Here is a 72,089-nt window from a genome sequence, read left to right as displayed (position 1 = left end):
GCTCTGATACCAATTGTTGGAATCAAGGAAAATTGAGAGGGAGGGGGGATGAATTAGTGTTTTTCAATTTTTAACATTCTTAATTTGTCCTTTAAGTCTCTTAATGAAAATGAATAAAATTAGAGTGCAAAATCACAAAGAAAATAACCACAACATCATGACACTAGGATTACGTGGAAACTCGATTAAGGAAAAAACCACGGTGGGATTGAGACCCATAATATTAATATACCTTGTTAGAAGTATAATAATATTACATGAGGGGAATGCACATGCATTCAGGCACACTGCCTAGAGCTCACTGCTCAAATTACAATAAGGGCTACAACCCCAGAAGGATCGCTGCCTTAAAAAATGATTATAGATAATAATTAGAATGTCTGAATTGATAAACAACATCTACAAATGCCAAAAATAGTTTTGATTAAGAAAAAAATATTCTATTATGCAACACTGCTATGTTCTGATGTTCTGCTATATTCCAAAGCACAAATCCTTCAATCGTGCACGTGAAACTGTGCACAATCACTCATACACACTTCACACATATCCACCAATATAAAAAATTATCATATCAATCGCTCATATATATCCACAACATCAAATTAGATCTATTTCATGTCGGTCCAAAAACACATAACACACAAATGAAACGTGCTACCCAAGTCAGCTCAATTTGATTCAAAACAATCATGCGGACTGAATTTTTTTCCACATGCTTCCCACATGTCAGCTTAACATTCTTGGACACACAACCAATCACCAAAATCGATCTAGAAGATCCACACGATGAATCTTCACATGTTACCACTGTTCTAACTGAAAACCTATCTACCGAACCTTCCAACTCACTCAACACTTAACACCAAAGCACAAAAACCTGGAATACGACATATTACACATCCACAATGCTTCTCTGAGATCCATAACACCAAATAATCAACACAAATGATTTGCCAACCAAGACATTGTACACTGCCAAATGTCCTGTTCTTCTCACTAGAGCTCAATCAATTTTTTGGTATGAATGAATTATGAACTGCATATGGCATATCTAACATTAGTCGCCATCACTGACAACATTTGAACAACAATGCAATGTCTCTTGCCAACAAATGTTTGGTTGATTTTGTTGGATATTGCTGCTACTAGGATATGTTGTTGTCATTGATGTCAACTTATTTTAGTGTTTTGTGTTGCAGAGAGTTGTTTGGTGTTCCGATGATTGCTGAGAATTGATTTGGATTTGTGGTTCAGTATGAAGTATCTCTAGTTTCTCTACTTCATTCCTTATTGGTTTCAGTGATCTGAAAGTTTACTTGATCATATCATTTGATCCAATTTGAGGTTTGGTCTTTTTGTTCAATGGCTGACAGAGTCTGTATTTGATTCGTTGTGCTCCGATATGATCATATCTTTGGTTGTGGATTTGGGAGAGTGTTTTGGATTTTCATGTGTATTTTCATTTCAGATGGTTTGTGATTTGGTGCTCTGGAAGCTATCTTTCTTATCCGAGTTGCTGCCATTATGTGTTCTTGAGTGTTAGCATGTTGATTGATGAAGATTTGAATAAGTGGTGTTGGTGCAGCTATTGCAGATGGTTCTAATGTGCTTGTTGGTGTTTCCTAATAATGTCCTATTTTTTTTGGTGGTCCACATTGATTATTGTGAGAGTTCTTGATGATCTTTTTGGTCCAATGACATTCTTCGTGTTATGCGGTATTTTGGTGGTGTAACATGCTGCGGTTGGTCTTGGTGAGATTTGCGGTGATGACGAGTGTTTGGAGATTTGGTTTAGGTCCATGTTATGATATCTATGTCATTGTATTGGTCTGGTAGTTGATTTATGTATCAGGTGGTGTAAATTTGTAATTAGGTGTTAAGGGTTTGGTCGACCTTGTAGTCAAGGTTGATGATTTGTATAAATGGGTGTAGTATTCATGTAATTTGGGTGTTCATGTTGTGTCTGCATTATCAAAGAGTGGTGTATGTGTGAACAAACAAATTCATCCTTTGGTGTGGTGTATTGAGCAGATATTGGTGAAGGGAAGACAAATGAGCTTAACCAGAACTGTCATTAGGCATTAGTAGATCCTATCTTTGCAATTCATGTATTTCAGATTGTAGTCCAATCATTATTGTAAAGTAGTGAACCTTCTTTGAGAGTTGAAGCCTTCTTGGTCATTATAATTTGAGCAGTGATCTCTAGGAAGTGTTCCTGAATGCATGTGCATTCTCCATTATAATATTTACACATACCACTGCAGAGTCATCTTATTGTGGGTAGGTTCCCACTGTGGTTTTTCTCTTAACCGATTTTTCCACGTCAAAAATATTGGTGTTATGTGTGTTGCTATTATTGCTATTATCTTTCTTTTTGTTGCAGTTGATCAGATCTGAGGTTGTGCTTAATTGTTTTAATCTGGTGAAAACTGACTCACCCCTCCTCTCAGTTTTCCTTCCTTGCTGTTGCCAACAAGTGGTATCAGAGCTAGATCCTCCGGAAGAAGCTTAACCGCTTGAGGATATGTATTTAAGAAGGAGAGTCCTAGATTTGATGAAAATAATTATACTGTATGGAAGGACCAAATGGAAGTTCATTTGAAGTGTCTTGGTGAATATTATTGGAAGATTAGAAAGAATGTCTACAATGTTCCTCAGAATGGACCGGTTACTGCTGATGAAATCAAGGAAGCTGAAGATAACATAAGGGCTAAGGAAGTGTTGCTAAGTGCTTTGACTGATTCAGAGATGACTAATATGATGGTACTTTAGAGTACACATGAGATATGGAAAAATCTAGAGGTCTTGTATGAAGGATATGGACAAGTTAAAGTTGCTAAGTTGCAGAGCTTGAAGGGAAAATATGAGACACTAAAGATGGGAGAAGATGAGAACATAACTTCCTTTATGGCTAAAGTGAATGAGCTTGTTATGAACATTAGATGTGTCTATGGAACACTTGAGGAACATGAGATTATTGCTAAGGTGTTGAGATCCTTGCCTTTTGCTTATAAAACTAAAGTTTCTTGTATTGATGAGATCTAGAGTGTGACTGTTGTGACAAGAGATATGCTGGTTGGTAAGCTGGCTGCATTTGAGTTGAGTGAATTTGGAGAATCACATGGTAAATTTGAGACTGCATTTAAATCCTTTGTATCCAGGAAGAAACTGTATGATCTGAGAGAGAGTTCTTCTAGGGTTTCAAAATATGAGAGAGAGATGAGAGAGATGGAAGAGCAAGAGAAAGAGTTGGATGAGCTTGAAGCATGTATTATTCGAAGATTGCCTAAGGGAGCTGGTAAGTATGATGGAAAGTTACCTTTGAAATGTTTCTCTTGTAATAAGATAGGACATTTTGCTTCTAGGTGTTCTGAAAGAATGTCTAGGTATGATAAGCATGAAAGACATGATAGATTTGATAAGCATGATAAACCCTACAAGCGCTACCGGAAGTACAAAAATTAGAAGAGATGCTATTATGCTACTGATGAAGGTGTGACAAGTGAGGAATCAGATAATGGGAATTAAGGAGATGGATTTGTATTTATTGCTATCAAATAAGATGATCTAGTACCAGTGAATCCTATAAGCTGCATTGTTGAGGAGAAATCTCTGGCTACTAAGATTAAAGAGAAAGATGAATGGGTAATTGACAGTGGTTGTTCACATCATATGACAGGTGATGAAAGTAAATTTGTGAATATGGAAAGGTATGATAGTGGTATAGTAATATTTAGTGGTGATAAAGCTTGTGTGATTCATGGTAGAGGTTCTATATCTTTTGATGGTAAGAATAATACTGATGATGTCTTATATGTTGAAGGTTTAAAGCATAAATTTTGAGTGTTGGACAGATGGTTGACAAGGGATAATATTTGCAATTCAAGAATGGTAAATGCAAGATTCTGAATGCCTCTGGTATATAGATTGTTGGACATTGCTGTTGCTAGGATATGTTGTTGTCATTGATGTCAACATATTCCTACTTTGGTGATTGCACATTGGCTCATTAGGATTATAGTTTGGTGTATGGAGTATTTATTATATCATTATATTTTTCTATATTGGTTTTGGTGTCCCGAGAAGCTTAATTGCTCATATCATATGATCCAGTTTTGTAGTTTGTTTTTCTAATCAGTGCTTTGCAAAGTTCAGTATTTCCTTTGGCATATTTCGGTGTGATTAGATCTTGATCTAATTTTTTGGGAGATTGTTTGGGATGGTCTTGTGTATCTTCATTTAAGATAGATCATGATTTGGTGCTCCACAAGTTATCTCTCTTCATGACAGTTGTTGTTGCTTGAGTGTTCTTGAGTTTCAGATGTTGACATATGAAGATGTGATAAGTGGTGTTGGTGTAGCTATTTCTGATGATTCTAACGTGCTTTATGGTGTTTCCTAGTTGTGTCTTATTTTTTTTAATGATCTGCATTGATCCTTGTGCGAATTCTTGGTGATTTTGCTGAACCAATGTTGTTCTTCATGTTATGAAGTTTTTTCGGTGGTATTGCGTGTTGTGGTTGATCTTGGCATTATTTTCGATGGTGTTGCATATTTGGAGATTTGATTTAGGTCCATTTTATTTCACGTACATCATTATATTGGTCCAATGGTTGATCTTTTTATCGTGTGATGCAATTTTGTAATTGTGAGTTGAGGGTTTCGCTAACCTTGTTATTAAGGTTGATGCATTGTATAAATAGGTGATATTGTCATGTAATTTTGGTATCGAGGCTGTGTCTGCATTATCAGAGAGTAGTGTATGTGTGAAAAAGTGATTCATCCTTCAACATTGTGATTGAGAAAAAAATGGTGTTGCAGAGTAGACAATTGTGCTTAACTAGAACTGTCATCAGACATTTGGAGATGCTATTATTGCAGTTCATTTCTTCTAAATTGTAGTCCGAATCTTGTTGTAAGTTAGTGAGGCTTCCTTGAGGGTTGTATCCTTCCGAGTCATTATATTTTAAGTGGTGAGCTCTAGGCAGTGTTCATGGATGCATGTGCATTCCCCATTGTAATATTTGTAAACACATACTATTGCAGAGTATCATCTTATTGTGGGTAGGTTCCCACTATGGGTTTTTCCCTTAATTTGGTTTTCCACATCAAAATCTTGGTGTTGTGTGTTGTGCTATCAATTTGATTATCTTTGTTATTGTTGTAGTTTATTAGATCTATTTTTCTGGTTAAGATTGTAGATCCGATGAAAACTGATTCACCCCCCTCCTCAGTTTTCCTCCATTGTTGCTACTAATAGAGATTGCAACAGGGAATAAAACTAAAGGTAATATCTTTCACTTGAATGCCAGTGAGAGAAGTTATTTGATTTCTTAGATAGATGAAAGTTGGTTGTGGCATAGGAGGATGTGTCATGTCAATTTTGACTGTATGAAAGGGATAATCTCTACTCAGGCTGTAAGAGATTTGCCTAAGTTTTTGAAGCCTTCTAATCCAGTATGTAAAGAATGTCAATTGGGAAAGCAAACAAGAACATCATTTAAAAGCAAGCTGTATACATCAAATGGACTGTTAGATCTTGTGCATACTAAATTATGTGGTCCTACAAGAGTGAGAAGCATGCACGGTGACAGGTATTTCATGTTGCTAATTGATGACTACTCTAGAATGATGTGGGTGAATTTTCTAAAGGACAAATCAGAAGTATAAGAGAAATTCAAGATATTCAAAGTAAATGTGGAAACTGAGACAGGGTTGAAGCTGAAGTGTTTGAGATCTGACAGAGGAGGAGAATTTACATCAGTAGAATTTGATACATTTTGTGAGGAATGAAATTAGAAGATGATTATCTGCTCCTTGAACCCTTGAGCAAAATGAAGTTTTTAAAAGGAAGAACATAACAATCTTGGATGCTGCTAGAACGATGTTGATTGAAGGGAATGTCGCATAAATTTTTTAAAAGGAAGCTGTTAGTGATGAATAATGATGAACAACAAATACTCTAATTGGTATTGAGAGGAGGGGGGGTGAATCAGTATAGACAAAAAATTTCTCAACAACTTATCAAGTTAAAGAAATACCAACCGATTGTCTTCATCACCGAACTTAACCATGGCAATACAGGTTAAACACAGTAAGACTTCAGACATCATAAACTGATAAGTCTGATCACTTCAAATACATTCAATACTTGATAACAACTTCACCCATAAAGATATGCATGTGGTATACCAGTAATACCATAACCTATTAGCTCTGCATGCATAATCACTCAAACACAAAATACATAATCATCACATGAAAAATTCACAACTCATTACACATAGATTTTTCACATGGAAACCCAAATGGGAAAAACCACAGTGGGGATGAATACCCACAAGCTTGTCTTGAACTCTTTTGAAGCTCACTCTGTTAGGAGCCTAGTCTAGTTAAAGACTTTACAATAAGGTTCTGTTAGGAACCGATCCTGTTAAAGATCACCCGGTTAAGGGATGGCTATATACCTTGTTAAAGGTTGAAACCCTGTTAAAGGTTACCTCGCTAGAGGATTTGAAGAACTCAATGAACTTGAGTCACCCAGTTAAAGGATTTACAATAATCCTGTTAAAGCTACCTGGTAAAGGGATTTTCCAACTATTGAAATGGTTAGAAGACAATAGGTAAAACTCTGATCTAATAACATCACTACATGCCAAGGCAGATCCTTTTCATTTCCTCTCTTCTGCAATCACACTCTGCAGTTTTCCTCTTACTGGTCTGGCAAGTATCTCATCACTCGGATACACACACAACATTTGCCAACAACAAACAATAAGAAACATCATTGACCTTATAGACAACACTTAGGTCGGTAGCATAAACCCTAAACCCTAATCATTTAGGTTTACAATACAAGGAGTCCAATCCTGACCATCCAAACACTTTTCATAGAGAAATACAATCTTAAACAAATCACAAGACAATCTGTATTGTTCATTCTTCACCGCATATGGGAATCAGTAACCCATCACTCTCTCTTCTCATACCACTAAGAAGAATGATCATTCTCAAGGTAGACATTTAATGCAATCGATCTTCACATGCAAGATCCTAAAAGAAATCCTTCACGTGTGCAAAACTGACATGGCTCCTTGATCTCATTATCATCTCTTAGCTAACTCATCACAAAATTTATTCGATTGCATCACACAAGCTGGATTGCCAAACTGGAAACCCTAGAGCTGAGACTACCCCGACACCGGTTCACTACAAATACTCATACCGATTCACCATCTTTTTCCAATCTACATACCGGTTTACTTTCACTTATTGACATCAACGACAACATTCATTATCATCATATCATCATGCCAGTTCATCATATGCCAACAATATCCAACAATCTCCCCCTTTGGCATTGATGGCAATACTCAATGTAGCTTTGCAATTGTAAACATCATAGACTAGTGTATCTCCTCCATACATCAGATATCTTCTCCCCATACATCAAATATCTTCTCCCCCTTTGACAACAATGCCAAAGTGGAGGCACAAGTTTCCATTCTCTATTATGCTGCTCTCCCTATGGAGTAGCATCCTTCAACACATCAATCCTAAAAGATTTGACACTATAGTTCCTGACTGATGCTGAGCACACAACTTTAGTTGACTTCATGAAGGGGAAGAACCCCTAATTCACCTCTCAAATGGGTAAATATAGTCTTCGGTAAGGGCTTGGTGAATATGTCTGCTAGCTGCTCCTTACTGGAAACATGTTGTAGTACAACCTCCTTATTCTGAACTTTCTCTCTCAAGAAGTGATATTTAAGCTCAATGTGCTTAGTTCTAGCATGCAGTACTGGATTCTTGGAAATATTTATTGCACTTGTGTTGTCACAAAATATATTCACCGGTTCAGATACAGGTACTTTGAAACCTTCCAATACATGTTTCATCTAGATTGCTTGAGTGTAGTTCATAAATGCTGCCACATATTCTACTTCAGCTGTAGACAAAGAAATACAGCTTTGCTTCTTGCTTGTCCATGAAACTAGTCTTCCACCAAGAAAGAACGCTCCACTGGTTGTACTCTTCTGGTTGTCCACATTACCTACCCAATCGACATCGGTATACACTTTAAGATTGAAGTAACCATTATATGGATACCACAATCCATAGTCCATTGTTCCTTCTAGATATCTAAGAATCCTCTTGATTGCTACCAAGTGGGATTCTCTAGGACATTTCTGAAAATGAGCTACTATGTCCACTGCATGAGAAATATCTAGTCTGCTATGCACCACATAGTGCAACTTACTGATCATTGAACGGTACTTCTTCTCATTCACCAACGCATAATGATCTTCCTTGGTTAGTTTACAACCAGTCACCATTGGTGTAACAACCGGTTTGCTCTCCTCCATGCAAAAAGTCTTCAATACCTCTTTGACATACTTGGATTGGGTAATAAAGATACCCTCTTTCATTTGCTGAACCTATAGACTAATGAAGAAATTTATCTCCCCAATCAGAGACATCTCAAACTCTTTCTTCATTACATCTGCAAATGCATGGCTAATTTCATCATCTCCTCCAAAGATTATGTCATCTACAAACACTTCACAGATCAAAATCTAATCACCTTCATATTTTAGATAGATGTTGCTATCCTCACTTGTTCTCTGAAATCAAATCTTCACAAGATGAGAGTGTAGCCTTTCATACCATGCCCTAGGCGCTTGTTTCAATCCATACAGGGATTTGTGTAATCTACACACCATGTTACTATCTTCTGATAAGGCAAACCCTTCTGGTTTCTCAATATACACTTCCTCTTCTAGTATTCTATTCAAAAACGTAGACTTTACATCCATTTGATAAACCTTAAATCCTTTAAATGCTGGAAATGCAAGTAGCATTTGAACACCTTCTAATCTAGCCATAGGAGAAAAGGTTTCCCCATAGTCTTCTCCTTCCTCCTGAGTGTATCCCTTGCATACAAGCCTAGCCTTGTTCCTTATAACTATACCTTCTTCACTCAGTTTATTTCTGAACACCCATTTGGTACCAATGACATTCTTGTGTTCAGGTCTGGGTACCAAAGACCATGTTGCATTCTTTTCAATTTGATCTAGCTCCTCTTCCATTGCCTTAGTCCAATCTTCATCTGTAAGTGCCTCTTTAATAGTCTTAGGCTCCAATTCTGAGATCATGCAAGAGTTCTCCTTCACCTTTCTTCTCATGAGTATCCCTGCATCTTTATCTCCTATGATTTGCTTCAGATCATGATGCAATTTCACATATCTAGGAATGACTCTAGCTGGTTCTTCTTGCTTTTCCTCTTCCCCATCTTCTTCTTCTCCTACTGCAACTTCTACCGGTATAGGAACACTGAGATCTTTGCTTGTTTCTTTTGTAACCGGTTCCCAGAAAGCTATTCCCGGTTCACCTTCCACTTGCTCGCTGCTGGTTCCCTCAGATTTCTCAGGAGATTCATCAACCTTGACATTGATGCTCTCAACAATCTTCTGAGTTTTGTTATTGTAGCACTTGAGGACTTTGCTCTTAGTGGAATATCCTAAAAATATTCCTTCATCACATTTGGCATCAAATTTTCTCAAATGCTCACCTCTCTTGATATAGCACTTACTCCCAAATACCTTAAAGTAACTCACAGTAGGAGTCTTCCCGGTCCAATACTCATAAGGGGTTTTATCTTTGCCTTTCTTGATAAGTACCTGGTTCATAGTATAGACTGCAGTGCTCATCGCTTCTCTCCAAAAGGTGTGAGCAACCTTTCCTTGGATCAACATTGTTCTCGCCGCTTCAACTACACTCCTATTATTCCTTTCTGCTATGCCATTCTATTATGGTGTCCTAGGGGCAAACAGTTGCCTCTTGATGCCATTCTCTTCACAGTACTTGTTGAATTTATCAGAAATGAATTCTCCTCCTTGATCAGTTCCTAGGCACTTTATCCTTTGGCCACTTTCCTTTTCTACTAACTCTCTAAAGGCTTTGAATTTTCCAAATGCTTCAGACTTGTCTTTCAAGAATGTGACCCACATCATTCTTGAGTAGTCATTAGTAAAAATCATAAAATACTTATCTCCCTAAATACTTCTAGTTTTCATAGGACCACACAAATCAGTATGCACAAGATCAAGTAAATTCTCTACTGAAAAAGACTTACCTTTAAAAGTTGAGGAAGACATCTTCCCAAGTTGACATTCTCTACACAAAGAATTCTCAGGTTTGTTCAGCAAAGGCAATCCTCTTACCGCCTTGATCTTATCGGCTTTAACAATATTGTCAAAGTTCATATGACAGAGTCTCCTGTGCCATATCCAACTATCATCAAACTTAGCCATCAAACACTGACTAATCTTGGCATTCAACTGAAATAGATTACCTCTGGTCTTCTTACCGGTGGTAATAAGTTCACTACTCTTTCCAATTATACTACAGATTCCACCTTTGTCATTCACCTGATCAACACTTAAAAGGTTATGCTTCAGACCTTCTACCCAGTAGACATAATCTGCACTGCATTTTCCATTCAGTGAGATGGATCCTTTTCCTTTTACCAAGCATGGTGCATCATTGCCAAACTAGACAACACCTCCATCATATTCTTCTAGAGATAGAAACTTTCTCCTATCACGAGTCATTTGGTGAGAACACCCACTATATATAATCCACTCATTGGAGTTGTCAATGCGAGAGACAAGGGCTTTCTTGTCAGACACTTCTTCCTTTATAACTACAAACACTATATCTTCACTCTCTTCATCCTTCGATTCTTCATCAGTAACACCTTCATCTACAACAACAAGACAATTTCTTCTATTTCCTCCTTTATACTTTATAAACCTCTATGGTTTATCCTTATTATCACTGTTAGGACAATTAACAGCTATATGTCCTATCTTGTTGCAGGAGAAATATTTTAAAGGTAGCTTACCTCTATATTTACCAGTTCCTTTTGAAAGTCTTTTAGCAAGAAGAGCTTCAAACTCCATCAGAATCTCTTCATCATCCATATCTCTACATTATCTAGATTCATAACTGGTACTAGTTTCTTTTCCTTTTTTGGATGGTGCAGCAGATGCTCTAAAGGCTGAATCAGTGTTCTGAACACTGCCATCATAGCTATTCAACTCATACGCAGTTAACTTTGCAATGATAGAGTCTAAGGATACCTTAGTTTTATCAATAGACCTTAGTTCCTGGATAGCAGCAACTCTAATTGCATATCAGTAACAATGATCTCAAGACTTTACTGACAATGGTGGCATCCTCAATCATTCCACCAACACTTTTGATATCTCCAACCACAGTCTTAATCCTAATGCCATATTGCTGAATGGTCTCTCCTTCAACCATCCTCATGTCTTCAACTTTTCCTCTAAGACTCTCTTCCTTAGCTTGCTTTATATGCTCATCACCACCATAAATGGTTTCCAGTGCATCCCATACATCCTTAGGAGTGTCTTTGTCTTGTACACCAATAAACTCAATATCTGACAAGCTACTGATAAGGGCTTCCATGACTTGCCCATTTTCCTAAATCTCTCTCTTCTGATCATTGGTTAGAGTGCCAGTGGGAATCACATAGGCATTCTCAACATAGCTCTAGTGTTGAGCACCCATACTCTTGATGTAAATCCTCATTCTGTCCTTCCATATCTTGAAGTTATCTCAATTGAACTTAGGATCTTCCCTCTTCATCATTACAATAGGATCTTTTACCTCAAGTGGTTAAGCTTATATCATTGAGGACCTAGAGTTTCTCTGAATACCAATTGATGAATAATGATGAACACAAAATACCCTAATCGGTACTGAGAGGGGGGGGTGAATCAGTACAGACAAAAACTTTCTCAACAACTTATCAAGTTAAAGCAATACCAACTGGTTGTCTTCATGATTGAACTTAACCATGGCAATACAGGTTAAACACAGTAAGACTTCAGACAACATAAACTAATAAGTTTGATCACTTCAAATATATTCAATACTTGATAACAACTTCACCCATAAACATATGCATGTGGTATACTAGTAATACCATAACCTATTATCTCTGCATGCATAATCACTCAAACACAGAATACATAATCATCACATGAAAAATGCACAACTCATGACACACAAATTTTTCATGTGGAACCCCAAATGGGAAAAACCATGGTGGGGATGAATACCCACAAGCTTGTCTTGAACTCTTTTGAAGCTCGCTCTATTAGGAGCCTAGTTCGGTTAAAGACTTTACAATAAGGATCTGTTAGGAACCGATCCTGTTAAAGATCACCCGGTTAAGGGATGGCTATATACCCTGTTAAAGGTTGAAACCCTGTTAACGATTACCTCGCTAGAGGATTTGAAGAACTCAATGAACTTGAGTCACGCGGTTAAAGGATTTACAATAAGCCTATTAAAGCTACCCGATAAAGGGATTTTCCAACTGTTGAAATGGTTAGAAGACAATAGGTAAAACTCTAATCTGATAACACCACTACATGCCAAGGCAGATCCTTTTCATTTCCTCTCTTCTACAATCACACTCTGCAGTTTTCCTCTTACTGGTCTGGCAAGTATCTCATCACTCGGATACACACACAAAATTTGCCAAAAACAAACATCATCAACCTTATAGACAACACTTAGGTTGGTAGCATAAACCCTAAACCCTAATCATTTAGGTTTACAATACAAGCGGTCCAATCCTGATCGTCCAAACACTTTGCATTGAGCAATACAATCTTAAACAAATCACAAGACAATCTATATCATTTATTCTTCACCGCATATGGGAATCAGTAACCCATCACGATCTCTTGTCATACCACTAAGAAGAATGATCATTCCCGAGGTAGACATTTAATGCAATCAATCTTCACATGCAAGATCCTCAAGGAAATCCTTCACACGCACAAAACTAACGTGGAACCTCGATCTCATTCTCATCTCTTTGCTAACTCATCATAAAATGTCTTCGGTTGCATCACACAAGCTGGATTGCCAAACAAGAAACCTAGAGCTGAGACTACCCCGACACCGGTTCACTACAAATCTTCATACCATTTCACCATCTTCTTCCAATCTGCATACCAGTTCACTTTCACTTATTGACATCAATGACAACATACATTATCATCACATCATCATGCCGATTCATCATATGCCAACAATATCCAACAGTTAGCACTGCTGTTTACACATTCAACTGGGTGCATATAAAAGGTGATTCCGGTAAGACTCCTTATGAGCTATGGTTTGGTCATGTTCCTACAATTAGGTATTTTAGAGTTTTTGGAAGAAAATATTATATCAAAAGAGATGAGGATATAAGAAAGTTTGATGCAAGATGTGATGAAGGAATCTCCTTTGGATATTTTGCTAAGAGCAAGGCCTACCAATGTTACAATAAGAGGTTGAAGAAGATAGTGGAAATTGCAAATGTGAAGGTTGATGAATGTTTTGGAAAGCAGATCAGAGCATGCGGATATGAGATTGATGATTAGGATATTGTTTCTAAGTCTGCACAAATTAAGATCTTGAAGCAGATTAATCCGATAGAGACAGTTAATCCAACTATTGCTGCTGTCAGTGAAGAAGTTCAAGACCTTGAGAATTAGAATAATTCGATGACTCTTAGGCATGTGAAACTGAATCATTCTGAGAACCAAATTATTGGCGATGAAAACAATGGTGTAATGACTAGGAGAAGACTTGCTGCTGAAGAGATATGCTTGATTTCAAAAATCAAATCGAAAGATGTTGCTGAAGTATGTAAGGATGAGAATTCAATAAAAGCTATGCAGGAAGAGTTGAATCAAATTGAGAAGATTAATAGTTGGGAGCTTGTTCTGAGACCTAGAGACCAGAATGCTGATTTCATGCTATGTGCCTATACTGGTGCTGATTGGGTAGGTGATGTAGATGACTGAAAGGGCACTAGTAGTGGAGCTTTCTTTCTAGGGAAGAATCTAGTTTCATGGGCAAGCAAGAAACAAGATGCTATATCTCTATCTACTGCTGAAGCTGAATACATTGCTGCTAATAGCAACTGTACTCAGGTAGTTTGGATGAAACAAACGCTGAAAGATATTAGAGTTGTGTATGAGGAGCCTACTTTTATTTACTGTGACAATTCAAGTGCTATTAATATTTCCAAGAATCCAGTACTGCATTCTAAAACAAAACATATATCAATTAAGTATCATTTCTTTAGGGAGAAAGTTACTGATGAAGAAGTAAAACTAGAGTATGTATCTACAAAATATCAGATTGCAGATATTTTCACTAAGCCTTTGCTTGCAGATACATTTTTTTATTGAGAGACAAGTTAGGGGTCTCTACTCCTCTTGATGGGAACTAGGTGCATTGAGATGCATCAATCCGGTGGACTTCACAGTCTTATTTCTTTATTAGGGTTGATGAGTTGGTGCTGCTACTCAATCGGAGTAGTCAGTGAGTTGTTTAGAGCTATGAATTTATCCTAGGGAGAGATTATGTTAGTTCATATCTTTGGCATTGCTGTCAAAGGGGGAGATATGCATGTGAAAAATGGCCTTATCTTTGGAGCTTTATGTGCATGATCTTAGGGGGAGTTTGTTGGAATTTGCTGATGTTGATTTATTCCTTTGCATTGATTGTTTTCACATTCACATGTTGCCATCAATGCCAAAGGGGGAGATTGTTAGATATTGCTACTGCTAGGATATGTTCTTGTCATTGATGTCAACATATTCCAGTGTTTTGTGTTGCAAAGAGTTGTTTGGTGTTCCAATGATTGCTGAGAATTGATTTGGATTTGTGGTTCAGTATGAAGTATCTCTAGTGTCTCTACTTCATTCCTTATTGATTTAGGTGATTCAGAAGTTTACTTGATCATATCATTTGATTCGATTTGAGGTTTGGTCTTTCTGTTCAGTAGCTGGAAAAGTCTTGTATTTGATCTGTTGTGCTTTGATATGATTATATCTTTGGTTGTGGATTTGGGAGAGTGTTTTGGATGTTCATGTGTATCTTCATTTCAGATGGTTCATGATTTGGTTCTCTGGAAGCTATCTTTCTTATCCGAGTTGGTGTTGTTATGTATTCTTGAATGTTAGCGTGTTGATCAATGAAGATTTGAATAAGTGGTTTTGGTGCAGCTACTGCGGATGGTTCTAAAATTCTTGTTGGTATTTCCTAATCATGTCCTATTTTTCTTGGTGGTCCGCATTGATTATTATGCGAGTTCTTGATGATCTTTTTGGTCTGGTGAAATTCTTTGTGTTATGCGATATTTTGGTGGTGTAACATGTTGTGGTTGGTCTTGGTGAGATTTTCGGTGGTGATGAGTGTTTGGAGATTTGATTTAGGTCCATGTTATACTATCTATGTCATTGTATTGGTTTGGTGGTTGATTTATCTATCGAGTGATATAAATTTGTAATTAGGCGTTAAGGGTCTAGCCAACCTTGTAATCAAGTTTGATGATTTGTATAAAAGGGCATATTATTCATGTAATTTGGGTGTTGGTGTTGTGTCTGCATTATTAGAGAGTGGTTTATGCATGAAAAAATGAATTCATCCTTCGGTGTGGTGTATTGAGCAGAGATTGGTGAAGGGAAAACAAATGAGCTTAACTAGAACTATCATTAGGCATTAGCAGATGCTATCTTTGTAGTTCATGTATTCCATATTGTAGTCCAATCATTTATCATGAGGTAGTGAACCTTCCCTAAGGGTTGGAGCCTTATGGGTCATTGTAATTTGAGCAGTGAGCTCTAGGCAGTGTGGCTAAATGCATGTGTATTTGCCATTGTAATATTTACACATACTATTGCATAGTATCATCTTATTATGGGTAGGTGTTGGCCATTTGGTGGAATTGATTATGTGTTGCATTGATGTTTTGTCATTTATATCAACACTAGCTGTTTGGATGCTTTACCAACACCTTTCTGGTTCTGGTAGGTTTAGTGGTTTCTGGTTAACTTGGATCTGGCATGATCCGACAGGCTCTAGTATAATCTGGTAATGAAATTGGTTTGTTCATAATGCTTATACTCTTACTTGATAAGTTGGTTTTGGTCTGGAGATTGGATGCTATCCTGCTTGCTTAGAAGCTTGGTTTTTGGTTTCGGCAAGGATTTCACCGACAGAGCTTTTGATGGAGATCTTTGATGAATTACATAAGTGGTGTTGGTGCAGCTTCTGATGGAGTTTTAGGATGTTGTTGGTAATCATGTTCGAGACTTGGCATTTGGAGATCATTGCTGAAGCATGTGGACCTATACTTGGTCCTGGTTGATCTAGGTTATGGATTGGCATTAATGTAAGGTGTGGATAGGACCTATTGTTGTATTTCCAGGACGTCTTATGTGTTGTTATTACTTGTTTGGTCTAAGGCTGACATGGTTTGTAATTATGTAATCGGTTTATTGTCTGGTGGCCGACCTGACTGTTTATGGTCGAGGGTTTGTATAAAAAGATGTAAGATCTCATTGTAGATCATCATGGTTAATGTAAGAGGTCATGGTCAAGGAATGTTATGTGCAAATAATGTAATATCATTTAGGCAGAGGAGTTGATCGATCATTGGAGATTGAATTGGGCTTGTGTAAGAGGATTTAGTCCTTCGGTATTGAGCTTAATCATAACTGTACTTAGGAATAGGAGATGCTATCTTTTGGAGTTCAACACTTCTCCGGATTGTAGTGTGGATGTATATGTAGTAAGTGAGGCTGCTTTTGTAATGACCAGTGTGCTCTAGTCTATTGGCCTTCTTGCAAGTGTAGGACCCTTCATTGTAATTCATATACTTACTGCAAAAGTATTATCTGACTATGGATAGGCTTTCCACTATGGTTTTTCCCTTTACTGGGTTTTCAATGTACAAATCTTGGTGTTGTGTGGATGGCTTTTATTCTGTAATTATTGTTTATGCTTAATTGGATTAACTGCTCTTCCGGTATTATTGTTTTGGGTTCTGGTATTAAATTTTAAATTCCTAATGCTTTCGGGAATCTATGACAACTGATTCACCCCCCCCTCAGTTGTCTTCTGGTTATCTGAACTATCTAACAATTGGTATCCAAGCTTTGGTCCTCTCCGCAGAAAGCTTAACCACTTGAGGAAGATCCTATGGTGATTAATAGTTCAAGTTTATCCAGTTCTTCTGGAGATATATTTGGAAGGGATATACCAAGGCTTGAAGGAACAAATTAAATAGTATGGAAGATTCAGATGTAGACTCATCTGAGATGTCTTGGCAAGGAGATTTGGGAGATCATACAGAATGGTGTCATACTCTATAATCTAGGATCTGGCAATCCTCCTCTGGCTAACCTAAACAAGGAGCTTGAGAATGATTGTAGAGAAAGAGAAGCCCTCTTGTGTGCACTTTCTGATCAACAAATAATGAGATTAACAGACAAATCATCTGGAAAGGCTATATGGGATAAGTTGCAGACTCTTAATGAAGGTGACCCTACAGTGAAGATTGCTAAACTTGAAGGTTACCGGGTGAGATATGAAAACCTAAAGATGGAAGAAGATGAAAGGATTACTGCATTCATGGAAAGAGTAAATGATATTGTTATGGGAATTCAATATTGTGGTGGAACTCTGAGTGAAGATGAAATTGTTTGTAAAGTCTTGAGAGCCCTACCACCGGCTTACAAAATGAAGGCTACTGCTATCAGTGAGTTGAGAACAATGGCTAATACATCTGTCAACAAAGATACTTTGGTTGGGAAACTATCTGCTTTTGAGCTTGAGGAATTTGGACCTTCTGGAGCTGTGAAGACTGAACCAGCTTTTCATGCATCTACATCTGCAATCGGTAAGAAAGACTGGAAAGATTTATATGCAAAAGAATTAGAAGATATGAAGAGAAGATGATGAGTTTGAGAAACTTGAAGCACTATTTGCTAGAAGAGTACCGAAAGGACTGGTAGGAAGTAAGTATGAAGGAAACACACCTTTTAAATGTTTTGCATGCAATAAGATTGGTCATTTTGCATCTAAATGTCCTGAAAGGAATTCAAGATTTGAAGAAAGAGTTAAAAGATCATTTAAGCCTAACCCTGGATATAAGAACAAGTATAGATTCAAGAAAAACAAAGACAAATCATGCTACATAGAGGATGAGGAAGGCATTACAGATTCAGATGATGAACCAACATAAAACTCTGCGAAGATGATCTGGCACTGGAAGAGAATGTACCTAAGGAGAAGGAGCTTGCTGCTAAAATTGAGGACAAGGATGAATGGGTAATTGATAGTGGTTGTTCACATCATATGATTGGGGATAAAGGGAAGTTTCTGTCTTTGCAAGAATTTGATGGTGGACTAGTTAGATTTGGAGATGACAAGGCATGCATGATCAAGGGAAAAGGAATTATATCATTGGATGGTAAGAACAATACTAGCAATGTTTATTATGTTGAAGGTTTGAAGCATAATCTTTTGAGTGTAGGACAATAGGTAGATAAGGGGTTTCAATTGCAGTTCAAAGATGGAAAATGCAAAATCATTAACAGATCTGGCTTGGAGATTGCAACTGGTACAAAAACAAAAGGTAATATATTTCATTTAAACTCCGGTGAGAAGACATGTTTGATTACATAGATTGATGAGAGTTGGCTATGGCATAAAAGGATGTGTCATGTGAATTTTGATTGCATTATGAAGATCAATTCAACTAAGGTTGTTAGAGATATACCTAAGATAAGGAAGCCCTATAGTCCAGTATGTAAAGAATATCAAATGGGTAAACATGTCAAAACCTCTTTTAGGAGTATACAAGATAAATCAAATGATGTTATTGATCTTATTATAATCATTTGTGTGGCCCTGCTAGAGTTAAAAGTTTTCATGGTGATAGATATTTCATGCTAATCATTGATGATAATTCTAGAATGATGTGGGTTACTTTTTTGAGAGAAAAATTTGAAGCATTTGAAAATTTTAAAATCTTTAAGGCTAAAATGGAAACTAAGACATGATTGAAGATTAAATGTTTGAGATCAAATCATGGTGGAGAATTCACATCTGGTGAGTTTAATAACTTTTGTGACAAACATGGTATAAGAAGACAATTTTCTGCTCCCCGGACACCTCAGCAGAATGGAGTTGTGGAAAGGAAAAATATAACTACCTTGGATGCTGCTAGAACAATGATGATGGAGGCTAATCTACCTCATATCTACTGGAGAGAAGTAGTGAGTACACCGGTTTACACATTCAACATAGTACATATCAAAGGAGAAACTAGTAAGACACCTTATGAATTATGGCTTGGCAATACACCTATAGTTAAGTATTTCAGAATTTTTGGTAGTAAATCTTATATTAGGAGAGATGATACTATTGGGAAATTTGATCCTAGATGTGATGAAGGAATATTTCTTGGTAATTCTAATGAAAGAAAAGCATATAAATGTTATAACAAGAGATTGCAGAGAATTGTGGAGGGTGCTAATGTCAAAGTAGATGAGCTGAACATAAGTCAAATCAGAGTTTATGAGAAGGAACCAATAGTGGAAATAATTATATATGAACCAGTAGCACCTTTACCGGAACAGAGAGTTGAACTAGTTACTCCAGAAACATCGGAGAATTCTACAGTATCTGAAGAACAGGGAAGAGGAACAGAGAGTCAGAAGACTCCTAGGTATGTGAGATTGAATCATTCTGAAGATCAAATCATTGGGGATAAGAGCAATAGAGTGATGACAAGAAGAAGATTGGCAACTAATGAGGTATGTTTAATTTCACAAGTTGAACCGGTATCAGTAATTGAGGCATATAAAGATGAATTTTGGTTAAAAGCTATGGAAGAATCTATTAGATCAGATTGAGAAAAATAACACATGGACTTTGGTTCCCTAGCCTAAAAATAAAAATGTCATTGGAACTAAATGGGTTTTTAGGAATAAATTGAATGAGGATGGTCAATTTATAAGGAATAAGGCTAGATTGGTTTGTAAAGGATATTCTCAGAAGGAAGGAATTGATTATGGAGAGACTTTTGCATCGGTAGCTAGGATTGAAGCTGTAAGATTATTTGTTGCCTATATGCTGCTTATAAATACTACAAGGTTTATCAGATGGATGTTAAATGTGCATTTTTGAATGGGGATCTTGATGAGGAAGTTTATATTGAGAAACCTGATGGTTTTTCACTATTAGATGATATTGATATGGTTTGCAGGTTAAGGAAAGCTTTATATGGATTGAAACAAGCACCTAGAGCTTGGTATACAAGGTTGGATAAATATCTTTTGAAGCTTGGTTTTACTAAGGGTAGTACTGAAAGTAATTTATATTATAAAATCACTGATAATGATATACTAATTGTTGAAGTATTTGTTGATGACATTATATTTGGAGGTGAAGATAAGTTATGCATAGAATTTTCTAAGAATATGGAGAAATAATTTGAGATGTCTATGATTGGTGAGATGAAATTTTTCTTAGGTTTGCAGATTACTCAGACTGACAAAGGCATTTTTATCTGTCAAACTAAATATGTTAAGGAATTGTTGAAGAAATTTGGTATGGGAGATTCTAAACCGGTAAGTACACCTATGGTTACAAGTGAGAAATTGACAAGAAAAGATGTTTCTGCATCAGTAAATCCTACAAGATACAAATCTATGATTGGAGGTCTGCTTTATTTGACTCAGACTAGGCCTGACATTATGAATGATGTTTGTATTATTTCAAGATTTTAGAGTGATCCTAGAGAAAATCATGTGATAGCGGTGAAAAAGATTTTTAGATACTTGCAAGGTACATCAGAATATGGTTTGTGGTACCCTAAGGATGATAACTTTACTTTATGTGCATATACAGATGTTGATTGGGCTGGAGATGTTGATGACCGAAAAAGTAATTCCGGTGGAGCTTTCTTTCTTGGAAAAAAGTTGGTTTCATGGTATAGCAAGAAATAGTCATGTACTTCTCTATCTACTGTTGAAGCTGAGTATGTTGCTATTGCTACTAACTGTACACAAGTTTTATGGATGAAGCAAATGTTGAAGGATATAAAGGTAGATTGTGATGCATTGGTAGTTATTCACTATGATAACTCTGCTACTATTGATATATCAAAGAATCCAGTAATTCATTCTAAGACAAAGCACATATTTATCAAGTATAACTTTTTGAAGGAGAAGGTGGAAGCAAATGAAGTTAGACTGGTTTATGTGAATACTAAAGAACATATTGCATATATTTTCACTAAACCTTTATCCAAGGAAGCATTTGAGTACCTGAGAGACATATTGGGGGTTTTTGCCCCTCTGGTAGAGACTTGATTGATACGGTTTGGAATTAGTCCGACATGCATTATTGGAGATACTATTCATTCCGACACTGATGTAGGATGCTACTGCTCAAGGGGAGTAGTCAACTTTGAGATTCAGAGGCTTATGTTTTTGCTTTGATATTTCTGTCAGATTTCTGGCATTGATGTCAAAGGGGGAGAGATAGTGATGTAAAAAAGATAAAGGAAGAAAATGATAAATGTCAAAGGGGGAGAAATATGAAAAGGGAGAGATATTGATATTCAGAGCTATATGCAGGAGATTGTTGGCTGTCTTCCACAGGGGGAGACTTTTTTGGCATTTCTTGGTACTTAGATGTTGTCACATCTAGTGTTGCCATCAATGCCAAAGGGGGAGATTGTCGGCCATTTGGTGGAATTGATTATGTGTTGCATTGATGTTTTGTCATTGATGTCAACACTAGCTGTTTGGATGCTTTACTAACACCCTTTTGGTTATGGTAGGTTGAGTGGTTTCTGGTTAACTTGGATCCGACATGATCTAATAGGATCTGGTATAATCTGGTAATGGAATTGGTTTGTTCATAATGCTTAAACTCATACTTGATCAATTGGTTTTGGTCTGGAGATTGGATGCTATCCTGCTTGCTTAGATGCTTGGTTTCTGGTTCCAATGAGGGTTTCACCGACAGAAGTTTTGATGGAGATCTTTGATGAATTACATAAGTGGTATTGGTGTAGCTTCTGATGGAGTTTCAGGATGATGTTGGTAATCATGTTTGAGACTTGTCCTTTAGAGATCACTACTGAAGCGTTTGGACCTATACTTGGTCCCAGTTGATCTAGGTTATGGACAAACATTAATGTAACGTGTGTATATGACCTATTGTTGTATTTCTGGGATGTCTTATGTATTGTTATTACTTGTTTGGTCTAAGGCCGACATGGTTTTTAATTATGTAATCGATTTATTGTTTGGTGGCTGACCTGATTGTTTATGGTCAAGGGTTTGTATAAATAGATGTAAGATCTCATTGTAGATCATCATGGTTAATGTAAGAGGTCATGGTCAAGGAATGTAATGTGTGAATAATGTAATATAATTTAGGCAGAGGATTTGGTCGCTCATTGGAGATTTAATTAGGTTTGTGTAAGAGTATTTAGTCCTCTGGTATTGAGCTTAACCGAAACTGTACTCAGGCATAGGAGATGCTATCTTTTGCAGTTCAACACTTCTTCGGATTGTAGTATGGATTTATATGTAGTCAATGAGACTCATTTTGTGATGATCAGTGTGCTCTAGGTTGTTGGCCTTCCTGCAAGTGCAGGCCCCTTCATTGTAATTCACATACTTACTGCAAAAGTATTATCTGATTGTGGGTAGGCTTCCCACCGTGGTTTTTCCCTTTACTGGGTTTTACATGTACAAATCTTGGTGTTGTGTGGATGGCTTTTATTCTATGATTATTGTTTATGCTTAATTGGATTAACTACTATTCGGATATTATTATTTTGGGTTCACCTATTAAAGTTTAAATTGCTAATGCTTCTGGTAATCTGTGACAACTGATTCACCCCCTACCTCTCAGTTGTCTTCTGGTTATCTAAAATGTCTAATAGTAGGTTCCCACCATGGTTTTTCCCTTAACCGGGTTTTCCACGTCAAAAATATTGGTGCTATGTGTGTTGCTATTATTGTTGTTATCTTTATTTTTGTTACAGTTGATTAGATTTGAGGTTATGCTTAATTGGTTTAATATGGTGGAAACTGATTCACCCCCCTCTCAGTTTTCCTTCTTTGCTATTGCCAATAGTTTTGTGTTTTATTTGAGGTTTACTTTATTCCTTGCTAAAGTTGCAAGAAATATTTTTGACTAGGGTTTCTCCTTTGTGCTTGAACTTTCATAGTGGTGGGCATGTGTGCATAATGTATGAGCATATATCCCATATTTGTTTTGGAAAGGGGTACTTCACTCTTTATATACCACTGTGTTGTTCATCATAATGTGAGTTGAAATCTTGCTGTGGTAAGTTTGTGGCTTGCCGTGTGGATTGTGGTACATGCCACATAATTGTGCAATCAAGAATCTCTCAATTTCAAAAGGTCCATTTTTTTCTTAGTACACAATTGTGGTCATATGTAGTGACTAGGTGCCTTCAAAATTCAGCTTCTTGTGCCTTAAAGTGCCTCTTATAGGCCTTTTTTGTTTCACTTTTTCCAATAGAGGCCTTTTTTTGCAATCCAAATATCGACAAAAAGTTTTTTTTGTCAACTTCGTAGTGGAGAAGGTATTTTTCTGTTGTGTGCCAAATTTTATCTGTTGAATTTTTAATCTTGGCTTGCACAAATTCATTTTGCTGATCTCTATTCATGATGTGAGAAGTGTATCATTGATGTAATCATGGGTTAAGTAACACATCCTTCTATTATCACTTTGACTAAGGAAAATTATGAGTCATGGGCAAAAAAATTTATCACACATTGTTGATGGATTAATCTATTACTTCATCTTTATGGACTCATTCTTGAGCCAAAAAATAAATGGAAGCAATTAGTTTGGGGTAATAAGAATGATCAAATAATAGGTTTGATTGTGTAATACCCTAAAAATGGTCATCTAAACCATGAGCCCCTAATCTCGACAACATCACCAAGGTCCTAACCAAAGGCAATTAAATAAATCTTGAGCACACAATTAATTCTAAAATCATCAAATGTCACATGGCAAAATTAATCAATCAATATTAATTAAATATTTATTTAATTAATTAAATCATTCCAAGTAAATCATTTTAAACAATTATCTTATTTATTTTAATTAAATATCTTTTGCATATTTAATTAAATAAATCAATTTGCCATTAAATCATCAAAAAGAGAAATTAATTTGAAAAATAAATTAAAATTGTCATAAATCTTCAAAAATGGAAACAAATCAAGAAAGAGGAATTGGAAATTATGAGCACAAATCTTCAAAAAAGGAAATAAATCAAAAAAGGAATTAATTGACAAAAAAAAATTAAAAATTTGAGAAAAGAAATCAATTGGAGATAATCTTGAAAAACAAATTAAAAATTGATAAATAATCTCAAAGAAAGCAATTAAAACAATTAAATATTAAAATTGAATGAAATAGAGAATAAATCAGTTTTTTCCTGATTTTATCTTAATTTTAGTTCAATTTCCTTTAAAACTAAGAAAAGCATCAAATCACATCAATTCACCTAGATTGTGCTTCCTCTTGGAAAATCTTGACCGCTCATCATCATTTGATCTCAACCTTTTGTTTCTTTATGAATTTTCTATAAATTCAGGCCTTCATCTCTAATTCAAAATTCCTAGAGAATATATTGTTATTATGCTGATTTTGCTCTAGGTTAATTGAGAATATTGCGTACATATTTAGATCATTTACCTCATTTATTGCTTAAATCTTGTTAGATTAATCTTGCATCCATCTAGCATTAATATCATGCTCATATAGATTAAAATCCTTCGTCTTGGTGTTGTCTAGTCATTGGAATGCTTATATAGATCTGAGAGCAATCTTATACTCGCATCTTTTAGAAGGCAATGGGTCGATTTGTTATGGTTTTCATATTCATGTTTATATCTGTCTAACCATGCATGTAATGACTTGATTGAAGTGTTGTGTATTGTAGATACAGATACAGGTCCACTTTTCACACACACATTTCTGGTGCCCACCGTGGGGTAGAAACTATTTTTTTGGCCTCAAAATCATTTTTGTTTATTTGCAGGTTTTGTCCGTACAACCTCTACGAAATATCATACGAGCAGTTTCACTGCATCGTACGACATTATATTGATGCCTGTAGTTTCTCGTACGAAATAAGATCATATCCTTTACATTGTCGTATGAATCAGAATATTCACTCGTACGACATACTGATGCTTTTATAATCTATCATTCTATGTTGAATTCTAACTCATACGACACACTACCTATGCTATCTTTTGTCATTCTGTGTTGATTTCTAACTCGTACGACACACTGCTTATGCTATCTTTTGTCATTCTGTATTGATTTCTAACTCATACGATAAAATCGTCCTGTCGTTATGTTTTATGAAGATTGTCATACGATTCTGTGTTCTGATAGATTAAAAATAGATTACCTTTCAAGATTTTTTGCTTAAATTTTGATTATGCTAATGTTGACCCTGAATTGTCTTCTGTCTACCTGAGATTTTTACAACCTAACCAATTTCTTGCAGGACGCTTGTCAAAGAATCTATCAATCAAACATACGCCTGTCAAAGAATAAAAACAACATGATTACTGATGCGTTGTTTTTGCAGGTTGCCTAAAGAGAAAATTGACCAAATATTGTGTATTCTTTAAATTCATTTTTAGGCACTTAAATTGCTATCTGGTTAATGAACAAATCTGTCTTTTGTGTTTTCAGAAAAATCTAAGAGTTAGGAGAGTATGCTCTTGTCTTTTATAGACAATCAGAAATCTAGACCCTTGAAGCTTTTTTCTAAGTTTTGAGATTTGTGTACCTTTAGCGGGCCTGTCACAATGGGAAAAAGTAATCACCCTATGAGAATGACCCAAGTGAGTACAACTAGACCTGAGCATTCCAACTCACTATAATAAATAGGTCTCTGATGATTAAAGTCTCAGAGGATGGGATTATTTGAGTTTTCTCTTTGAGATCTCTCATATCGGGCATTTTGTAGGGCCTCACGGTCTCAATCATGTTTACGTGACTACAACTTGTTTCAGTACCTTGTCAGGCTATAGGCCTCAATCATGCTTGTGTGACTTCAAGGGGTAATTTCAAATGGAATTCCTGACTAAGAACTATAAGATTAGAAGCTACCCGATTCACCTCCGAAAGGTTGATAATCTTTGTGCAAGAGAGATAGTAACTCTCCCAAGACACTTGCCATATCGTGCCCCCATTAGCGTTTGGAGTTAGCTAATAGGGCGTTGAGAATCCATTGTGTGAGACTCAATGACCATATTCTGATTAGCTATTGGGTGTGTACCTAAGTCAGCAAGCAAAGGTTTTCTTCTCTATGCCAACCTCCATAGGGTTAGCATGTTGTGATTGAATTATTATATATCTTGTGTGTTTTCTGTGTTTTCATCCCTGAAACTGAAAATGAAATACTGAAATTGGAGAAAATGAATGAAACAATATCAAACAATTCAGTGATAAACTCTATCCATGTCCAAACTGGTCATTGTTAGTCATTGAAACATTAGTCCTTATCAAAAACTAGTAGTCGTCAGTCATTGAAACTCTGTTTTTTAGAATCTCGTCTCTGTCCAATCCTCTGTCGTATGAATTCCTGATCTGGTCAGTCAAAACAGTCAAAGTTTCCCAGATCAGTCTACAACAAGCATAAAACTGGTCATTATCCTCTTGAGCATAAACAACCTTGATAGTGTACCCCTGTCGTTGCGTTGCACGATTTTGTCGATCATCTCTCAGCTAGTTCAAACAACATCTTATCAAACCTAAGTTAACCTAGATAACGTCTTACACAGGATAGATCATTCCTGAAACCAAACCAGATCTTAGTTACTTCTCCTAAATCACTACATTAAAAGAACTACTAGCTACAATTTGATCTTGACTTCTGCAACACATTTAGCTCTCGGTCCTCCCAGTTGTAAATGCCTGTTCAAACCAGAAGCTCTTCTAAATCTTTTTTTGACAAAAGTAAGAATCTCATGGATACCTTAGCTCCAATTCCCATGGCTACCTTTGCTCAAATATTTCAAGATATCAAGAAAGAAATATATGACATGGAAATCCAACAAAATAAATCAATGACTCCATTTGAAAAACAAATGCATGATATCAAGAGTGAGAAACTTCAAGGAATGCTAAAACAATTATATGATTTGACAATCAAATACCAACAAATAATTGACAATCAAAAGCCAAATCTCAAACAAGATCACAAAACACCTTCACCAAGACGTAAAGACATTTCCTCCAAATATTCCCTAGATAGACAGTTTACACCTTTGGGGCAATCTATTGAGTTAGCTTTGGAAGAGCTTCTTAAGAACAATCTTATCATATTACCTAAAAAGACCACATGGAGATGGGAATTTTTGAGTAAGTATTGTGCATATCATAGACAAAATTAACATAAGACTTCGCATTGCATAGAATTAAAACATAAGATTCAAGATCTCATTGATAATGGTGTCATTGAAATTGAAGATCCTAATGACTCACCTAAAGAAAAAGAAGGAACTATTTCTAAGCATGATCAAAATCATGAACCTATGTCTAGCAAGGCTCCATATGTAGCCTCCATCCCTTCCATGATGCCTTCATCTCCTAAGAATTCTCAACAACAATCCATACCATCTCCTTCAAACAATGAAACTTCTCGTGTTGACCTTCAAGGGCTATCTCCTATGGAAATCCAAGTTAATGCCAATATTGCTACAAGTTTCTCACATGATTTAAAAATCCTAGATCCTATGCCATCATGCACTCCAATTCCAATCATACCCACTCCAGAAGGCCCTTTCCAAAATGCTTCCCCATCATGTCAAAATATGGAGACCTTCCAAGAATCCCCTACGCCTATGAAAAATCCTATCCCTTCCTTAGAAGTGACTCCATGTCAAGAGGATAATCTGAAAAATGAAGAAACCAGTCCTATCATAAATCAAGATCAAGGCACCAAAACTCCTCAATCCCATCTAATGAATAAAAAAGATCCTATTTCACTAGAATCCCATTATGATCCCATTATACCTTTCCATTTATTCCAAGATGGCCCCCTTCCATCTCAAGATCAAAGCATCCTTCCAAATCCCATTCCTAATCCACTTCCTAAGCAAGATCATGATGCCTCTTCCATCTTTTCAAATGGTCCTATTCAAAATGAAGAGTCAAACACCCTTCCTACTCTATCCAATGGTCCTCTTCCATGTCAAGATCAAAGTATCCCTTCATCTCCTTTTCATAATCCTCCATATTCACCTCAAGGATCCATCATGCCTACAAATACCTATCATGATCCTATCATTCCCTACATTCCATCTCCATCTCATAATGGACTCGTGCCTTCTTTCCAAAGCAAAGTGTATCATACGGGTCAAAATATTTATAAAGGCAAAGGGGTAGATCTCCACAAGCAAGAACCCCTCCATATTAAAGAAAGTGTTAAAGGTCATGGCCTCAGGGACATTTCTCAAGATGTTGGTATCTCTCATAAATCCTGCATTTATCCAGTTAAATCCAAATACATGCCTTCCCCTTCATTGCTTCCATCCATTCTAGGTCCCTATATCCCTCCATCCCTTATGCGGGATCAACAAAGGCACATGTATTCGAGTACCTTCCATCCATCTAAAATACCTCCATATCATTCCTATCCAATCATACATTATTTTCCTTCTCCAAGAAATTTGGATGCCAAGCATAAAAGTCATAAGTTAGGTAATCCACATGTATTCAAGGATCAACATGTCCCATCTAATCGACATGTCAAAACAAAGAAAACTATGATCCAAAAAGAAAAAGAAACATACAAAACGCCACAAAGGCCCACAAAGAAAGAAGAAAATTCAAAAGTTATATGGGTTCCTAAGGAACTTGTACAAGCAATGCGCTCTAAGGAACTACAAAAGCATGAAAAATAAAAAACCATGTGGATCCCTAAGCGGGTTCTTGAAGCACAACAATCTAAAGAAAAATCAAAATCAAAATTGGCATCCAAAATTGTTGTTCCTCCATCCAAACCTTTCGAGTCTATTCCTCCATCACCTCCTTCATCCATTTTTGGTTCTTATGCCCCAAAATTTGTAACCTTTCCTCCATCCAAATCTCAAAATCTGAGATTCACTTCTCCTCCATATGTCCACCATCCCTCAAGGCATGTGCCAATGTTGATCTTTCCAACATTTCCATCTAACCCTACACAATTCTTCCAACATCTCATCCATTATCCAACACCTCTTTTTTACCCTTCCATCCCTCTTATCCAATCCTTTGCATAAATCCTTGCCCTAGTTTCATTTCATTATCCTGCCAACATCTTTGAGCATACCTTCATAGCCATGGTCTATTGCAACTCATATTCTAAGGGTACCATCCAAAGCAGTGAGACATTGGCATCCTTCTTCCATCCCCTATCATGCCTCCATTATCTTCCAAAAGAAAAAAAAATGATGAAAAAGTAAAAAAGAAAAATCAGAAAAAAAAGTAAAGAGAAATATATTTGTCCTTGTGTGAAAACCACTTCTTGTGGCGCCTTGGGCAAGTACCATGATGAAAAATTGGCAAACAGGCGTCATGCATAATCCACTATCCTTTTTCACTTTACACTAGGGGCAAATTCCATCCATGTACATCCATCCATTATCCTTCTTCCTCCATTATCCCTCATCTTCTCTATCTACATCCATATCCCTTTTCCACCTTTGATCTTGACAAGGCTAAGGATCTTTGCAGACTTCATGTGTCATATCTATTACACTTGATCCACACCCTTTAGCTCCTCTCCATCACTTGCTTACATCCTTCATAACTCCCTTTTGATCTTGCTTATCATATCTGCCTCCTATCCAAATCTATCCCTTGATCTTGATCAACACTATAGACAAAATGCAAAAACATGTTTTCCACAAACCTCTTGACATGGCCACTCCTTTGGACCATATGGCTTCATTATGCTATATCCTTGCATCCCTGCGCTATATCCTTGCTTTACATCGCTAAAATCCTTGGTTTACATTGCTATATCTAGACCCTGTGCTTGGATTAACATTTTGAGATAGTCCTTGAAATCGTCCACCATCATTTGTTTATCCAATCATGTACTCAAAATCCCTTTTCCCTTGCTAGACACTAGGAGCAAACATCAAAATCATAAAAATTAAAAAAATCCTGAAAAAAATTCTAAAAATCCTAAAAAGTCTTGAAAAAATCCTAAAAATCAGAAAAAGTCCTGAAGAAATCATTAAAAAAACAAAAAGTCCTAAAGAAAAGAAAAAAAAAAAAAGAAAAAGAAAAAATAGAAAAAAAAGGGAAAAAAAGAGAAAATGCCTTGGTGAAAACCTGACAAACAAGCACCTTGGTAAAAAAATAAAAATGAATCTCTGCCAAGTAGGTGAAAACCTGGCAAATAGGCGCCTCTTGTACTCAAGCGCTCCATCTATCAACTCAACATTGGCATTCTTGCTTTCATGCATCTTTTCTTTTGCTTGTACATATCTTTTGGTCACTTTCGTGACATTTTGGTTCGTTGGAACCCTCATGGCTTGAAAACGATCATTGTCATAGTCTTAGGTTAATCAACAAGAGCACCTTACATGTCCTAAGCAGTGTCAACCAAGTCAATAGTGAAAATTGGTCGTCCACTCCGAGTCAGTTACCTGTCTCCTGACTACTGAAGAGTTTTATCACTGAGTTAACAAGCAAAACAACATATTGGAAAACAATCACTAAACAGTTTGAGCTATAAATGAAAATTTTCTTTGTGTGTTGTCTTTTATACTGGTTTTCAATTATTATCCCTCTGAGTAACTCGAGGAAGTCTATCTTGACTAAGAGGAGCAAGGATTGGGGGCATAATATCTTCTTTGTTTTCTGCTTGTAGGAACGATTCCGATGATCTGAAAAATATCTAATCAGCTGGGTGTCTGTGATAAGTGCCTTCACATTAAGGTGAAATCGCCACACATACCTCAACTCCGCTTATTTGTATGCTACAGGGAGGTTCCCATAATTTCTTTGTTTGTTTTGAGGGAATTTATTTATCATTGAATCCAGGTCCCTACAAAATTTGTCCAAGGATATGAACGAAAAAAGGGTCATTGCAGACAAGATAATTAATATTGCACATGAAAAGAAATGAACTCTAATCTGCCTGCTATGTTTGTAAAACGCTCAATGATGAAAATTAAGCTTTTCAAATCTAGTGACTAGGTTTAGGTTGCATTTTGCATCTCATTTTGCATTTCATTTTGTATTTTATCAATTTAGAGTGATTTCGGTATAATAACAATGCTCTCTTTATCTTCTAAATGAAAGTTGGAAGCTTCATCATTTCTCAACTAAGTGGTCTGTTTTTCATCATCATTTCTCCGATCGAGTACTTGTGTATTGAGATGTTAGTTGCATACATGAGCATCTTATATAGATCCATACATTTCATTTATACTTATTTGCATTCATATTATTGCATGAAGAAAAATAAACATTTGCATTACTAGTTACTCATTCTCCTCATTTATTTGCATAAAAAGAAACAAAAATAAACACCAATATTCCATTTGCATTCATTCATCCCTACTGAAAAGATATGCATACATATAGAATAAAGCATATAGAACATCTCATAATCAATCAACACAAGTACGATGAAATCAAATCAAGAGCTCGTAAATTGACTGTCCTGAGTTCATTTTTAGGATCGAAATCGAAATCTAATGTCAATTCTCTCATCAAAATTTCACTACGTTGACCACTTAGCACTTTCATTAACTGCTCATTCTCTTCTTCAATTTGCGCTCAATTTCTTATAAATCAATGCAAAATTTTCAAAAATTCCTTTGAATCAATTTGTGCTCAAATCATTATCATCGCTCAAAATTGCCTATCATCATGTACCCTCGCTATCTTTCAATTTCACTCCTAAGGGGGCATACTCGTGACCTTATGACCTCACATCTTCAAATGTCGAGGAAAATTTTCAACTCTTCACCGAAAGTCGAGCAAAAATCTTTTTCAACTAAAGAAAATCAATCAAATAAGACCTCATCGCTAGGGGCATCTCAACTTCATCGCTTTATATCAAGTTGAGATTTCTTGATCATCTGAATCAAATCAATCACTAGGGGCATATCAGTTTCATTGCTTCATATCAAGCTGATATTTGTCTTCGTCTGAATCAATCTCTTAACGGTAACTAGTTTCATCTCTTTTCATCAAGCTGATTATTCATTTAAACTCAATCAAGGGTTTAAAGAGTATCTTCGATCACATTCAATCTAAGAAGGTGTTTAGTATTCGTTGCTTTGGATCAAGCTGGACAGTTTATCTTTTCTCATCGTGTCTTGATCAATCAAGTTCAAGATTGATTTTTTTATCATCACTCATTGTGTCTAGATCAATCAAGTTCTAGATCAGTAAGATCTGCTTCTTGATCAATCAAGTTCAAGTTTGATATCTTTTGTTTTCTATCATTCCTAAGTTCAATCAAGTTCGAGATCGGTATCACTTTAATCAGACTTCATTCAGCTTCATCGCTTCGAATCAAGCTAAACACCTCGCTTTTCATCTAGTTTGTGATCAATCAAGTTCAGATTCTGAAGGATCTCTGGAAGACTTCATGCCAATTTGTGACTTTGAAAGAATATTCATGAGATATAGAGCATTCGGTAGAGTTAGGGTTGAGCATTTATTATACCTAAAAGTTAGGTATGCAGTGGATAAAAAGATGATTTAACTCTCATTTCTCACATTGCGTTCACTTGGCGAAGAGATTGTGAAGTGAACCTAGAGTGTTAAGAGATTCAATGAATATTTCTTGCATCCAGTTGAAGACAAAAGGGTATTTTTTAGAGTGCGATAAATTTCTCTGTTCATAACCTAAAAATTGACAAGGGCATCATCTGGTGTGGCAACTCCATTGGTTGTTGACATAGTTGATAGCGAAAGGCCTAAATTCAAGAAACACCCATACAAATCTATGGAAGATGATCTGTAAGGGTCATTTTCGACCGTTCCATATAGTGTTTTAAATGTTGAAGACATTAGGGCATATATCCATTGCAATTTTGAAGAACTTGGGAATGCTGAAATGGTGAAGCCTTACACAAAGGACATGGTAGATGGCATGGGTAATGTTAAACCCGAATTTAAATCACGCCAGGATGAGGGTTTCATCCAATTCGTGAAAATTTTGATCTTGGACGAACTAGAATGGATTAGATTCATTATGAGAAGAATTCATGGCGTGTTTACATGGCTTGACAGGTCGCATAAGATTACAAAGCAAGCAATCAAAGCTATTAAATGCTTGAATGCAACTGGTGTAGTTCCTGCCCTAAGGAATGTGAAGAACACGACCATGATGGAGGCAACTAGTTTTGAACATGATGGAAGATCGATGACAATCAGTGACATTATTGAACATGATGTTAGATTTGTATCCATGGTAATTTATGCTACTTTTTAAATTCTTAAGGAAGATAAGCTGTATGATTTGTGTGAGGTACTCCGTTGTGAGATCTTGAATAATCCAAAGAAGATTAAGTAGGATAAAAAAAATATATTCAAGTTCAATACCCTGATTATTTGTTTGTATTTCTATTTCATGAATGAGGTCCCTGGTGTAGGAAAAGTTCAATGGGCCTATGATAGGCCAGTGGCTATGCAAATTAAGGAAACTCTAAGTGGATTGAGTGATACACAAGCTCAAAGAGCTTCTCTATGGGGTTACTTTAAAAATTTTCAAGGTATGATGCAAAGCAGAGAAAGGACCCCTAAAGAAATTGTTGAGAAGTATGAAGACACCATATGCTTCATGGTGCACACTAATCAATTCTTGATGGAGGTTGTCAAACCAGGACATTATGGATCATGCCCATGGGGTATGAGGTTAGTGGTGATATTCATGATGAATATTCTCAACACATCTTGAGCAAGCTGGTCGACACAAATGAGGAAAGGTTTGGTACATATAAGGAAAAAATTTTGATCCTGCATTCTTAGTTCACTAAAACTAGAATGCCGAGGAGAGTAAGGAAGGAAGTGGAATAACTAGTAGAAGACATGGGAATTAAAAAGGAGGCACTTCGAAGAGCCCGAGAGGAGAATATCCTGAAGGAAGAGGATATGGTGAAACCAAAGAAGACCAAGCTGGAATCTTCTTCCTCGAAGACAAGGCAGATAAGGAAGCCAACACCTTCCTTCGATGCTCAAAATCCTATCCCTCCACCTAAGCCTCAATCAAAACCATCTGTTAGGGATGAGAAGAGGAAGAAAGGGAAACTTGGAAGAGTTTATACAACAACCACTGCAGAAGAGGAAACTGAATCTAATGAAGTAGTGAGGGAAGTGAAGAAGAGTGCTACTGCTGCTAGGGTTGTGAAGTGGCAATCCTTCGGTGGAAGTTAGACCAACAAGAAGCCAAGAGTTGATACTGATCCATCTAGTATAACTCTCAATCAAGTCAAGGAAGCAATAACAAAACAAGGTAACCTTAAATTTCTTTCCCAATTTTATGACTGTTTGGATGAAAAAGGGAAAAGATCTCTAGAAGAAGCTACTATTGTATATTTGAATAAGTATAGCAAAACGCTTATTGAGATTGCTTTTGAAATCCCTAAGAGTCTGTATGATATTTTGGATATGAGAAAAGAAACAATAAGAATAGAAGATGAGAGAATTAGGGAATATGAATTAGTGCAACTTTGTCCGGTGATTTCTAAGACATAAGTTGATATGATTCTTAAGGAAAATAAAGAAAGATTTAGAAGGAAAACCCGTGTAAATAAAATAATGATTGGTAAGCATGCAGAGGTTCATAAGGAGACAAAATAAATTTTGAGGGAAACGATAAAGAAATATGAATATGATGTAGTTCCTGATAGATCTCATGGAAGTGGTCATAAGTCTATTCCTGAAGTCTTTGGGATGCCACCCAAATGTGATGAGCCAAAAATTCTAAAACCATTGAACAAACAACTGAACTTTTTGCTGTAGATGATATTGATAACAATCAACATATTGCAGACTCCGGTGTAGCAATTCAGGATCCTCCGATGATGAATGTTGATTTAGAGAAGATTACTGAGGAGGTTGGTGATGAGAAGGTAGAGGATGCAGAGATGAAAGAGAAGGAGAAAGATGAATGAAATATTGAATAGGTTCAGATGGTAGGAGACACTGCAGAATCTGACAAGGGAAAGCAAATAATAAATGAGAGTGATCTTATTCAAGGCCCCATCAATCTCAATTCACTTTGGGCACAAGTGTTCTTGAGAAAATTTTGCAGATATTCAAGCAAGACACACCCGATTCACCCTCCGATAAACTAAGAAGTATGCTTAAGGTAGTAGATTCTCATTTTGAATCTCTTGAGAAAGCGACATATATAAAATTTTTGAACCAATTTAATGCTATGACGTTAAGGACAATTTTGAGAATGGTTGAAGGTGACAGGGTCAGTCTGATAATCGGTGTGAAGGGCATTTAGGAGGCATTAATTGAAGGTGGAAAAATCTACAAGTCATGTCTTCTATTACAAAAATTCACTATAGAGCTAGATAAGAATATCAAGGAATGTGAAGGACAATTGGCAGGGATATCTAAGTCCTATTCACCCCAAGCCATTTTTGCAAGCAATTACGAGGCTCAGGTAATGTCTTTACTTGATAAAATAAAGAGCTTGAATCAAGAAAAGGATAGGGTAATTAGTAGAGTGGGAGAGTTGAGAAATTTGATCACTCCCTGGTTGGATACACTACTGAGCAGTTAGTAGAATGCATTGAATGCTCTGAATAAGAGTGTTCCTTCTGATCTTAGAGGAGCAGAAATGCATGCCTATCTTTTTAGTGCTCTAATAAACATTTTGGAGAGCCTAAAGAAAGGATGGGATGACCACTTGCAGTCATTAAGGACAATTTTTGCAGACATTTTCAAATTTTTGTAAGTTGCCGTGTATACCCTTGAACATACAATTTTGAGAAGATACCTGCCTTTTCTATTGATGTCAAAGGGGGAGAGAGAAGAGTGAAACATGATGTATATTCTCAGGGGGAGCCTGTTAGAATCAAAGCTTTTAAATTTACAGTGTTTGACATTTTTGGTTTGACACTTAGTCATTTTTCACTAAGTGTTGCCATCAATGCCAAAGGGGTGGATTGTTGGCAAGAGACACTGTTCTAGGAGAGATTAGTGCTTGAGAATTGTTTAGGGGTTATCATTGATGACAACTCAGATCAGATGTGTTATCTGGTATATGCAAATCCATTCTACGGAAAGTCCTAAGCCTATTTTCCTTGTCTGGAAGGTGGAACACAATGTTCGACAGAGTATGAGTACATTGAGTAGAACTCAATTTTGGGTGCACATTTTTGTTTGCGGTAGAAAATATAGTTGATTCAATGATTGTAATTTCTTAGTCCACAATCCTAGCTTTAGATGTTGATTCTAGTGCAAGTTTGATGATCCGATATTCGATATTTTAGGAAGAACAAGGCTATTTTGGTGTAGTGTGTTATGCAGAATCTTCAAGATGATTTTGTTGATTGGTGCCATGTTCAAGGTTGTTGTGCCGACTTATGTGAAGTGTATAATCAATTTGTTTTGGTTTGCATGTGTATTGGTAATCAGATTGAGTCAAATTCTTGTTCCACATTTCATTTGTTTGAAGCTGACATGTTGGTGCCCTAATCAAGTGATGCAGATATATTAGACTGATCTATTTGAGCATTTTGGTGATCGATGTGATTGAGAAAATATTGTATGAGCATTGGTGCACAATTTCATGTGCGCTATTCTTCGATTGATGCTCCGATATATGACAGAGTAGAATAGAACATAATAGTGAGATAGAATAGTGGAAGAAGACTTTTTGTTGTTAATCAGAACTGTATTTTGGCATTTGTAGATGCTATTCATCAGTTCAGACAATCAGTTACCTTTTGGAGTCATTTGTAGGATAGTGAGTCCTATGGGGTTGTATCCCTCTATTGTAATTGAGCAGTGAGCTCTAGGTAGTGTGCCTGAATGCATGTACATTCCTCTTGTAATATTATTATACTCTTGATATTAATATTATGATATTGTGGGTCTGAATCCCACGGTGATTTTTCCCTTTTCGGGTTTCCACGTAAAAATTCCGGTGTTATGTTTTTGTGCTTGTGTGTGTTGAGTTTGTACATTTTACTTTCATTCTTTTGCATCCAGTGGTTTAAGAATCAGATAAATAAAATTACAAATTGTAGAACACTGATTCACCCCTCCTCTTAGCGTTAATCGATTCCAACACCATGCACAGTTTGGACCATTATTTTGGAGTTTTTTAGAGATCTACATGTTCCTCCATTCCTAGATGATCTTGCATTATAGATTGCCTTCTTTTGCTTTTGGATGCCGACAATATTACCTTTGATGATGGTGCCTTAGAGGAGTTTGAATATGAAGTAACACTTGAGCATTATGATGATCCAAAATCTCCTCGTATAGCTCCTACTTCTCAAGTTGAGATCACACATGCATCTTTTGTTGGTGATTTTGACGAGTCATTACAAGAGGTGTCTATTTGTCTTCTTGATTGAGATTTCTATTTGATAGATATCGGCTCATTGTTTGTGGAGTCTCACATTTCAGATTTGGAGGACACATTTGAGGGTTTATCTCTCCTATTTGATGATAGTTATGACACAACAATTGTCACTTCATCTTTGTCTTTGAAGCTTGTTGACAATTAGGTTCCATTGGTTCCTTGTTTGCCACTTTCTATTGTGATTGGGCATGTACCCAATTGGTTTGTGGCATCTTCACCATCTAAGGACTTGGAAACATATGGGAATATTTTAGAGACAACATCATCCTACATTTGGATTCCACTTCCTACCAATTCTTATCCAGAATGGGAAGCATTCTTGCACTTGTACTTGGTTTATCTTCTTCCAAGGGGATAAACATTGTTTGTAAATGTAACGTCATAAATTGTACGCACTTGCTAAAGCAGTACAATTTCACACCTAGTTTAGCACCCGCCTTGGCGCAGTTGCATTTTGCATTGCATTTCTCCTTTAGCACTTAATTAATCAAATTAATTAGGTCTAAAGGTTCTATTTCATCATTTTCCACATCATAAAGTCGGGCCCTTTCATTAAAGCGTGCCCCTTTCATTTTATTCCTCCAATACATCATCTAATCAAAAACCCTAATTAGGCCCTATTCTGAGCTTGGGGGCTTGATTTCGGGGGTCAAAACATCTCAAAATCACTTGTAACTTTGGGATTCTCTCTAAAATCATCATATCTGACGGCCCTGAAAATTTGGAGAAAAGTTGTCGGGACCGTGGCGCCCGGAGTGCACATGGTCCCGGACATTTTTCCCGAAATTTTAGGAGCGCGATCCAATCATAAAATAAAGCTTAACCCCAAGAAATTGGCGGGATATTCAATCTCTAGGTCGGCCAAAAGTCGGAATTAAGACCTAGGGTTCCATACATAAGAGCTCTCTTTCTTCATTTGAAGGGATCCGATTTTTGTTTTGAGGAACCTCATATGCAGTGAAAGGGCAGATCTTTGAAGACTTCAATCACTTTCAACATTCATCCTCCAAGCATTCATCAAATCCATTCATTCACTTAGGGCTTTGAAGGCATTGAAGAGCAATAAGGGATCACCGACTGAAGATTGGCTTGTACCCCTCCCTTGGGGTTGGGTATGATTTCATGTTGTTTTCATGTCTTTACATAAGCTTCATTATATCACTTACATTCATGCTTTAGATCACTTTGCATCTTGATTTAGAGCATTTACATTATCATCTACAAGCAATTAGGGTTTACTTCCTAGGTTGCTCTAGTGTGCTTAATTGCATTTTAGATCTTGCACACACACAAGGTCTGCACACACATTACTTTTACAATACAACTTGGCTATTCGTGGAGGTGGAAATCACCGAAGCGGGGGTTTGACTAAGGCAAAACCCTATATAGCCGCCCAAACACCTTTTTCAGATATAAGTGCAGGTTTCGGGACTCGGACGACGCCGCAAGTTGCAGATCCGGGAAAAGCAGGTCGAGACAGCACCCCACACCAAATTGCAGGGCAAAAGACCAGGATAGGGGCATGGGGCGCCCTGGTCCTGCCAGGACAGGGGTGCTGGGCGCCCTGGTCCCTGGGATAGAGGGGCTGGGCGCCCTGGTCCTCCTGACAGACAGCATTTCAGATAGTTTTCCAGAGTGCAAAACAACAGTTTTAGGTGCAGTTTCAGGTGTAGAATCAGGACAGTGGCGCCCGCACCCCCGTCCCGAACATTTCCATTGTTTAAGTTCAATTCTGCAATCTTGTTATTAGTTCATACTTGCATTTTAGGGTTAGGAATTGGACTTGCATAATCTTACCTTTCAATTACAACAAAGGAATAGAAACCCTAATAGGTAGCCCGTGGCTCTCTCTTTCACCAAAAAGAAGTAGCCAATTGTGCGATACCTCTAGGCTCTTTCGTATTCCGTAATGTGTGACAAGAGGTAGGATAAGGACAGGTTAACCTAGTCTCACTTTTTCCCCCACACATTTTGGTGAACCTGACGTGAATCTATCATTGCTTCCTCTTGCATTGCATTTGTTAGATCTAGATCTAGATTTAGTGTGTTTTCATTTTATTTTCATTAAAAAGAATAAAAAAAAAGAAAAGAGTGTGTTTCTTTGCATTGTGTGTTTAAATTTCATGCAACTTTTATTTCAAAATGTCAGACTTTTATTTGCAAAATGTTCATGCTTATGATGATTATTATGAGTATAGCCAAGATGAATTAGATGAAGCTTTAGATGAGTTTTTGAACCCTAAAGATGCCAAACCTTCATTTTACCAAAAACTCATAAACCTTGTTACTATGCCATTTCGTTGTGATGAGAAAGATAAGTTGAATGATTCCTCTCAAGGGTACATTCCTATCAACTCTTCCACTAAATCTAGTAACATGGTTGTTTTCAATAATCCCCTCTATGAGGAGATGTCTCCTTTTGAATCAAAAGATAAACCTTTTAATAGATATGATCATGCTTTGTTGGATGATGCTCTTGATGACTTTGTGGCTTTATCGAAATCTCTAAACAAGAACAAAACTTCTAAATTGGTTAACATGATAAACTTGAATGAGCATAACAAGCCTCTCTTTGAAGTCCAAGGTGCTTATCCTTCTCCCACCTTTCAAGTTCCTAAATCACCTCTCCTTACTGTCTAAGAAGGGTATGATTCCTTTATTACTCCAAATAAACCTATCATCACTGTGCAAGGAAGAAAACCTATAAGTCCTTATAATTATGCCAAGCAATTAACTAGAGAGAGTTATCATGCGGTTGCCCATACTTATCATACCAGAAATAATAGGCAGCCTAGTCCTCCTCCTGTTATTCCAGTTTCTCTTCCGAATCCTCAACCAATTCTTCCGCAAGCTCCACGTATTTCACAAGTTCTTAGTAAGGAATATGATCTCATAGAACAACTTAAGGCTACCCCTGCTAAGATATCCCTTTGGGATTTGATTCAAACTTCTTCTGCTCATCACGGAATGTTACAAGATGCTTTGAAAGATTTGAATGTTCCTCCACCGAACACATCTAGTAATATAGCATCTTTGGTTAACTCTGTGATGAATCCTAAAGCTCAAATTGTGTTTACCCAAGATGAGTTGCCTACTAGTGAAATTCAACATCAGTATGATCCCTTGATGATTGTGGTTATCATGAAAGACACTGCTATAAGACGAACACTAGTAAATAATGGCTCTGGTCTCAATGTGTGTAGCATTAATCTTTTGCATAAGATGAATGTGGATACATCCCTAATTGAGCCTGACTCTCATCCTATTCGAGGCTTTGACAATGTGGCTAAGACTTCATTAGGTATTATCACCTTACCCCTCACAGTGGGGCCTATTACTTTGCCTACTCCTATCCATGTTATGTCGGGAAATCTAACATACAACTTGCTATTAGGGAGACCTTGGATTCACAGTATGCAAGCTATCCCCTCTACATTGCATAGACAAATTAAATTTATTTATAACAATAAGACATATACCTTGATAGGTGATACTAATTTTCAAGCTTGTTTGCAAACATCTACTTCCAAAGGGGGTTCTTCTAAGATGTCCTCGTCTAGTGATGACTCTTTAAGCAAGATACTTATCGGTGAATCCTTGCTCTCTGATGATCAAAATTCTTTGGATGAGTCTGGAGCTCCTGAAGAAGACTCTTCTCGATTTGAAACTACACATAAGAAGGACTTTGATCCTGAGAAGATTCTCGCAGATGATGATTGGGGATCTCTTGATTTTAACCCTACCTTTGTGGGTGAATATAAGGTTCCTTCTAGAGAGCTTAAAGTTGAAAAGAAGGAAGAAGCTAAAAATCAATCAACATTACCTAGACCTATGAGTAATAACTTCGTGGCCGCTTCTCAAACTTCTTCTCCTCACACCTCTAATTCTGAAGAGTTTGACTCTTTGTCTTATGAAAAACCACCTTCTCTTTCTGAAATGGCTAATCGTTATGGTCGTGGTTTTCGCATTTTTGCTAAGTATGGGTATCATGGAAATGGTTGTGGCGCTCATGAACAAGGGATAAAAGTTCCTCTAGAGAATAATCTTCACAATTATGCCTTTGGACTTGGCTATAATCCCTGTAAGCGCAATAAGGCTTCGAGGAGACCATGTATTAGTGTTAATACTATTTCTACATCTCTATCAATGCAACACCCCGAGTATATTGATGAAGATCCTTCGTGTGCTTGTGCTTTGGATGTTTTTCCTACCGATGATGCTTTAGCTAAGTTTTTAGGAGCATATGATACTCTTCCTTGTTATCATCACAATAGGGGACTCCCTTATTGTTTGAACACTGAAGCCTATTTTGGAAAAGAGATTGATAATGATGAGATTGTGAAAGAATTCCCTCAGCTAAAGGATACTCCTCAACAAAGTAATCTTCTCATAAGTGACACCACTGATGTTAAGATGGATCCTTGCAATGAAGAAAAAGTTATTAAAATTGGAAAATGTCTAGACGAAGAGGAACAAAAACAATATGATGATTTATTGCATGAATTCCCCAAGATCTTTGCTTGGACATACTTTGACATGCCTGGTATAGATCCTAAGATTGTTACCCATAATATTGTCTTAGTCCCTGATGCTAAGCCCGTGAAACAAAAGATTCAAAAAATGAATCCTAAGGTGGCTCTGCTGGTTAAGGCTGAGATTGAAAAATTATTGGAGGCTGGATTTATCCGCCCTATTGACTATTCCCCATGGATTTCAAATATTGTCGCTGTGGCTAAACCAGATAATAAAATAAGAATGTGTACCGATTTCCGAGATTTAAATAAGGCTTCTTTAAAAGATGATTTCCCTCTTCCAAACATTGACATGATAGTTGATTCTATGGCAGGACATGCCTTGTTATCCTTCATGGATGGTTTTTCAGGATACAATCAAATTTTCATTAACCCTCAAGATCAATTCAAAACCGCTTTCACCACTCCTTGGGGTACGTTTTGTTGGATAATGATGCCTTTCGGACTTAAAAACGCCGACGCAACTTATCAATGAGCGATGACCCTTATCTTTCACGATTACATGCATAAGATTTTAGAAGACTGTGTTGATGATGTTTTAGCCAAATCCATTTTTTGTATAGATCATATTAAAATCCTTCGTCAAATCTTTGAAAGAATTCGTAAATATCACATGCCCTTGAATCCCCGAAAATGTGTTTTTGGTGTGGATAGTGGAAAACTATTAGGATTCATAGTTTTGCATCGTGGGATTGAGGTGGATACTAAGAAAATAGATGCTATTGTCAACATGCCACCTCCTAGAAATGTGTCTCAACTCAAAAGCTTACAAGGAAAGATTCAAGCTATTCGTAGGTTTGTATCTCAACTTGCGGATCGTACTTTTCCTTTCACTCAACTTCTCAAAAAGAATATCACTTTTCAATGGAATGAAGACTGTCAACAAGCATTTGAAGATTTAAAAGTATATTTGGCTAATCCTCCTATCCTTCGACCGACCGAACCTTCTAAACCCTTCATTCTTTATACAGCTGCTTCCTCTCATGCTCTTGCAGCATTATTGGCACAACATGATAAAGATGGTAAGGAGTGTCCGGTTTATTATATAAGTCGTACCTTACTCGATTATGAGACCTGATATTATACGATAGAAAGACAATGCTTGGCCTTGGTGTTTGCGACTCAGAAATTGAGACACTATCTCTTAAATTCAGAAGTCCACGTCATGGTAAAGTTTGATCCGTTGAAGCATCTTTTCTCTAAAACTGATTTATCAGGACGCCTAGCTAAGTGGGTTATGATGTTAACTGAATTTGACCTTAAATTTGTTTCAGAAAGAGCAATTAAAGGGCAAGTGCTGACCGATCACTTGGTTGAGGCCCCTTCACCTTTCTCCCTCCCTAACCCTGAGTCTTTTCCTGACGACTTCATCCTTTGTACAGAGAAAGATGAAACTTGGGAGTTATACTTTGATGGCTCTAAGTGTCATACGAGATCAGGGGCAGGTGTTGTTCTGATTTCTCCTACAAAGAAGTCCATTCCCTTATCTTACCATCTCAATTTCCTATGTACCAATAACATTGCTGAGTATGAGGCTCTTATAGCAGGAATAAAGGTAGCCTTAGCTTTGAATATAAAACACATACATATTTTTGGAGATTCTCAACTGATTATAAGACAAGTAACAGGACTGTATCAAGCAAAACAAGACAAGTTATCACAATATAAAGACCTTGCTATCTCTTTGTTACAAAAATTTGATTCTTACACCATAGAACCTGTTCTTCGAAAAGATAATCGACATGCAGATGCAATGGCATGTGTGGCTTCTCTTGTATCTTTAGAGGACCCTATGGTTGATCTTAAATTTGTTATTCACAACCTTACTTCTCCAGCTATTGTAGATGATTCCAGCCTAGTGACATGTTGTGACTTCATAGACTCAGATGAATGGTACTCGCATATCGTAAGATACTTGACTGATGGTACCTTTCCTAATTCCGCCAATAGGAACACCAGGGCTAGAGTTCACAAGTTGTCTGCTAGGTATATCATTCTTTCTAATGTTCTTTACCAAAGGGGTTATAACAGTCTTCTCCTTCGCTGTCTTAACAAATCAGAAATCCCTATTGCTCTTGAAGAGGCACATTCAGGTGCCTGTGGGGGGCATTTTGGAGGTAAATCCTTGGTTCAAAGATTACTTCGTATGGGATATTATTGGCAAACTATGCAGCAGGATTCTTTTTCATTTGTTAAGAAATGTCATCAATGTCAACAACACAATAATTTGATTCATGCTCCTGCCCAAGAACTCCATTCTCAGGTAGCCTCTTGGCCTTTCTCTGCATGGGGGTTGGATCTCATCGGTAAAATCTCTCCTCCTTCATCTCAAGGACATATTTTCATTATAACCGCAACAGATTACTTTACAAAGTGGGTAGAAGTTGTTCCTCTTCGCTCTACCACCGCTGAAGTGATTTGTCGATTTCTTCTAGAAAACATTATTTCTCGATTTGGGATACCTTCCACTATAATCTCTGATAATGGGACATCATTTAAGAATAAAGACGTGAAGCAATTCCTCGAGAAATATCATATCAAACATCGATTTTCTACACCATACTATCCTCAATCAAATGGTCAAGCCGAATCATCCAATAAAATAATCGAACAAATTCTTCGCAAAACCGTGAATAAGCATGGTAAGGATTGGAGTGCTCAGCTAATCTATGCTCTTTGGGCCTACCGAACGAGTGTATGAATTGCCACAGGAACTACTCCTTATAATCTTGTTTATGGTGGTGATGCTATTATGCCTTTAGAATTAGAGATTCCATCACTTAGAGTTTCTCTCAAAGGTATAGTAGATGATGACTCCTATAGAGAACAAAGACTTCAACAGCTTGAGATGCTTGATGAACAGCGTATAAATGCTCTTGGGCATATTCAAGCATATCACAAAACTCTACAACGAAGCTATAATGATAAGGTTATTCAACGTTCCTTCTCAGTGGGTGACTTAGTGCTCTATGAGAATCAGCGCAATGTGAATGCCTTACCTGAAGAAAAGGGAAAATTTAGTCCTAATTGGCTTGGACCGTCTATCGTTATTGAAGATTATGGATCAGGTGCTTACAAAATAGCGGATGTAGATGGTACGCCTCTTAAAGACCCTATAAACGCTATGCACTTGCATAGATACTATGCTTAATTTCTCATTCCCTATCATTTATCTATTTCCTTCCTCACTTCTTCAAAATTGGATAATATGTTAGCATATCTTTGTTAGAGCAAATAGAATTAAATGATGTTTTGTTTAATCTATATTGCTTCGTTCCTGACAAGCATGTTTCTTTACTTTATGGTTTGTCTTGAATTCATTTATGTAAATTACAAAAGATTTACATTTTCATTATGTTGACATATTATACAATGTTTTTATGTGTTAAGTTGAATCATGTCATGTTGTGTTTAAACTCAAATTAAATCACATTGGTTATATGATTTGTAGGCTTAATACATACTTTCTTCCCTATCATCAATGTAGTACTTGATCAAATATTTTTAATTAATTCACACATGTATCAATTTAATCATGGAGCATTGAGAAATCAGTCACATGGAAATTAAATTCAGAACATACATGTGCATCTACCAAATGTATTAACTTTAATCACAATACACATTGTTTCGGCATTAAAGATAACACGTTTGAGACAAAGAAGAATGTATATATATATGTGTGGATCAATATACAAAGGTAGGTCCCTATACACCCAAAATGTGACCTACCCTACATCATAAAATCATCTCCTATCCCTAGGGCTGGTGGCTGGAGAGTGACGACTAGATGCTCCCTCCTGATCCGGCTGTGCAGGTGGACCCATGGGGGTATACCATGATATAGATCGTGAATGGCTCCGAGAGGAACTCCTACGATCCCTATCCATAAGGATAGCGTGATATGAGGTAGCCTCGGCCTGAGATGCTGCTAGATCGCGCTGTGCCCGCTGAAGGTCCTCTGATAATGCTCGCTCTCTCTCCCTCCATATCTCTACCTGCACTCGAAATGGGGAAAACAAATCATCATGCTGACCCGCGTTCCCTTGAGGTCTATAAGCAACCTGTGAGGAACTAGGGATCTGCGCTGTCGTGGAGATATCTGTCACTGCTTGCTGGATCAGGGAGCGCCACTCCTGCACATTAGCTATAACAATAGAACAGATTTTGTGTTAGTACCATTTTATATCATCAAAACATCAATCAATCAATTTAAACCTACTATACCTGGATCTCCCTCACGCCAGTAGGGATCGTGATATGGTAGCATCTGTGACTGGGAACTACTAGGCTCCCCACGCTCGAACGATCTGTGCGTGATAGGTGCAGGTCTCCGTAGCGCCTCGTGTTCCCCCTTTTGGGGAATAACGGGAGGATCTAAGGCTACAGTATCATCTCCTGAATGGTGAGGAGCTGCATCTGACTCCTCCTCATCATCTCTATCCTCCTCCTCCTCGTCATCCCCATCCTCATCTGCATCCTCGTTCTCCTCATCATCATCTCTCTCCTCCTCATCGTCATCCTCCTCCTCCTCCTCCTCGGCACTAGGCTGATCTCCTATAGGAGAATCAGGACCTCTTGCCTCCTCATGACCCTCTCCCTCCTCTGGCTCCTTCGATCTGGATCCCTGATCCTCATCTCAATCTCCATGCCTCCATGGACCTGGATGGCCTGTCGGGTGATCTGGTGGAAAGATAGGCCCTGGGTATGATCTCACAAACCAGGAATGATACCTGCGCTGTGCCCCGGGGTCTGCAGCATAATCAATAACCACATCTTGATCGGACCCCTCTATATCTGTGAGCTCGATATCATCTATCATGGGTCTTGCTACTGCTCTGGGTCTGGGAAGGACTTGTGAGTGTCGAGTGTAGATGGGCACATCGGCTGGAACACACTGCTCTAGCCCAAATTGCCTCCGTACTCGGTCAAAGTAGAATGGGACTATGATGTGTGGATATCGCCTTCTCAGTAGACGGTTCCTCTGTAGGCATGCTAACTGTCTCTCCATCCCATCCCATCTGTGCATCCGCAGATATGGTCTCCACACGGTCACCTCAGCTGTCAATCTGTCAACCATCACTCTCCAATACAATAGATCTCCAAATCTCCACTCACTGGTAAGTGGATAAGCAAATACCCTAGGTCGCTCGCTAGCCATACTCATCGGATAGCCGACAGGCCTGGTGCATGTAAAGTGCTCAAATATCCACACCTGCAGAAGTGTGCATGTCATCAAGCTGCAACCCTGTCCAAAAACATACTCCTCGAGGTCATGATAGAGATGTGCAAGCATACTCCAACCCCAGGCGTATACTCTCCTGTGTCTCTCCATGGCCCTGATGCACCATGTGAGACCCCCATGCATGTGCGTACCTCGCCCGTTAGGGCAGACAGCTAGTGCAATGATGGCTATCATAAGACGTCTCATGAGGGGCACCTCTCCTATAGGATGTAAGAGCCAGCTGACCATGATAAGACCTCTCGTCTCACTCGGCATGACTCTCCCTATGCAATATACCTGCTCCCTCTGATGATCCTCTACTGACCGATCGGTCGCATATGTCACGGTAGCTCCTCTGATCGATAGGCGAAGAATGCGGTACACATCCTCAAGCGTCACCGTCATCTCCCCTACTGGAAGCTGGAACGTGCATGTGTCAGGATCCCATCGCTCCATGAGTGCCATCAGCATCGCGGGATGAAATCGGATGGCCGACATAAGAATCATAGACCACAAACCTACTATCGACAATGTGTCTCTCTCTGCCTGAGTAAGTCGGGGAATCTGATCATGCAAACTGCGAAGAATCTGCCCCGCCGTGTTCTCTCTCATGTACGGGAGACCCTGCATCACAAAAACATAACTATAATCAGTACTCAATCATCAAAATCATTCATGCAAACTGTCGAACATCGTATGCTAACCCTGGTATCTCTTGCCAAGTCCTGATTGGGACCATGGCGCCCTGTCAGGGACCATGGCGCCCCACAGGGACCATGGTGCCCTGTGTGGGACCCACGGTCGGGTTCCAGGGCCCACAAACGATCACAGAAAGTCAAATGCAGAAAATCTAAAGTCAAACATTCAGTCAACTCACCTCGTCCAGTGGCTCGTCGTCGATCACGACCTGTCGCATGATCTCAATCCTCGTGGGACGCTCCGGTCGTTGTGAAGGCATGATGATGGCTATGTGGGCTCTACTACAATGAACAATACTCAGAATCAACAAAGTGACAAATGCAAATGTCTCTTTCAAGGTATATACGTTCATTCCTTTACCTTTAGTTTCAAAACCCTAATTTTCCTCTTTCACTCATTTCATCATAACTTGAGTTTGGGAGATGCGATTTTCGAATTGTTTGTTGCGTAGGAATCGTATTTTCATTCCCCTACTCTCCTGATGTTCCAAAAAGTGCTCTAATGAAGCCTTTTCAGTGAACATCCCTCATCAATACTCTCTTACACAATTTGTCGTAAGTAAACATGTTACCCTGTTTCACCTCCCTAATAAGCAAGTCGAAACAGGGGGGGGCATATAGCTACTCACAAATTTCATCACCTTCCTTAGTAAGCATTAGGTGATTTTGTGATCTAACGTGTGTTTTGTAGGGTGCGGTTCCTAACTATGTACTGCAGATACCGCTGAGGGCTTCGTTCGACAACTTATGGATATATCCTTTTTCAAATAATGTTTACTTTTCTGTACTTTAGCTTGCATATGCACGTAGTACTCATATGACCACTAAAGTGGGGGCTAAATGTAACGTCATAAATTGTACGCACTTGCTAAAGCAGTACAATTTCACACCTAGTTTAGCACCCGCCTTGGCGCAGTTGCATTTTGCATTGCATTTCTCCTTTAGCACTTAATTAATCAAATTAATTAGGTCTAAAGGTTCTATTTCATCATTTTCCACATCATAAAGTCGGGCCCTTTCATTAAAGCGTGCCCCTTTCATTTTATTCCTCCAATACATCATCTAATCAAAAACCCTAATTAGGCCCTATTCTGAGCTTGGGGGCTTGATTTCGGGGGTCAAAACATCTCGAAATCACCTGCAACTTTGGGATTCTCTCTAAAATCATCATATCTGACGGCCCTGAAAATTTGGAGAAAAGTTGTCGGGACCGTGGCGCCCGGAGTGCACATGGTCCCGGACATTTTTCCCGAAATTTTAGGAGCGCGATCCAATCATAAAATAAAGCTTAACCCCAAGAAATTGGCAGGATATTCAATCTCTAGGTCGGCCAAAAGTCGGAATTAAGACCTAGGGTTCCATACATAAGAGCTCTCTTTCTTCATTTGAAGGGATCCGATTTTTGTTTTGAGGAACCTCATATGCAGCGAAAGGGCAGATCTTTGAAGACTTCAATCACTTTCAACATTCATCCTCCAAGCATTCATCAAATCCATTCATTCACTTAGGGCTTTGAAGGCATTGAAGAGCAATAAGGGATCACCGACTGAAGATTGGCTTGTACCCCTCCCTTGGGGTTGGGTATGATTTCATGTTGTTTTCATGTCTTTACATAAGCTTCATTATATCACTTACATTCATGCTTTAGATCACTTTGCATCTTGATTTAGAGCATTTACATTATCATCTACAAGCAATTAGGGTTTACTTCCTAGGTTGCTCTAGTTTGCTTACTTGCATTTTAGATCTTGCACACACACAAGGTCTGCACACACATTACTTTTACAATACAACTTGGCTATTCGTGGAGGTGGAAATCACCGAAGTGGGGGTTTGACTAAGGCAAAACCCTATATAGCCGCCCAAACACCTTTTTCAGATATAAGTGCAGGTTCGGGACTCGGACGACGCCGCAGGTTGCAGATCCGGGAAAAGCAGGTCGAGACAGCACCCCACACCAAATTGCAGGGCAAAAGACCAGGACAGGGGCGTGGGGCGCCCTGGTCCTGCCAGGACAGGGGCGCTGGGCGCCCTGGTCCCTGGGACAGAGGTGCTGGGCGCCCTGGTCCTCCTGACAGACAACATTTCAGACAGTTTTCCAGAGTGCAAAACAGCAGTTTCAGGTGCAGAATCAGGACAGTGGCGCCCGCGCCCCCGTCCCGAACATTTCCTCTCAGATTTTGACTCCGGGTACGCATTTGCATTCTTGTCTTATCTTTGTATTTACAGCTTTCCATTGTTTAAGTTCAATTCTGCAATCTTGTTATTAGTTCATACTTGCATTTTAGGGTTAGGAATTGGACTTGCATAATCTTACCTTTCAATTACAACAAAGGAATAGAAACCCTAATAGGTAGCTCGTGGTTCTCTCTTTCACCAAAAAGAAGTAGCCAATTGTGCAATACCTCTAGGCTCTTTCGTATTCCGTAATGTGTGACAAGAGGTAGGATTAGGACAAGTTAACCTAGTCTCGCTTTTTCCCCCACACAGTAAGTATTGGACTATGTTTTGTCTTCAAGCACTCACCATTTTTGCAAGACATTATCCATTATAGAAGGCTATGTAGTCTCCTTTCCTTCCTATGGGGGATCATTTATTGTATATACATGATGTATGTATTTCTTGAGGGGTATGATTGAGTCCTCCATGCATCATCTTGTTTGTTTCTTATATTTCATTTGGAGAGGATTTTTCTCGCATGTGTTTTTCTCCTTTTCTCCATTTGTGAGAGATTTCATTTCATTTCTTTGCATTGTACATGGGTACCTAACATGGCCTAGTTGTCGGGGCCCATATTGCATCTTGCTTATATTGCATAATAATCTTCTCCCTAGGTTGCACTTAAGGGGGGGTGTTGGAGTAAATAAGGATTTATTCTATTCACCCATGCTTAAGTTTACATAGGCATCATTATTTAATATTTCATGTTTAGGCGAATATCATTTACATTTGCATTCTTTGGTGATAGTTTTTTCTTATTGGCATGATCTAGATCAATATATTTGGCCTACATATTTCTTAGGTTGTGATTCCCTTATTGTGTTGAGGCTTATTTTGATGATAGAGCCCATGGCACAAAATACATATGACAAGATTTATTAATGAACAAACACATTAATATCTATGATTTCCATTTATTCCTATTCAATATTGGGTGAAATCCTTACCATCGTGGGGTTGTGCTAGATTTAAATATCCTATTGGAGCCATATCTCTATATCAGAGGCCATAATTTATGCCCAGTTGTGGAAATGTCTTCTGTCGACTCAACCCACCTATTCTCATCGTCTTCGTCCTAGGTTTAAGTAGTACAATATTGTCTGAATTTATCCTTTCACAAGCATTGTTCCCTTTGTGAAGGTATTTTTGTGGGCAGCTATTCTTCTTAGAAGGCTTCAATTTAGGCTACAACTTGGATCTAGTGTACATACTAGAGATCAACAATTTTTATCTATTGATCAAGGCATCTTAAGATTTCAAGAGACAAGGCATACTCATAATGTGTGTTGGGCCCAATCATTTCATTTCTTGCTCTTTGATCATCACAATACTGATTAGAGAAGTGAATTTTTTACTGTGCATTTGTTTTGCAGTGTCTCCTTATTACATTTACAAAGATTCTGGTTGCATTAGACTCTATTAGCCTATGCGTTTTGTTTGGTGATCTATTTCAATTGGGGTTTTTATTATTGTAAACTTATGTGTGCGTTATATTTATTCCTTCCCATGGCAGATTGATGCTGATTGGTTGATTTGTATTTTATTTGCGGATTACTTTATCCCTTGCTAAAGTTGCAAGAAATTTTATCAGACTAAGGTTTCTCCTTTGTGCATAAACTTTCATAGTGGTGGGCACGTGTGCATAGTGCATGAACATATATCCCATATTTGCTGTGGAAAGGTGTACTTTAATCTTTACATACCACCGTGTCCGGAGTTCCGTTGTGCGTTAAGTGCTTGTTGTAGGGAGTTTGTGGCTTGCTATGTGAATTGTGAAGACTTAATTTGTGGGGAGGGGTATATGCCACATAATTGTGCAAACAAGATTATTTGAATTTCAAAAGGCCTATTTTTGGCATAGTACACAATTGACCACATGCACGTTCAAAATTCAAGCCACATTTTTTCATTTTTGCAAACAGCTAGGTCTTTCTCACAATCCAAATATCAACGAAGCACTCTTTTCATCAACTTCATAGTGGACAAGGTATTTTTTAGATATTTTTTTATAGTGTACCAAATTTTATCTGTTGAAGTTTGAATCTTGGCCTGCACAATGACATTTTGCTGATCGCTATTCATAATGTGTGAAGTGTATCATTGATGTAATCATGGGTTATGCAACACATCATTCTGTTATCACTTTGACTAGAAGGAAAATTATGAGTCATGGGAAAAAAAAATATTCACACATTGTTGTTGGCTTAATCTCTTGCTCATCTTTATGGAATCATTCTCGAGCCAAAAATTAAATGTAAGCAATCAATTTGGGGTAATAGGAATGATCATATCATAGGTTTGATTGTTTGAAGTATTAGTATGTGCTTCTAATGCAAATCCCAACCCAAGTTTATAGGTATTTAGTGCCCATGCACAGTTTGGACCATTATTTGGTAGTTTTTTGGAGATCTACATGTTCCTCCATTCTTGGATGATCTTTCTTTAGATTGCCTTCTTTCACTTTTTGATGTTGATGATATTACCTTTGATGATGGTACCTTAGAGGAGTTTGAATATAAAGTAGAAATTGAGCATTACGATGATCCAAAAGCTCCTTGTATAGCTCCTACTTCTCGAGTTGATATCACACATTCATCTTTTGTTGGTGATTTTTATGAGTCATTGCGAGAGGTATCTATTTGTCTTCCTGATTGAGATTCCTATTTGCCAGATATTGGTTGATTGTTTGTGGAGTCTCACATTTCAGATTTGGAGGACACATTTGAGGGTTTATCTCTCCTATTTGATGATAGTTGTGACACAACAATTTTCACTTCATCTTTGTCTTTGAAGCTTATTAATAATTAGTTTTCAATGGTTCCTTCTTTGTCACTTTCTATTGTGATTGGGCATGTACTCGATTGGTTTGTGGCATATTCATCATCTAAGGACTTGGTAATATATGGGAATATTTTAGAGACACTATCATCCTACATTTAGATTCTAATTCCTACCAAGTCCTATCTAGAATGGGAAGCATTCTTGCATTTGTACTTGGTTTATCTTCTTCCCAAGGGGATAACCATTGTTTGTAATTATTGGACTATGTTTTGTCTTCAAGAACTTACCATTTCTGCAAGATATTACCCGCTATAGAAGGCTACGCAGTCTCCTTTCCTTCCTATGGGGGGATCATTTATTGTATATACATGATGTATGCAGTCCTTGAGGGGTATGATTGAGTCCTCCATGCATCATCTTGTTTGTTTCTTTTATTTCTTTTGGAGAGGATTCTTCTCCCATGCAATTTTCTCCTTTTCCCCATTTGTGAGAAAATTCATTTCATTTCTTTGCATTGTACATGGGTACCTAACATGGCCTAGTTGTTGGGACCCATATTGCATCTTGCTCATATTGCATAATAATCTTCTCCCTAGGTTGCACTTAAGGGGGGTTGTTGGAGTAAATAAGGATTTATTCTATTTACTTAGGTTAATTTTACTTAGGCATCATTATTTAATATTTTACATTTAGGTGAATATCATTTACCTTTTATTTGTAGCCAGGTAGTTGATGCTAGTTCTCTCTACCTACCCTCACATTTGATTGAAACATATCTACATATCATGTGATCTCCCACCTAATTCCTTTAGCTTTAAAAGAAATGCTTATGTACATTATTTCTAATCTCAAAATCAATTCAACTCTTTGGTGAAATATCCCTTTCTTTTTGTGAAGGTTATATTGTAGGTGGTGTTCATGGCAATGGAGTTTTACTCCAACACTTTTACCTTGAAACTCCTTGGCATAATTTATCATCTTTCAAAATTTATCTAATTCTTTAGGGAAGGGAGACTTCCCCATTTAATATTTGGAAGATAGTTTTGAATCTCCCTCAATTTCGATTTTGGAATGTCCCCCAACTTTAAGTCTTTGAATACCCCACAAGATCATTATGGCTTATTGAATTCATTATTGGAGGTCATGTTAAGGCTCTTGGGAAAAAACTCCAAGAACATTTATTTGTCATTGTTGGAGTAATTTTAGGATAATTATTGAATTATTTATTAATTAGGTCCTCTAATTGCCTTTTCACTTAAGCTAGGCTTAGGTGTTTTTTATTATGTAGATTTTTCTTTTCTAACATTATTTCTATATGTAGTTGAGATTAATTTAACTCCTACTTTGCATTGCTTTAGTTCTCCTAATTTTAGCATTAGGGGTTGCACCTAGTGTTTCATTCATCCTTTATAAGGATTCATTCATTCATTGTACTAGTACCTCTAATTATGTATCTCCAATATTATTTTGTGTATTATACACAATTCTCTGGTTGTTATAGAACATATTATCTTTGCGTGATCTCTTTTGTATGATAGATGTTTTTATTGCAGATGATTCTTGGCCCTTGAGGTTGACCATCAACTTCTACATGGTATTAGAGCTATTATATCAAGTTCCTATTTGAATGCTTGAGGGATTCAACCTGAGGTGAATTTTCTATGCTCTTTGGACTCAAATAGAGGTTGTCATCATATTCACACCATAAAAAGCCATAAGAATGATTGTCATTTCATTAAAATTGGAGAAGTTAAAAAATTGGATCAAATTGGTTGAGGACACAAAAATTGTGGCAAAATCCAAGTGTAGCTAAATAATCTAGGCACTTTGGAGAAACAGACATCACCATCACACTCAGAAGGCCCAAAAACCTTAAGATTGCTTATCAATTTGTCAAAATTAGAAACCGGGGAATTCTTTGCAAATTTTTTCAGAAAGTTTTCATTTTTGGCAAGTTTCCATTTTTGAAAATTTTCTATTTTGAAAAAATTTCTATTTTCAAAAACTTTCTGCTTTTAGAAACTCTCTATATTTGAAAACGTACTATTTTTGAAAACTTTCTATTTTTCAGGAATTTGTTATATTAAAAAAATTTCCAATTTTGGGAACCCTTCAAACCTTCCAAGCCTTAATTGACATATAGTTGGTTTTTTGCCCATAACTTCGTCGTACAAAGTTGAAACTGCGAAATTGAGATATCATCAAAAATTTGACTCCAACACCAATCTAATTATATAGGTGGTTTGATCAAATTCTACACTAAAATTTTGTATTGGGCCTCTAAAGGCAACCTTCATTTTTTCACTTTTGGGGCCATAACTTGAGCAAACAAACTCTATTTTTAAACTTTCACACATCATCGTAAAGCTCTCAGAGTTCTCTATTTAGATATGTAGTAAATTTTTCTAGAATATTCACTAGGGACTCAGTAAGCTTATTTTTTGTCATTTCTTGTTGTTGTAATTTCTCAACTTGTACAAGTGCAAAAGGGTTTATTTTCCTTGTTGTGGAGGGGGGGGTTAGAATCATCATCTTTAAAATTCATATATTGTTTTAACCATAGCCCAATTTTGGGTCTTTCTAATGAGAAACTAATGGGCGTCATAACTATCATAGCTGAAAGACTACAATGATCAGATTGATTTGGTCTAGGGATTTATGGTCTTGTTAAGATGAAACCCAACCCAAATTGGCTAGTGATTTTGAGATCATTTAGCATAGGTATAAGATGGATTAGGCTATGGGTTTGATTGGTCTACATGTTTTAAACAATCCTCAATTTCACATTGATTCCTATACTACTGCTAGGGCTATCTAGCTCAAATTTGAGAAAATGTTTTGGGGGCATTAATGAGTTCCATGCACTTTTATTGCAGATAGATTTAACATAATTGAAACTTGATTCATTTCCTTCCATTGAGGACTTTTAGAGAAGTTCAAATCCATCATATTAGATTTACATCATTATGGAAAGCAAAAGACTAACAAGGAGTACATCTTTCTAATTCTGTCTAAGCTTCAAGGCCAATTTCAGTTCATTGCTTCATCATTCTATTCCATCATGGATTCTTTGGGTACCCCATTCACTAAGCCTTCATTTGAGGTGTTTTCTAAGCCTTCATTTGAGGTGTTTTGTGAGTGCTTGACACAAGAGCAGGCCAAGCTGTCATAGCTTGATTTAGTTTTTGGTTCCAAATCTAAAGCCCTGGTTGCTGAGACTCCTAAATCTATAAGGAAACAAAAGAAGAAGTAGAAGAACAAAGGTACACAATCTATTCCTCTAGCTTTAGATTGTCATGCACATGATTCAAATTATTTCACCTCTTCCAAGAGATCTTCATCCAAGAAGGACAAGTCTAACTATGCTTATTGCGCCAAGTCAGTACATGATGAGCATTAGTGTTATGCAGAGTAGATTAATGAGCTGAAAGAAATTCTTTGAAAGAGTAATATTCAACCACCTTCATCCAGTGCATCATCTTCCGCCACTTCAAGAATTGGACATTCTAGGTCTACTACATCGACAGATTATGAAGACAAGATGAAGGGCCATTCTCTCTTTACATTGACACATTTTTAGTCCTCTAGATGACTTCTTGATTCAGGAGCTTCACATCACATGGCATCATCAGAGGGCATGTTCTCTTCTTTTGAGCATCATACACTTCCATAGATTTTGATGGGTAATAACACCTACATAATTGTTAATGGGAGTGGTTCTAATGAGGCTAATGGTGGCACATTCAATAATGTTCTTTGTGTCCTTGTATTATCTTCCATCCTTCTTTCCGTCTACCATATATTACTCACAATGGGATAGGCAAGACAATTGAGTTCACCCTTGATTTAGTGATCATCAAAGAAGAGAGCTTGTTGCAGTTGGTAGTGTTGACCATGCATCAAAGTTGTATGAGTTCTCTCATTTTTCTCCCATTGAGCATGCATCTAGTCCTATCTCTCATGCATCAAGAATGGATAAAACATCTGAAGAAAGATTTGATCACTTGAACCTTTGTGTGCTTCAGTCATCCATAGTGGTTCCTAATACTTTTATTAATCCTCCTTATTCTGCTTCTTCAAATTTTAGTTCAGTTCAATAGTTTGATTGTTCCCTTCCAGTTTCAGTAGAGTGGAATGAGTACTTGTCAAATATTGCAAGTTTATTTGATACATCACACACTCCATACATTACGGACATGATTGAGGATATTAGATATTCCTCTGATGCTACCTTGAGAATTTCTTTCATCCCATATTCAATGCCTTCATAGATTGTTCATCAAGTACCTTCATAGTTGTTTGGATTTGTTTAAGTTGATTTGGCACATCACGATTCAGGCAGTTGAACAATTGAACAATCTTCCATGGCACACATCATGAGACTTTTCCTTTCATGGAGTTATTTTAGCCTTGGTCACTTGATTTTTTTCTTCCTATGGGGAGGAACATTGTTTGCCACTCTTGGATCTTCATTAGCATTTATCCTCAAGCCTTCATTTTTGGCATTAGAGCTTCTCTCTTATAGGGGGGATACATTGTTTCTTCTTTTCTCTCCTATGGGGGGATATTGATTGTACTTATGTGATCGATTCGGTACTTGGGGTCCACTTGGAGTCCTTCATCTTAGTAACATTTAGTACCTTTTTCTTTTTTATTTCATTGCATCTCTTGCTTTTGGAGAGGGGTTTTTTCCCATGTGGTTTTTCTCCCTTTCTTTATTTAGAGAGACCTCATTGGTGTGAGCTGCATTGCTTTACATTTATGCATGCATTTTGCATTCATCATTAGCTATTTATCTTATCCCTAAGTTAATCTTAAGGGGGGTGTTGGAGTAATTTTAGGATAATTATCTAATTATTTATTAATTAGGCCCTTTAATTTGTTTTCACTTAAGATAAAATTAGGTGCTTTTTATTATCCATAGTTTTTTTTTTAATATTAGTTTTAGATGCACAGTGGAGCTTAATTAGCTCCTACTTTGCATTGATTTAATTCTCCTAATTTTAGCATTAGGGTTTGCACCTATGGTTTCATTTGTCCTTTATAAGGATTCATTCATTCATTGTAATGGTACCTCCAATTGTGTATCTCCAATATTATTTTGTGCATAATGCAAAATTCTTTCATTGCTATAAAGTATATATTATCTTTGCTTGATCTCTTTTGTGTGACAAGTTTTTTTCTTGCAGACGATTCTTGGCTCCTTTGGTTGATCACCAACTTCTACAATCATCTCTTATAACTCCACTTGAGGCTGCCACTACAAGGTTCCTTTTAGACCACCCATGAAAATTCATTTTAACCCATCCTACCTCAAGAAGAGTCCTTTTAACAAAATTTTATTTTTGTTAAAACCTCTACAAATAAAATTATTTTAAAGGCCTTAAGGCCTTTCCAAGTAGTCTGATTCTTGTGTCTATGTCATAGTTTTAAGACTTAACCTCATAGCTTCTAGATTAGTTGAATCTCTCCTTAGATATAGATCTCTTATCCCTTTTCTTGTAGAATTACCTACAATGGTTAAATTAGCCTTGATAGATTTTAACTCTTTTACCTCATCTCCTTTGATAATAAGAATCTAAGGACCTCTTCAACTATTGGGTTAAAAAATTAATACTGATTGATATGACAAGGTTGTCCCATGAGTTTGATGAAATAAACATGACAAAGTGATGCATTATTATTCCTCATGTCTATATTCATATTTGCAAAAGTTAATTGAATCACCACAAATTAAAATCATTCAAATGGATTATTTATCATTCATCCTCAAAAAATATAAATTTTCCCACAAAAGAAAATTATTCAAGATAGACTTTTTTTGGTGTACAAGCTCTCTAATTTTGTCTAGATGTTCTTGATGGTGGTTTCTCTTAATACATTTAGGAACATTGAATCTAAGAGGTGGAGAAACCAAACTTATATCCTTAATATCAAGCATTATTTAGACTTTTGCAGACATAGCTAAGGGTTTTCATCTAGATAATGTAACCCATAAATCTCTATCAATAGTAAGGTACTTCTTCTTGAGCTTCCAAATCTTATAATTGAGGGTTATTGAAATTTTTATCCTCCATTTTGGATGCGCATGTCATTCTCTATTCCTTTAGAAAAAAGATAAATATTACAAAGACCTCATTGAGATAAAGATTAATACTCAACTTCCCCTCCCATAGATCTAACAACCTAAACAAAATATGCTATCTCTAATGCTAAATAGAATGAAACTGATACTAGATTCCCATTAATCCAAATAGATATAGGTAATGCAAGTAAGAGTAAATCTAAACAAAATTTGGTAAAGTAATTATAAGAGACACAAAGAATTCCCTAAGAAAAACCACAAAGGGGAAAATCTATCAACAAAGCACACTTAATGTGTTACAACAAAGGAATTGGTTACAATTTACACTAAGAGCATTCATGTTTGAAAAGAGATATTAAATATTAAATCATGGAAGCAATGTAGAAAATTGGCCTTGCATAAACTATCAATACGATCTCCATTCCAAGCCCTCAATTTATAATCTAAGGATATCTTGAAAACCACAAATAGAACTCAAAAATACAAGTTCAAATCATGATCCATACCTTCCTCCAACTCCTCGAAGTTGGACCCATTTACACACTCCAAGTGTCACTTCTCTTAAAATAATATCTCCTCTCATGAAGACTATTGGCCTCGTATGACTAAATTAATTGATCAAAGATACCTTGACTATTCCACTACTAATCCCTTCTATACAACTTCTTACAACAATCATAAAAAATAAAAAAATGATAAAGAGCTCTAATAATTTTTTAAATTTCTTTAATAGATACACTTTATTCTATAAAAACTCATTATTCAAAATAATTATGAATAATAAATTATAATTATTGTTATAATTATTAATTAACTATAACAATATAAACTATTTACACAATATACAAAAGTGATTTTAACAAAATTGTCAAAATTGAAACTTATATCCTAATTCATCTCATCATGATGTGAATTCTGACTATCTTTAAAGCAATCAACATTGTATTCTAAATTAAGCATCTAAGTCATCCACCAATATACAGATATTCAAACACTTTCATTGGCGACATCTAACCTATCCCTTAAAAAACAAGTAATTTGTTCTAGAAAAAGATAAGCATCCCCTTTTAATATATAAAACTTGCACAATCTTAGGGCAATAGAACATTGTTTGGCCTATTCTCTTGGATGATTATAATGCCATAAATGTATTTTTTAATACCTCTAGCCACCGATAACATGAAAGTAAACGGTCATGAGTATGAAGCTAGTAGTAAAGACGAATGTTTCAAAACGAAGTTCATCAGATTTTTTTTTTTTTTTCAATGGGAGACTTTTTAAGGGTGTATATACAATTGTTATGACGTTTACGTTTAAGTATTTTATTGGAATATAGACCTCTTCCAAATCATCACTGGTATCTTTTACGAACCAGACAGAATCATGGCGTAAATCATAATTGGTTTACGAGGTCTTACTATTTTTAAAATCTTGACTGGGAAATGAAGCTTGCGGTTGGAAATTAAAGAAAAAAGAACTGTATCTTGTAGATGCTCAACAAAATCAAAAGGATTATAGAGCTTTACTTAATTAAATTGTTTTTCACAGAGAAAGATAAAGAAAACCTTGCTTGCCAAGTAAGAGCTGGACAGGGAGGAAATGAATATGAATCTAAATTTAAAAGCCTCGACCTTCCTGGTTTTGGGTTTCTGGATATGTGCTGTGTATGCACAACGAGGTGAGATATTCAGGCCCTGGCAAACTTTATTAATAATAATATTTACATAGAATTCATCTTCATAAGCTTCAAGTTTAGGATTTTTCATTTGTGATTAGATTGTTTTATCATTGATTACAATCAGTCTATCTTTGATTTGGGTTTCATTTAATTCCAACACTCTTCTTTAAATCATTCTATAAATGTTTGGGACTCTTAGTCAATTTGATTCTGTTATATGCTGAGGTTCTCACGAACAAACTAAAACTGGAGTGCTCTACCACTGACTCTTTTAAAATCAGTCCATCATTATCCCAATGCGATTGTAACATGATCATCATTCTATAAATGTTTGTGGCTCTTAATCTAATTTGACTTTGTTTCATGGACCAATTTAAACTGGAGCGCTCTATCCCTGAATTACTGCTTATTTTCAAATCAGTCCATCGTTGATCCTAATGTGATTCCAAGAAGATTTAGGAGAATACAGATTTGCATGGAATTTATCTTGAAAGTAATTCTGTTGAGTTTTTCATAAATCAGTTAACATTCATTTATTGTTGGAACCTTCTATCATTGAGTTATTAATCTTTATAAAATTAGCTCATCTTTGATGTGGGTATGGCTTAATTCTAACATTCTTCAACTGTTAGTCTAATTTGATTTCATGTTGAGCTTTCTATGAATCAACTAAGATTCAAAAACTTAAGATCTTGTATTTTAATATCAACCCAACCCATCTTTAATCCGTATATGATTTAATTCCAACAAGATTTACCAAATATAGGGTTTTTTTTTCCCTTAACCTAGCTTCTCAAATCTTTGCATTTGGTTTGATAGGATTCATCAGCCTTGCCTGTGGAGGAACAGACGAGGTACGCAATGATAGCCACGGCATAAGTTGGACGTGTGATAATCTCTACATCGAATCTGGAGAAAGCAACACACCCTCAAATTCAGCCAGTGCTCTTGATTATCAACTGCAACATCTCCGCAGTTTTCCCCAAGGGAAACGAAATTGCTATGTCTTACCTGCAAACCAGGGAACCAAATACCTAATCCGCGCCTCTTTTCTTTACGGCAACTACGACGGCCTTCAGTCGGAGCCAAAATTCGAGTTGCTTATAGATGCCAACCTCTGGACCACTGTTATGATAAACGATGCGCGAGATATTGTTGTGAAGGAAGCGATCATGATGGCGAGGACGACATCAATTGGAGTATGTTTGGGGCGCAGCGGCACTGACACCCCCTTCATTTCTTCGCTGGAGCTTCGACCCATCAAGCCTTCCATGTACGCTATGGTCAGTCTTTCTTTCTCTATGTTTGGCGTCCTGCGTGAAGACTGGGGAGGGCAAGAGGGCTCGTCGATAAGGTTTGTCAATTTTCACAAAATCAGTAATACGCCAAGTAGTAGTGTTTACTGAGTGAAGTTGAAGTTTAATCTTCTTTTTTTTTTTTTAAGTTTCTGTTGAAATGTAAATTAATGATTCATAGAATAGATAAAGCTATTTTTGGATTAAATTATGTTCAATATTTTTGCATCAATGTATTCATCATCAAAATAAAGAGAGTCAAAAAAATCATAATAAATATGAAATTGGAGATCGATTTTATTCGTTTCTTAATTCAAGCAGACACAAGTTTGGCTTATTTCTTCATCTTTTTGTTTTCATTGAGTTTTACTGAACATATATAACGTACCCATTTATTTTTTAATTTATTTAATCCCAAATGAACTGAACAGATCCATTCATTTTCTTTTCATGAATTATAAGTCCAAATGGATTAAATTTAGTTTGCTCTTATTTTTGCTGATGCAGAAATTGTATTTAAAAGTTAAATAAGATATCTCTTGATCTATTTGATGTAAATCAATCATATAGAATTTTCAGACTGTTCATGCAGCAATCAATTATACAGAATTTTTCAGGCTGTAACAATCAAACTTTAAACAAAACTCATATGTGATGATATGAAAGACAATTTATTTTATTTTCAAAACCTAAATTTTTATACAAGCCCAATCTATTCACAGATTGTTACAATGCAATTTACAAATACTCTCACATTCAAAGCTGTAAAGTCTCATTCATTTTTCTCTCCTTATATTCCAACGCACTCCCTTATATTCCCAGTTCTGCAAGATAAAAATAAATTATATTTTACTAAGCGCCTGTATTCTCTGTTATCCTTTTGACCTTCCACCTCCTTTTCCTAGGCAGCCTTTTTTTATTTTAAAAATTGCATTTTAAACCTTTCAAACTTTATTCTTTAACTGCTGTGCCTCATCAGTTCTCTTTCTCAGTCCATGACATATTGCCTTCCTCATTTCTTCTTAGTAATTTCTTCTCCGAAGGATTGTTGCCTAGATTTTCTGTTCACATTCCGTTTCATGACACCAGAAGATTAGTGTGCCGGGCCAACGGTCGAAGTTTTCCCTTGAAATTTTTTCTAAGAAACATAGACAATGCTGCTACAACACATATAAACTTAATATGAATTCTGAAAACAAGGGATAAATAGGGGTAAACGCTTAAACACACAAAAGAAATCTTTTATTCATTCAATCGATTTACAATTTTGCAGACAATATTGTCTTTTTATAGAGCTCTCAGCCCTTTACAATAAACTATAGCATGCAACTAAAAATAGGAGTGGAAAAGATTTTCTCAACATGTATTATTTGCACCACTTTTAACTGGCAGTTATAAAAATAGACTAATGCAAACTAATTCTGAACTGAATGTCAAACTACACATGGCAAACAACCGAACAGGACAAAACTTGGCCTAAACTCTTTGCATGGTGGTGAGGTTCATGCATCACCTCTCAACATACTCCCCCTTGATGCCGAGACACAATATCATCTCAAAGCTTTGACAAACTAGATCTTTGCAACTTGATGTGACTTTGTTGTACAAGATAACTTTGCACGGCAAAATCCAAACCATTGCAACTCACTATGCAATGCCAATCATAGCAAGCAGTCATTAGCTACTTGACTCCAACATCCAAATTGTGTGTGATCACTTCTTTTGTTCACATGCAAACATTTAGGCTTACACAACCTTCTAGACATATTTGTTACCTTTCTCCAATTGGATCCACCAATCCATCCATAATTAATTTGCATACAACCTTTCTTAGATTTTTCATTCATCTCTTTGTTCCAACATGATTTTTTACAATGATTCTTCAATCCACAAATTGAACACGGGTGAAGATCCCAACACTTATCTTCTTTATGTCCTTCCCTATAACAGTGCGAACATTCCATTCTTTGAGCTGATTTGCAGGAGCTTGTAACAATGACAATATTAGATCTATCTTTTTACAATATCTGAGACTTTCATTCTTGGGCCTCATAATTGGCTGAATGGGCTCTTGAATTCCTTGCCCATGCTTTCCTAGTTCTCTTCCTTTATAAACCATTTTTCGCATGATCTCCAAACCAATATTATTTTCAACCCAACCCTTGCTATTAGCATCACAAACTTCGATTGTACATGCACACACATCCTTACCTTCAACTGAAGAATCTTTAGCTTTATTGTCATTATCAATTAATTTTTCAAGGGAACAAAACAAATCTTTTGTGTTGCATGAGACATCAAAAACTAATGACTTTGATTTCAAAAGCTCATTTTCTTTTTCCAATAATTTTAACATCTTTTTCAAATCTTCATTCATCTTCTTGATTTTCTCCAATTCCTTTTCAAGAATACCATTTTCACATGAAATTTCATAGACATTTTTCTCAATTTCTTTATAATTTATATCAATTCTGAATTAGACTTTTTCAGTTTCACCAATTCATCATTTAAACAATCATTCTCACACATTAAATTTGCATTTTCGTTCTTACCTTTTTACCAATATTTCTCATTTGAAATAAAATTTAACTCACTTGACTTTGATTCCACTACTGCGATCTAGCCTCTTTTAATAAATTCACGTTCCTCCACCTCACAAAATCTTCTCATTTCTTTAGATAACTTCACATATACTAGTGCACTACCTTTGATGACGTCAAGCTTCAGCTTCTTCAATCTCTATTACTTTCAGACCTGGCCAAATCTTCCCTGTTGGCAGCGACTGAAGACAAACAAAAACACTTCCCCCTCCTTCTGTTTAACAGTCTCTTTGATTTATTTTTCTTAACAATATGGAAGATTTATTTTAATCAAATAGGGCAGCTTAGTCGCTGTGACTATTCTTTACAACACATATAAACTTAATATGAATTCTTAAAACAGGGGATAAACAGAGGCAAATACATAAAATAGAGCAAATCTTAAACACAAAAGAAATCTTTTATTTATTCAATCGATTTACAATTTTGCAGACTGTATCACAAATAGCGATAATATTGTCTTTTTATAGAGCTCTCAGCCCCTTACAGTAAACTATAGCATGCAGCTAAAAATAAGAGACAAAAATAATCTCTCAACATGCATTATCGTGTATTATTCGCACCATTTTTAACTGGCGGTTATAAAAATAGACTGATGCAAACTAAATCTGAATTGAATGTCAAACTGCACATGGCAAACAACCAAACTCTTTACATGGCGGTGAGGCTCATGCATCACCTCTCAACATCCCTACTTGTTATTTAGTCAAACAAATCATCTACTAGGCATACATAATGCAAAAATCACATACTCTAATGTTTGAAATGATTTTAGTAATGATTCATTAGAACAAAACATTTTGTTATGGAAATTGGTCCAATAATGTCAATCTGTTCACAAAATCGAATTGAAAATCAAATTTAAAACTTAAAACTTCAACTCACACAACTGAAACACAAAAAATGTTTTTGGGATGTCTATATATATATATATATATTTCTTTTTTATTAGGGGAAGTGTATCAATAGTCGTTATAGCATCCACATATCTTAAACAATACATCAGATTTTCACAATTTTTTTGATTGTCTCCACATACAACTTAACTGTTTCTAAGTAGTAATGAACGCACGCTATGAGATCCATTATGTGTGCAAGGGTCAAATCGTACACATTTCAAAGTGTCTAGATACCTACTTAAAGATGCTCCAATAACCATACACTTGAAATTGCCAATACTTATGCACAACTGGTTCGGTAGTTGAGCATACATAAATGGACTAATTATGATCCAAAAATATTAAAATGTAGACAGCTATTGATACATATAAATTTATTAATAGACTTTTAGTTATCGAAAGATTGTTGGCTCTTATCCACTATATTCCAACGCTGCCCATTATCAGAAGCCTATTTGCCTAAACAATCAGCTACTCCAGTCCATTCCCTAGGAATGTGACTAAAAAAACAGATTCCAAGAAATTGCACAACCAAAAAATTTGCGTAATCACCACAGTCAAGTGCCAGCTAACCCTGTCTAACAATTGCTCATTCAGCATAATCACCACCACTTGAGAATTAGATTCACAAATAATCCATTTCCAGTTAAGCTCTTCCCACAATACAATTATTTTATAATTTATAATTTAATTAATAAATTAAAAAATACAATCTAAGGATATATTTTGATCTCTGATAAAAATGTTGCATGGCATACAGATATCCTGACGATGAGTTCGATAGAATCTGGACGACGCTAGGAGGTGGATCGAATTTAATTCCCATCAACACGTCTAAAATGGTGGATACTTCGGTTACAGATGTACCAGCTTCTGTGATGAGCACTGCCTTGGCTCCCCTCAACATTTCATTCCGTCAATTCTATTGGATTCGAGATTTTGAGCAAGCTGGTGGATACTATTTTGCCATGTACTTCCTGGAGATTCAGGAATTGAAACCCAAAGATATCCGGGAGTTCAGTATTAGCATAGATGGCGTTCAATGGTATGGAGACAACCTACGCCCTACATACAGCGCAATCACCGTTTATTCAAATCAAAGCTACCCAATTTCTAAAAAGGGATCATGGAACTTTACGCTGAATGCGACCTCCCGGTCGACGTTGCCCCCTCTCATCAATGCCTGGGAAGCCTATCGCTTTAGCTCCCTTCTTCTCAATGGCACTTACGTCGATGATGGTAAGGTTCACAGCTTCCATCAAAAGTGTTTATCTTAATCAAAACACGATCATAAAATTGGAAAAGAAATTGTGTGATGAATAAAAAGAAATTGGATCCGCTGTCTAACACATTAAAGAATTGGAATGTTGTAGTTATGATAGTTTATTATATAGAAACTATTTTTTTATATAAACAATTGATATATTGATTATAAAGTATTGATTGTTAATATATTTGTTTTTAATTTTATAAATTTTTATTATCTTATAAAGAATTATTATAAAGTTGGTTGCTGACCATTTTAATGTTATGCAGTGGTTACAGTTGTTGATATTGTAAGGTACTTTAATCTAGAAAAGGATTGGACAGGTGACCCTTGCATACCAAAACAATATTCTTGGGATTGGATAAATTGCAGCACAGATTCTTCACCTAGAATTATTGCAGTGTAGGTCATCTTCATAATAAAAAATCGATAAATCTTTATAAATATTATGAGGATAATTTATGTTATTATAGATTAAACTTAATTTATCAAGTAAGGTTATAGACTAGCTTGTGTTGTTGACTTTAATTTGAATCATTATTGATTACTCTTTCATTTATTAAGATCAATCATACAGCTTTGATTTATTAATGATGAGATTCTAAAGAAGAATTTAAGTATTTAATTACAACATACACTTATAAATAATATAGAGTAATCAATAAAGCTCTTCACTAGAATAATAGATTGTAGTGAATATAAATGTGAAATATTCTTTTCTTTTTAAAAAAGGTGATGCAACCAACATATATAGATTGATTAATCAGTATATAAATTTTCTATTTTTAATTAAATTGGCAAAGTATTATTCATTACAATTTAGAGATATTTATTTTACAATAAAAAATAATACTTTCAAAGTCCTAATGAAATGTTATTGTTGAATGTTACTATGACCTCCTCAACATTCTCATTTTTGATAAAACAATGCCCAATTCAATGTTTATAACACAACTTCTATGCCGATTCACTAAAAAGCAATAATTGTGTACCGTCATATGATATATAAATTTAAACATCTGTCAATAATTATATTACATGCAGGCAACTCTCAGGAAAGGGGCTTAATGGCACGATACCTGCCAGTTTCGGTGATCTCTCTGCTCTTGTTATATTGTAAGTAATTTTCAGCGTTTACCACATCGATTGCTGTTTCAATGTTCTATTTCCCCGAGCTATTTGTATATTAGTAAAGCTCTAATTTTTATTTTCAGGGATTTATCAAACAATAACTTGAGTGGTTCAATACCAGAAGAGCTTAGCCAGTTATCCAATCTAAACGAATTGTAAGTTACAACATTTACTTTCTTACTATTGGAAACTCTGTTACATGATGCTTTAATAATGTGGGTATAGACATTTTGTATTCAAATCAACTGCTACTTAGGAAACTCTGTTACATGATGCTGTTATAATGTGGGTACATACATTTTGTGTTCAAATCAACTACAAGTTATGATTTTCTCTTTGAAACTTAGGAATTTGGCAAACAATAAGCTAACTGGATCCATCCCGGAGGGTCTTGCTAATAAACAGCGAAATGCAAATCTGAATTTAAGGTGGAGTTTCCTTATTCAACAATTTTGTACCTGCATCTATGGAATATTATCACTATCTTCTGCGCATGTTTGAAATACTTTTATTTGATATTGTAGTGTCTATGGGAATAATATGGATTGCCAATCCATTGTTTGCAATAATCCTTCTGCTAAAAATAATAGCAAGAAAACCGTTGTGTGGGGGACCATAGCTGGAGTTGCAGCAGTTGCAATTTTCAGTGCAGCATTAGTGGTGTTCATAAAAAGGAACAAGTCAACGAAGACTACTCCATTAGTAGTGAGCACAACAAGTAAGTCATCTTCTTTCCCCATGATATTGGGACACTTATTCACCGTATATTCTCAGACTACTTTTTTCTTCACTGGCAAAAAGTGGTCAACTGCCAGTATATCTCATTTTCAAAAATATGAAAAGCTTAAGTGACTCATAAATGAAAAACCTTATCAGGTAAGACAGAAGAAAAATCTGCGCAGTTAGCTCTTGTAAAAGTGGAAGGAAGCCGATCATACAGTTACCAAGAGGTGATAGAGATGACCGGTGATTTCCACAAGCAGATTGGAAAAGGAGGATATGGACCAGTTTACATAGGTTGGCTTCGAGGCAAGGAAGTAGCAGTCAAATTATTATCTGATAAGTCACATCAGGGTCCAAAAGAATTTTCTACTGAGGTGCACAGAATTGTTTTTTCATATGAATAAGTTGATATCATCTGCATTAAAATGGATACCTATAACTTGCAGTACTGTACAGGTGGATATGCTCTCTAGAGTACACCATAAGAATTTGGTAAAATTCATTGGCTACTGCATTGAGGAAGAGAATATGATTCTAATTTACGAATTTATGTCCAATGGAGACCTGCGACACTCTCTCAATGGTAAAATACATAACAAAGCTGCTGCCCAATTGAACTATATATATACATGCATTTTGATTTAATATTTGAGATAAGAATGTGTAAAATGTGCATTCAGGCCAAAGTTTATCTGAAAAATGCCTCGATTGGGAAACAAGGGTCAATATTGCATTGGATGCTGCTCAAGGTTAGTAAAGCATCATTCCAATAGCCTTACAGTGAATAGCTAACATAGCTTTTGTTTGGGTTATAGTCAACCACTGTTTGTTAAGCTTAGATTTTGCAAGCAGGTTTAGAGTATTTACATCATGGCTGCAACCCATGCATTATTCACAGAGATGTGAAGAGCTCAAACATCCTACTCAATGATCGCATGGAGGCAAAAGTAGCAGATTTCGGATTGTCAAGAATTGTTCCTTTGGAGGGAGCTACTCACATAAGTACAGTAGTGAAAGGCACCACGGGATATATAGACCCAGAGTAATTATTTTCTACACGTTATTACTGAATTTTAAATTTTATTATAGGGATACTGACCACTTTGTTGTTTATTTATGTTTTGCAGATATTACATTCTTCATCGACTGACAGAAAAAAGTGATGTATATAGCTTTGGGGTTGTTCTATTAGAAATTATTTCTGGACAGCATCCTGTGGTTCTTGAGTCCTCAGATGGAGAAGCAGCTCACATCACTAGCTGGGTAATGTAGTCGGAGAAATCAAATGCTGTTGAATTTACTATGAAATGATTAAAGATTGATTTATTTTTTGTTTAATCGCAGACAAGGGAATTCATGTTGAGGGGAAATATAGAGAGAATTGCAGATCCTGCTATGGAAAAGAAGTATAAGATAGAGGACTTATGGAAATTAGCAGAGTTAGCCATGGTATGTTGTTCAAACCAGTCAGTGCAGAGGCCGACAATGAGTGAGGTGGTGATGGAATTGAAGGAATCGATGGTATCGTCATCCCACTCGAATCCAAGCTCAGAACTTCCACAGTGGAGATCCCCAACTAATCTTTCTCCTTCACGTGAAGACCCATACCTATCGTTGTTAAATCCCCGGCCAAGATAATGATCGAGGAGAAATCACAAATGAAAGTTCCTCTGATTGGGACCGTAAGAAAAATAGACGGCTTTGAGTAAACTCTTATGAGCTGCAACGGCGTGGTTTTCAATGATTCATTCAGGCATATTTATTTTGTTACTGCAGATGTTTGTAGTATCTGCTTATTGATTTTTTGGGCGTGGACATTTCCACTGATAAATTGGCTCTGCGTGCATGTTTCCATTTTAGGATCAATTAAGCCTAGAATTTAACGTGCGCGGCCTGCTTTTACAGATTGAAGTACGAATTTTTTATTTTAAAAAAGGTAAACTGCAGATACACAGTTTGAATTGTAGGATTCTTTGAAGTTGTGATTGTAATAAATGCAATTAATTTCAATCAATAGAGTTCTATATAATAATTAATCTGAATTTAGAATGATAAATTAGGTAATTATAATTTTATCTTATACAAAGAAAGATATGGTGTCTCCTTGTAAGTGTAATGCTGTGTACATTTTTAATAAATTACAAAACACAAACAAAATCAATAATATATTTAAACTAAGGATAAGTTTTATCTTTTGTTTAATATCAAATATCGCTTACTAAATCCTAAGATGATCTAACTCATTTTGGATGTAAAAAGGAAAAAAAGTTGCATGTCCTTAACACATTGATTCTAAAAGAAACCCACAGTACATTATGACGAATAACACCAAAATAAAAAAATTCTGAGGTTTTGCTCTGCTAGGGTTTTCTTGCTACCACTGTACTGTTTGACTACGTCTTGTGTTTTTTCCTATCATACCACATTAATTGTGGGATTTTAAGCCTTTTATTATGGGTTCGGCTATTTCCAACACAACAGTTGATGTTGGTGCTGGTGTTTTGGCGTGTGGAGACCATGGCTCTTTCGAATAAACGGCCCTGCAAGTTTGTCTCGAAAGTGTTCCACGATGTAATATTTCTGGTATCCTTGATGTTGTTTTATCATTGGAAGATTTTGATAGTGCTTGTGATTGGCTTGAAAAGTATACTTTGATAGTATATTTTGTGGGGAGGGTTCCACTTGAAAGCATGCTACATGACTAGGTTACCAAAGGCTGGGCTCCTCATGGCATCTGACTTGAGGGAATTCAAAATATCACCAAGGTTTTTTATTTATTTATTTCTCTTTTCAAATCCCACCCATGTCGAGAGAGTCCTCAAAAATGGGCCATGGTATGTGTTGGCATTTTGGCATTAAGTTGTCATTGATGTCAACTGGTTTGGCAAGGTCACCGGCAAGTAAGAAGGGGTGACTGATCTGATGGCACTTTACATGAGAGTGAGCAGACATAAGGAAGGCTTGCCGGTAAAGCATAAACCAAGATGATGGCTGTATGTTTGCATGATGTTTGACAACCGGTAGAGAAATAAATTGGTCTGGAGGTTGGCTATCTGCTTTTGCTGAAGAGGCAAAATGTTAAAATCATCACAAACCACCAGAGGTAAAGATATATTACCGGCGTAGCGAGCATTGCCGGTTAGCAGAAGGAGAAGGTCTCATTGGCAAAGGCATGTACCGATATGAGTTTGCCGAATGCTTAAGTATGAACTAATTGTGTGTCGGTGAGCTAAGTGATTGACCATTATGATGCCATGTGGAGCTGAGGTGGAAAACATGCAGAGGTCGGTGAAGCCTCCATCGACATGGTTGTTGAAACAACTAGTTGACATTAATGTAACAACCACAAATCACAGGATTGTAACTGACTGATGCGGCTCGAGGAAGAAAGAACAACAGAGGAAGATCAAGGAGTA

The 72,089-nt window shown here is 36.6% G+C and overlaps 1 protein-coding gene across 1 annotated transcript; it reads left to right on the top strand.

Moving 5' to 3' along the window:
- The first annotated feature begins 34,020 nt into the window (after positions 1-34,020).
- LOC131858549 (putative leucine-rich repeat receptor-like serine/threonine-protein kinase At2g19230) lies at positions 34,021-70,603 on the top strand. The gene is made up of 18 exons (XM_059211825.1): positions 34,021-34,360; positions 34,954-35,063; positions 52,612-52,845; positions 60,417-60,468; positions 60,629-60,758; positions 61,588-62,112; positions 66,313-66,791; positions 67,089-67,221; positions 67,864-67,935; positions 68,034-68,105; positions 68,298-68,378; positions 68,475-68,668; positions 68,827-69,047; positions 69,130-69,256; positions 69,354-69,422; positions 69,526-69,715; positions 69,801-69,936; positions 70,018-70,603. The coding sequence occupies exons 1-18, from the start codon at positions 34,021-34,023 to the stop codon at positions 70,309-70,311; spliced, it is 3,459 nt and encodes a 1,152-aa protein (XP_059067808.1). The 3' UTR covers positions 70,312-70,603.
- The last annotated feature ends 1,486 nt before the right edge of the window (positions 70,604-72,089 follow it).

Source organism: Cryptomeria japonica, chromosome 9 (genome assembly GCF_030272615.1).
Source record: "Cryptomeria japonica chromosome 9, Sugi_1.0, whole genome shotgun sequence".
NCBI classification, from domain to species: Eukaryota; Viridiplantae; Streptophyta; class Pinopsida; order Cupressales; family Cupressaceae; genus Cryptomeria; species Cryptomeria japonica.
The sequence above is the reverse complement of the archived record's forward strand: the minus strand, read 5'-3'. Positions and strand labels throughout refer to the sequence as shown.

Coding starts and splice junctions, on each gene's coding strand:
- LOC131858549 (XM_059211825.1), top strand. CDS start 34,021: ATGGGAATTAAAAAGGAGGCACTTCGAAGAGCCCGAGAGGAGAATATC. Junction 68,669..68,826: donor ATTAGTAGTGAGCACAACAA/GTAAGTCATCTT, acceptor AAACCTTATCAG/GTAAGACAGAAGAAAAATCT. Junction 69,048..69,129: donor CAAAAGAATTTTCTACTGAG/GTGCACAGAATT, acceptor AGTACTGTACAG/GTGGATATGCTCTCTAGAGT.